The sequence below is a fragment of the Zingiber officinale genome, chromosome 9A, assembly GCF_018446385.1.
Source record: "Zingiber officinale cultivar Zhangliang chromosome 9A, Zo_v1.1, whole genome shotgun sequence".
Taxonomy (NCBI): Eukaryota; Viridiplantae; Streptophyta; class Magnoliopsida; order Zingiberales; family Zingiberaceae; genus Zingiber; species Zingiber officinale.
This window is the reverse complement of record NC_056002.1, coordinates 135,693,055-135,765,143: the sequence shown is the minus strand read 5'-3', so window position 1 is coordinate 135,765,143 and position 72,089 is coordinate 135,693,055. Positions and strand designations below refer to the sequence as shown.

The following is a 72,089-nucleotide window of genomic DNA, read 5'->3' as shown; positions in this document are numbered from 1 at the left end:
TTCAAAGGCGTGATTGAGAAGGCAAAGAACTTGGCAATCTTTATTTATGCACATCACAAGACATTATTAATGATGAGAAAGTTTACTAAAAAAAAGGACATAATGAGGCTGGGAGTAACATGGTTTGTAACTGTTTTTCTAACTTTGCAAAGCTTGATGGAGAAAAAAAGTGAACTAAGATCTATGGTTGCTAATGAAGAATGGAATGCATGCAAACATTCAAAAAGTGTAAAGGGAAATGCAACACATAATACCACTATGAGTGCTTCTTTTTGGAATGGAGTAAGTTTTTACTTGAAGGTGTTTGCCCCCTTAGTTAAGTTGTTTCGTCTTGTTGATGGGGATACGAAGCCATCTATGGGTTTTGTATATGGAGAATTACTTAGAGCGAGAGAGGCGATTAAAGTGACATTCAAAAATCAAGAGATTCACTATCATCCGATTATTGATATTATTGATGAGAAAAGTCGTAATCGGCTTAATAGTCCACTACATTTGGTGGCCTATCTCTTGAATCTTTATTACTCCTTCAATGACCAGAGCATAGGAAGTGAAGAAGTGGTCACAAATGGCTTATTCACTTGTGTTGAAGCATTCTTTTCCAATGATATTGATAGCTAAAGTGAGATAGTAAATGTAGAGTTGTTTAAGTATATCAACAAAATGGACGGGGGAGGATTTGGAAGATCATTGACTATAATTGGATGCATAAAAAATGATGAGAAATACGATCCAAGTAAGAACTAAGTACTTTATTTTGTTATTTTTATTATTTGTTTCATTGTTTGCTGTTTCTTAATTTTGCTTATTGTTATTGTTTGATCAATTTTTATTTAGTTGGATGGTGGCATCTTTTTGGACATGTGCACCTAAATTACAAAAGACGACTAAAAGAATCATTTCTTTAACTACAAGTTCTTCCAGTTGTGAGAGAAATTAGAGTACTTTTGAGGGGAAAAGTACTTAATTAGTAATTACTTATTGACTTATTGTTTATTTACTTAATAATTAATATATTTATTTAATGTAGATCCATACAAAGAAAAGAAATAGACTAGATACTGGAAAGTTGAACAATTTAGTCTATGTTCAATTCAATGCCAAGATCATAAAAAAAAGAGAAGATAAGAAGAAAAATGAGTAGATGTGCTACTTGCTAATGAAGCAATTATGGCATAAGGATGAATTGTTGATGGTGGAAATGAAAATGTTGAGACAAATATTGAAGATGTTAGAGAACTTCACGAAGAAGAATTTGTATCAGATGAAGAAGATGAAGATGATGTCATAGATTTTGAGTTTGAATCCAATACAGAGGAAGTATTGGAGAAATATGGAGATGAACTAGAAGAAGAATTAGGGATATAGGAGATTATATAAGTTATTTTATGATTTATGGGAAAACTTTTACTATATTTTGTATTTCTTGTCAGTTTCAGACTTTCTATTTGTAGTTTGAACTTTGATCTTTTAGTTTGTATACTTTTGCTATTCTGGTATTTCAATTTCTATTTATCTATCTATTGGGATCAAATTATGTATTTTGTTATTAATATTAATATATTATCAGTTTGAGGATTCTGCATTGTCGCAGAATCCTGCAGAATCGATCAACTGATCGATTCGACATGATTCTACAACAAACTAACCCTGCCGAATCGATCAATTAAGCATGTTAAATTGATCAATTGATCATCTGATTAATTCAAAAGGATTCTATGACAAACAAAGTCCTACCAAATCTATCAGCTGATCGATTAGGAGTGTTGAATCGATCAACTGATCTATTGGAGTGTTGAATCGATTAGCTGATCAATTCGGAGTGTTGAATCGATCAGTTGATCGATTTAACACGGTTCTATTTGTCGAGAAAACCCTGCCTGATCGATCAATTGATCGATTCGACAGGGTTTTCTTGAAAAAAAAATCAGCCTAAGCGCCCAAGTGATAGGCGGAGGGCAACTGCCCATCTATCGCCTAGCGCCTTTTTTTAACACTAGCTCAAAATGCTCGTTTCGTTGTAGCTGTACAAACAGGAAGAGTTAAAATATGGTGAATCAACCTGCTAATTAAATAAATATATTATATTTAATATATAAGTAAACAATATAGATATAATGTCATACTCCAAGGGTATACTTATTGGCCAAATCGGACAGTACCCTAGTGGCAATATAGAAAATAATCGATACCAAGCCAATTTAAGCCAACACAAACACTAATACGATATAAAATCACTAAACTCATAAAAACTGATGTGTATATGTATGCATGTACATGTGATCATACTAAACTACACAAGATAACAATTATAATATTATAACAAAACCTCAATAATTCAATCAGGGAAAGAAAATAATAAACCATGATAGTGGAACAAAAAATAAATCAACTCCAAAAGAAGAATCTAACTCGAGTTGAACTGGCAGCCAAGACGTTTGAGCGACACAACACATTCTTTAATTGCTAACCTAAAAGTCAAAAGAAAAGCAAAGGGTAGTGAGTATACGTACAACAACTCAGTGGATATAAGAAGATAGTGTATGATACTACATATAAGGAGATTAAAGGATGCAGTCTCTGTTGGTGTAACATCCCTCAGGTCAAGGTTGACCTGGGTGACCAAGCTGAGTTTTGGTTTGAGTTTAGATGTTTGACAATAAGAAATTGATTGAAGAAGAGTCAAGTAGGTCAAGGTTGACCGGATACTTGACAGGGAAGTCCTAGTGAGTGAAGCTAGGTGAAAGTCCTGGTGAGTGAAACCAGGTGAAAACCCTAGTGAGTGAAGCTAGGTGAAAGTCCTGGTGAGTGAAGCCAGGCAGAGTGAAAGTCCTGGTGAGTGAAACCAGGTGAAAACCCTAGTGAGTGAAGCTAGGTGAAAGTCCTGGTGAGTGAAACCAGGTGAAAACCCTAGTGAGTGAAGCTAGGTGAAAGTCCTGGTGAGTGAAGTCAGGCAGAAGGAAAACCCTAGTGAGTGAAGCTAGGTGAAAGTCCTGGTAAGTGAAGCCAGGTGAAAGCCCTAGTGAGTGAAGCTAGGCAGATGGAAAACCCTAGTGAGTGAAGCTAGGTGAAAGTCCTGGTGAGTGAAGCCAGGCAAGGGAAAATCCAGATGGATCAAGGATGATCAGACATCTGGTGTTGGGAAGTCCAAGTAGGTCAAAGGATTGACTGGATACTTGGCACGAGGAAATACAGATAGGTCAAAGGGATTGACCAGACATCTGATGGAAGTCCAAGTAGGTCAAGGGAGTGACCAGATACTTGGCATGAATAGAAAAGTCTAAGTGGGTCAAAGGGATTGACCAGACACTTGGTGGGAAGTCCTAGCAGGTCAAAGGAGTGACCAGATGCTAGGCATGATGTATCAACAGGTCAAGGTTGACCGGATGTTGGTTTGAGAGGCTTGGGACTTGGTTTTGGGCAAAAACCAAGTGCTGGATCGATCAGTGGATCGATCCAGGCCTTTCCTAGCGAACAGAGAGCCTCTGGATCGATTCGTGGATCGATCCAGATGTCCAAATCGATCAGTGGATCGATTGGGACGCTGTTGCTTAGCGCGTGCGGGATCGATCCGTGGATCGATCCAGCGCTTTCGAGCAAAAGCGCCGGATCGATCCGTGGATCGATCCAAAGCCTCCCCGATCGATTGGGAACATTTGAATCGATCGGGATCCGACCGTTGGCGTCGATAAAGGCCGCAGGCGTTCATTTCCTTCGGTAATCTCTTCTCCGATTCACTCCAGATTTCTCGCCAGCTCCTCCACAGCACTCACAAAGCTCAGATCGCCAGTTCTTGAAGGATCTTGGAAGTTTTCCAAGTCAAGAGGCGGATCAAAGCCAAGAAGAGAAGCTAGGGTTAGGGTTTATACTCATTGTAAGCTTGTAAGCTTGTATTTCTTGTATCCTTTCCTTCTCTTCTTGTATTGAGTCTTGTAGGGCTTCTCCGCCCTTGGTAGTTACCATAAAGGAGAGTTTTATTTAGTGGAGGGTGTGTGTGTTGGTGTGGATCCTTGGATTAGTCACCTCTTGTGAGGTGGATACCAAGTAAACCAACCGTGTTAGCGTTGTGTGATTGTTTCTTTGTATTTCTGCTGCATAGTCTTGAAGAAACAAGCAACGCCAAGCAACGCCGAGCAATGCCAAGCACCGAGCGAACGCGACGAGCTATTCACCCCCCCCCCCCCCCTCTAGCTACTTTTGGTCCTAACAAGTGGTATTAGAGCGAGGCCGCTCTTCACCGGAATCATCGCCGGAAAGGTCAAGCATATCAAGAAAAGCTAGAGGGTGAAGAAGTTGGAGCAATTTCTTCAAGTTCAAGACTTTATCAAGCTCAACTTCAAGATGCAATTCCAAGATGGACTTGGATTTGACACAAGGGTGGCTCCACCATACACTTCTACGAGTTTCGATTCTTGGAAATCAAGAATCGAAAATTTTCTTATGATGGAGATAGAGCAATGGTTTGCTCTAATGGAAGGTTTCAAGACTCCAAGAAATTCAAAGGGTAAAGTTCTCAAGAGGAGCAAGTGGAACCAAGAGCAAGTCCAGAGGTGCGAGGCAAATGATAAAGTGACCAAGCTTTTGGTAAATTTATTGCCAAGCACCATCCTTTGCAAAATTGGAGAATTTGAAGATGCAAAGGAATTATGGAGCAAATTGGCCAAGCTTCATGAAGAGATCCCCTCCACTGTACAAGAGCAAGAAGTATCCAGAGAGGGTGACTCTTTGGAGCAAGACCAAGAGGAGGGCTCCGAGGTTGAGAGATGCTCAACCTCCGAAGAAGAAGAAATCCAAGAAGCTTCATCCTCAAGGGAATGCAACGAAGGGAACAAGGAGGGAGCATACTCCTTGTTTCATATTCAAGATGATGAAGCCTCCACCTCTAGGATTGAGGGGGAGCAATTCTTGGTGACACCGGATCAAGAAGAAGGAGAAGCTTCTACATCCGGGTCAAGAGAAGAAGGGGAGGAAGAAGCTTCTACCTCCACAAGTCAAGAAAAAACAAATGGAGGGGAATCAAGGTCCGATCAAGAGGAAGCTTCTACCTCCGGATCCAAAGGAAAAGATGTCACCCCTACACACAAAGGTATAAATGTTTCAATTAAAAATAAAAATCATATAATATGTTTTGAGTGTAGGGAAAATGGACACTACAAGAGCAAGTGCCCTAAATTGGCCAAGAAGAAGGGCCAAGTGGCACAAAAGGGCAAGGCGAAGCCCAAGGAGATCATCCCCAACACAAAGAAGAGCAAGGAGCATATTATATGATTCTCTTGCAATCAAAAGGGGCATTACTGAAGTCAATGCCCCAAGGGGAATAAGGTGGTCAAGGCTCAAGGAGACACTAGTCAAGGGGGAGCCTCCAAGGTAAAGAAGAATGTATCTTTTATTGAGCCTACCCCCTTACATTATGGTGAAAAGCATGATAGTTCTAACTTTTATCATTTTAATGCAATTTACCATAAGAATAGAAAACATGAGGGCTTTAAGGAAAAACATGTGACCCTACATGCCAAAACTACCCAACCTAAGGTTAGGAAGGTAGATAGACACTTGGGCGGGAACACTAAGGAAAATAGATACATGCCCAAGATCAAAAATGCTCATGGACCAAAACCTAAGGATTTAATGATAGAAAATCAAGTCTTGAGGTCAAGACTTGACAAACTAGAAAAGACCCTAAAAAGGATGGAGAATATCCTTAAAGGGCAAAATGAGCAATACCTAGGGCTAGGAGCACAAAGGTCATCCAATGGCTATAGAGGTTTGGGATACAAACCCAAAGCTAAAAAGGATGTGCCTAGTTATCATAGGGTTCCATATAGCTATGGAAGAAACCCTAAGTCTAGAGGTCAAGTCAAAGATACAAGGGAAGATATCCCTAAGAGTATTTTTGCAACAAATGTGACTAAGACTTCTAAGAAGTCAAAGAAGGTCACAAAGAAGGTCACAAGGGAAGAAATCCCTAGAGTTGACCTAGAAAGTGTGACCAAGGCTTCTAAGAAGCCCAACAAGGTCACTAGGAAGATATCTAGGGAAGTTATCCCTAGTGAATACCTAGAGCATCCAAGGAGCACCAATAGGTGTTGGGTTCCTAGGAGCATCTTCTCTACCCCATAGATGGGTTAGAGAGTGTCAACTCCGATTAGAAGGGTAGTTAACCCAACTTTGAGGAAATTGACACTCAAGGAGCATTTTCAAGGTTTTAGTTAACCTTTGAAAATGAAATGGACCTATTGATTACTCCTTGAAAGAGTAAAATGTGTCTAATGGTGAAAATTTGATTTTATCTTAAAATGGCACAAATTGGGAAAACCTTGAGAAATACCAAGTTGGGATTTTGGTATTCTCTTGGAAATTTAAGGCAATCCGGGCCTTGATTTATGTAATCACTCTTGAGGAAAAATGGAATATGCCAACATTTGAGGACATGTTTATTTTCAATTGGCATACATTAAATCAAGGAAATTAGAAATGCCAATTTAGGCTTTGGCATTCTCTTGAAGCACTTTAGGGCAATCTAGGTTTAAGTTGTAAGTTTAGCTAAGACTTTAAGGATACTTAGATAGTTAATCTAGGTATATTTTATTTATGTTAAATCTTGCCATGATTGTTTGCCCATCATATTCCATGACATCATGTCTAGTTTTGCATTCATGTTTTATTATGAAAAATCCAAAAATACCATGTCATGACATTCATACATCATGTAGTTATAGAATATTTTTCTTTTGAAAATTATTTTATTTTGATGTATGTCATAACATTATCATGCATTAAGTTTAATTCCTTGTAATTAAGGACAAATGGCATTTAACAACACTTATTAACGAGTGACATCCTAGGTGGATGTCTAATATCTCTAGAATGCCTAGATAGATATGCATGATCCCTAGATTAGGGAAAAATCAAAATCCCACATCTCACAAGGACTATAAGGTGACTTGTCCGTGTTTTAGTGTACATTAGATACAAGTGAGATGTTAGGAAGATGAACAAAACTCAAGATGTTGATTTAGTGCATTCTTTTGAGTTTTAGGTTCATCAAAACACATAGTTATGTGTTTTCCCATCATTGGGAAAGTTAATGTACAAGTCATGTGCATTATGCCCAAGGAACATGATGGGATATTGGTTTTGAAAATGTTTTTAAAATGTTTTTGGAAAACCTTGGTGAAGGCTATCTTTTGATAGTAATCACCATTGAATAGTTAGACACAAACTTGAAGAAAAACACTAAAGTTTTTGCAAGTTTTCGAGTTTGTGTCAATCTTTGAAAATATGATGTATTTTCATAGAAAGCTATTTTTCCATGATTAAGTATGCCCTAAATAATGTCTACACGAAATTTCATGATTTTTGGATTTTTGTAGAATTTTCTAGGGGTTTCTGAAGTTGACTGAAATGGAATTTCAGCAACTATCAGAGCTCCGATCGATCCATGGATCGATTGGAGTGCCCGAATCGATCCGTGGATCGATTCAGAAGGCAAGACTCCCGCGAGCAGAAGCTCGCTGGATCGATCAGCCGATCGATCCAGGTAGTCTGAATCGATCAGTGGATCGATTCAGAAAGGTTCAATCGATTGGAACCCAACTCCAATCGATCCAAGTTGCTGATTTTGGCTGGGAAGGCTTGATTTCAGCATCTTTGAACCTCTTTGAGTCTAGGTAACCATTTCAAACCCCTAAAATATATTTGTATACACACAAAGGGTGTTTTCATGTGAAAACAAGGATGGATTGGTTAAGGAAGGCTTCATTGAAGTTTAGGTTGAGGTTTGTTTCAAATTTTGAGTATTTGAACCTCAAAACTTCTAAATTTGGGTTTCCTAAAGGTTTAGGGATTCCAAGTCATTGTTGGTGCAATGACAGAAGTTACAACCATGTCTTTAGGGGGAGAGACTCTTTAAAGACATGAAAATTATTTTTCATGAACTTTGGAAGGTGGTCAACCTTCCGTTAAGAACATGCTCAAGGTTGAGCATTTGAACTTTAATGGGGAGTGGATATCCTCATTGTTCAAGTGGCTTCAAGTGGATAATGCTCAAGGATGGGCATTTGTCTACATTGAGGGAGAAGTTAAGGATAAATGAAGGGTATGGGACCTTCATTATCGTGTTGATCACAACGAGTGATGTTGTGAACAATGATGAGTAACTCTTCAGGGGGAGAGTCGTCAACAAATGGATTTGTTGATGTGTACCCAAAATTGGGGCATGGGTTGATGTGTGCCCAAAGATGGGTTGATGTGTGCCAATAGGGGGAGAATGAAAGGACCTATGAATGGGTGTAAGTTAGGCTTTCATTACCTAGAGGGAGTGTGCCCTCGTAGGGGGAGAATGAAGAGCTTAATTTATATGTTCATTACCTAGTGGCATGAAGATTGAGGCTATAGGATTAGCCTAACTTACATGTGGTATTGTAAGTGTTATTGTGGTATTGTCAAACATCAAAAAGGGGGAGATTGTTGGTGCAACATCCCTCAGGTCAAGGTTGACCTGGGTGATCAAGCTGAGTCTTGGTTTGAGTTTAGATGTTTGACAATAAGAAATTGATTGAAGAAGAGTCAAGTAGGTCAAGGTTGACCGGATACTTGACAGGGAAGTCCTAGTGAGTGAAGCTAGGTGAAAGTCCTGGTGAGTGAAGCCAGGCAGAGTGAAAGTCCTGGTGAGTGAAACCAGGTGAAAACCCTAGTGAGTGAAGCTAGGTGAAAGTCCTGGTGAGTGAAGCCAGGCAGAGTGAAAGTCCTGGTGAGTGAAACCAGGTGAAAACCCTAGTGAGTGAAGCTAGGTGAAAGTCCTGGTGAGTGAAACCAGGTGAAAACCCTAGTGAGTGAAGCTAGGTGAAAGTCCTGGTGAGTGAAGCCAGGCAGAAGGAAAACCCTAGTGAGTGAAGCTAGGTGAAAGTCCTGGTGAGTGAAGCCAGGTGAAAGCCCTAGTGAGTGAAGCTAGGCAGATGGAAAACCCTAGTGAGTGAAGCTAGGTGAAAGTCCTGGTGAGTGAAGCCAGGCAAGGGAAAATCCAGATGGATCAAGGATGATTGGACATCTGGTGTTGGGAAGTCTAAGTAGGTCAAAGGATTGACTGGATATTTGGCACGAGGAAATCTAGATGGGTCAAGGTTGACCAGACATCTGATGGAAGTCCAAGTAAGGTCAAGGGTTTGACCGGATACTTGGCACGAAGAGAAAAGTCCAAGTGGGTCAAAGGGATTGACCAGACACTTGGTGGGAAGTCCTAGCAGGTCAAAGGAGTGACCAGATGCTAGGCATGATGTATCAACAGGTCAAGGTTGACCGGATGTTGGTTTGAGAGGCTTGGGACTTGGTTTTGGGCAAAAACCAAGTGCTGGATCGATCAGTGGATCGATCCAGGCCTTTCCTAGCGAACAGAGAGCCTCTGGATCGATTCGTGGATCGATCCAGATGTCCAAATCGATCAGTGGATCGATTGGGACGCGGCTGCTTTGCGCGATAAGCGCTGGATCGATCCGTGGATCGATCCAGGCGCTTTTCCAGAGCACAGAGGCGCTCTGGATCGATCCGTGGATCGATCCAAAGCCTCCCCGATCGATTGGGAACATTCGAATCGATCGGGATCCGACCGTTGGCGTCGATAAAGGCCGCAGGCGTTCATTTCCTTCGGTAATCTCTTCTCCGATTCACTCCAGATTTCTCGCCAACTCCTCCACAGCACTCACAAAGCTCAGATCGCCAGTTCTTGAAGGATCTTGGAAGTTTTCCAAGTCAAGAGGCGGATCAAAGCCAAGAAGAGAAGCTAGGGTTAGGGTTTATACTCATTGTAAGCTTGTAAGCTTGTATTTCTTGTATCCTTTCCTTCTCTTCTTGTATTGAGTCTTGTAGGGCTTCTCCGCCCTTGGTAGTTACCATAAAGGAGAGTTTTATTTAGTGGAGGGTGTGTGTGTTGGTGTGGATCCTTGGATTAGTCACCTCTTGTGAGGTGGATACCAAGTAAACCAACCGTGTTAGCGTTGTGTGATTGTTTCTTTGTATTTCCACTGCATAGTCTTGAAGAAACAAGCAACGCCAAGCAACGCCGAGCAACGTCAAGCACCGAGCGAACGCGACGAGCTATTCACCCCCCCCCCCTCTAGCTACTTTTGGTCCTAACAGTCTCAAGTAAAATACTTACTATAAAATAAGAGCATCAATATAATCACCTACTATCCAAAAACATGACCAATAACATAACGGTCCACTAACCTGCTCAACCAAGTATAATCAATAAATCAGAAGTGCATAAAATACATCTAAATCTGTATGAGCAAATACATGACTGATATATAACAGACATATAACAAGCACTAACTGTAGGAGAAGAGCTCTACCACAAATGGTCCCGCAGACAATCAGGATAAGTAAATAATCACTGTTTGCGGGCAAACTCGCTATCACATACATCTTGTGGGCAGACAAGGTATATACGTAGCTATCTAGTTATCAACTGCACGCGAACTCGCTACCATGAATGTCTTGTGGGTAGTTGTATATATCATGATCGCCGATGACTCTCTCAACTACGAATAGGAGACAATAGTCGACAAGATATACCAACGGTCATGACGACTCTCTCAACCACGAATGAGAGACAATGGTAGATAGTGTTGGAGCAATCTAGTGACCCTAGGTTTTGATGTTTAGGCAAAAGTTTAAGTTAGGATTATTGTTGTAATTTGATATGCAATGTGAGTGTGTAGGATACAGGTACAACAAGGAAAGTCCAAGTGTGATCTTGGCAAAGGAGAAAAGTCCAAGGATGAGTCTTGGTGATGTAAGTCCAAGCATGTAGTCTTGGCAACGTAAGTCTAAGTGTGACTTGACAATGGATGAAGTCCCAGATGCGCGACCTCTTGGCAAAGAAAGACTCGACAACAATGACAAGGCCGATGGAAGCTCCAGAAGGCAAGACGTGAAGGATGGGGAGGCATCCGAGGGACGCAAGGCTGATGGAGGAGGCTAAAAGGCTAAGTCTAGGTTGGTTGGACGAGGATGAGTGCTGAGCGAATGTACTCGACGGTCAAATCCTAGACTCTAGGGTTTTACTGCAGCAGTACTGTAGCAGTCGACTGTATGTTTTAGCAGTCGACTGGTACAGTCGACCACGCAATCGACTGGTGCAAACAGAATGGTTCTGTTCGTTCGGTCAGTGTAGAGCAGTTGACTGCATGTTTTGGCAATCGACTGGTATCAAGCCGTTGAGATGTAACGGTCGAATTTTCACAGAGGGCAGTCGATTGCTAGTTTTGGCAGTCGACTGGTATCTAGTCGTTGAGATGTAACAGTCGAATTTTCACAGAGAGCAGTCGACTGCTAGTTTTGGCAGTCGACTGGTAGGCGGGGTTTTCTAACTTGTGGCCTATATAACCAAGCATTGGAAGCTTGGTTAAGGTTGACGAAATTAGTGGTGGTTAATCCTAATTAGAGTCTCCAAGTGCCCAAGTGATCTAGCGTGCTTGTACAAGGTTGTGGCGAGGTTTCTCCACCCACAAGGAGCTACGTGAGCTAGCCGGAAGTTCTCCGGGGAATCATCCACCGACGGATCGGGATCATCCACCTTACGAACAGCCGTGAAATAGGAGCTTTATCTCCGAACCACGTTAAATCAATGTGTTAGATTTGTTTTCTATTGTTAGTATTTGTATTTTGTTTTCCGCTGCGTACTAACAAGTATAGGAAGTGACCACTACAAGAAAATGTTCATTCAACAGCACTCAAACGACAACGGTTTTATGCTAAACTGTTGACTTTTTACCTTTTAACAACGGTTTTAATAAAAACTGTTGTCTTTTAGTAGTTTTTTTTTCTTACGACAACGGATATTAAAAACCGTTGTCTATTTATGTTTTTTTTGGTCTACGACAACAGTTTTTAATTGCTATGACAACAGTTTTTGAAAATTGTTGTCTATGTGCGTTTTTTTTAGGATTACGACAACGGTTTTTGAAAACCGTTGTCTATTAAGTGTTGTTGAATACCCTTATTTTTTTTCCTTCGCCGTTTTTTCCCTTCGTCATTTTTTACCGCCGCGTTTTTTCTTTCCCTCTCCTCGAAATTTTTTGCCGCCGCATTCCCCCCTTTACCTTCTCAATCCCTAAGGATTTTCGTCCAACCTATGATCTCTTCACCTACTTCACGTTTTTTTTCCTCCTTCCTCTCCAAGCCCTAAACCTGTTGCCCCTTCTCCTTTTTTTTTCCTCGTGCTCGTCGTCCCCCTCATCATCGAGATGGACCGAGAGCAGCAGATCAACAATCTGGAGATGCAGCAGTCCGCCCTCCTCGGTGCCCCCCCCCCCCGGCGACCCTACCTTCCTAAAAGGGCACGCCTGAGACAGAAGCGATCCAACCCCATGCTTCGTTTAGCTTTAAGGTAGTCGGATTTTGTTTGATGAGCCACAAATACTTCAGTTTTCTTTCATGTTGATTTGAATCATGTTTTGGATTTCATGGAGGGTGATCCCATTTGGTTGTTTTCAATGACTCCTTCTGATGAACGTAGATTTAGGGTAAAAGATAGATGAATTTTGATGCTATCCTCCGATTGCCTAAACAATTGATCTTGATTGCTGATCTGTTAATAATTAGCATTTGGGCGTCCTGTATTGTGCGGCAGTGAGTATACTGTTAGATGAATTCTTTGCTCATCAAGAATAGAAGTGTTATTCTTAACAGACATGCAATCTACTAGTTTATCTTGCCCTTTTTGTGATTAACTTGCTCTTTTGTACCATCATTCTTCTTCCATTATAGTTTTTATGACTTAAAAAACTGTCTTTGTTTTCAGATAGTGATGGATGCTGGATCTTTTTTTCGGTCCATCTCGATGATGAGGGGGACGACGAGCACGTAAACAAAATAGACCTGTATCCTTTTCTTCGCTCGATTCTTTCATTTTGATGCTTCACGTAAGTTTGAGCTAACGCTTGAGTCAATATAGGTTAAGAACAGGTGGGCCGGCAAGACTATTGTGGATCTCTTTGAGGAGGAGTTCAAAGGCGCCCTTATGACTATTATGTATTTTACAAAAAAATGTTTTTTTTTTGTCTTCTTGTTCTTATACATGCAGTGGCTTTCTGATAATGACAAGCAGAATGAGTTTCCTTCTCTTTTTTGACTATTAGTTAGGGTTCGTGACTAAATTTTGTGAAGCCCTATCAGTGTTGTTGATGAGGAAGCGTTTGTTCTTCTATTGCTATAAATTATGATTTTTCATGGTGAGGTGTGAACCTTGCTTACTTTGGATAGGTAAATGCTGTGAAGTGTGGAAGGATCCAAGTGGAGGATAAGGGTCAACACGTTATATATTGTGCAGTCGTCTCAAAAGATTAGCCACTTTCTTCATAGGTATGCTTGTTTGGTATTGTTCTGGTTGCATTATGCTCTTTCTTTGAAAAGAGGAAGATTTTGTTACTTCTTTGTACTGTCTGTTTTCTTCATTTATATTGATCTAGAGCTAAGCTGACATCTACTTTGTCAGAATCATAACTTGCGCGTTCTTGCTGACAACTCTTACTCCCCCCCCAAGCATTTTAAGCGGGAGGGCAAAGAGACAAGTCGTTGCTTTTCGGAACAGTGCCACTCTCACCTCTGTAGTGTATTTTGTAGTATCTTGGGTTTTTTAGGATCGTTTCATTATGCTTCTATAATTTATAAATATGCTATAGCGAGTTGTGAATTTTATAGAACCTCGAAGGCTACGGTAAAAATCGTGCCCCCCTCCTCCTGCTATTGGTTGCTGCATCAATAGGAAGCTATGGATTCAGTGAGGGCGCAGTCAACCTGAAGCAGCGTCCTGTGTTGGTTGCTGCATCAATAGGAAGCTATGGAGCATATCTAGCAGATGGTTCTGAGTACAGGTGCATCTTGTTAATGCTGCTCGGGACTACAGTATGATATGGAGGTCTTCATTAGATGATCATGTGATTGTTCTGTTTGTAGTGGAAACTATGGCCAAGAAATTACTGTGGAAATCGTCAAAGATTTTCACAGGAGAAGGCTTGAGGTTCTTTCTGAAGCTGGAGCTAATATAATTGCTTTTGAAACAATTCCAAATAAACTTGAAGCTCAAGTATCTTTTGATGTATTTGTAGAGCTAAGCAATGGTTCCTGCTCTTCCTTCGTTGCACATTTAGGTACTTGGGGTACTCAATACCAAAGAGTAAAGTGGCACAAATAGTTGAGGCTTTGGATAGGATTTAGCTAAAACAGAAATTCAGAACAGAGTTTGTTACAAGAATCTACTGCAAATATTAAGAAGCTTGATTTTAGTGGAACCCTAGACTTGAGATTCTTATTTTGCTCAAGATGTTCCTTTTAGTGGATCCTAATTATGACTTCTTTTACAGGCATATGTTGAACTTCTTTTGGAGTGTGACACAAAAATTCCAGCTTAGTTTTCTTTCACTTCGAAGGATGGGATTAATGTTGTTAGTGGAGATTCTATGGCTGAATGTGTTTCTCTGGCTGATTCATGCAACAAAGTCGTTGCTATTGGAATCAACTGCGCTGCACCTAGATTCATCCACAATTTAATTCTCTCTATTAAGAAGGTAATACCTATTGTACAGTCATTCTTTTTCTCTTTTTGTTTGGAATGAAGCTTAATGCTCAATTCAGAAGGAATCCATCATTGATACAAAATTTGACAACTTATTGATCTTAGTTAGTATTTCAGTCTTGTGACTTCATATTTTGTATTCCTTGTGACTTCATATTCTTGTGACTTCATATTTTAGTATTTATTTCTTGATTGACCATAAGTTATGATGTAGGTTATTGAGGATATGTCTATATAAGTCAATGTACCTGCTCTAGCAATGGAAGAGGTAAAAATATCTTTTGGAGTTGTCTTTTAGTTTATGGTAAAAACAGTTTCGAGTCACTGAAATACAATGGTTTTGCAGGTTGCTCCATTGGTCGTCTCAGATGCGGCTATGCTTGCCCCTGAGGAGATTTTTCATGGAAAAGGAAACATCAAAGAAGAGGCAGAGTTAACAAAAGAAGAGAGGAAAAGGAGACGGGCCAACCAGAAAAGAAGATTTCGAAGATTGAAAGGTATCCTTTATTCGCTTATATTTATGGTTCTGCTTATTTTCATGCTTGTCTACAATCTGTGCATAATGGTCAAAAAAATTAGTGGCGAACTTGTGACAGACATGATCCACCACTTAGAATTACATAGTTCTTGTGCACAGGATTGTATAATTTCATTCTGCTCTTTTTAGGTGTCCTCAAGAGTATTAGGAAGAATGCCGGCAAGCTAAAAAAATGAAGAGACTTTAACAAATTAAGGAGCACTAGGAGCTGCAATCCCTCCTCTTCACCGACATCTAAGTAGAAAATCTTGTGTTATATTGTTCTACCTTTGTTTTAAAAGTGTTATCATTTTGTTGGTTGCTTATGAAATTTTGTTGGTTGCTTATGAAATTTCTTCAGAATGTTATAAATATTATTTTTGAATGTTAGAAAATTGTATATTAAATTTTATTTTGAAATTTAGTATTTTGAATGATTTATAATATTGGAAAATTGTGTATTAATTTTTTTTTATTTTTTTTCTAAAAAAGACAACGGTTTTTCACCGTTGTCGTAGATAGTTTAAAACTGTTGTTGAAGACCCTGTTATTAAAGGTAGACGCTCAAAGACAACAGTGAAAAACTGTTGTCTTTGAAGGAAAAGACAACAGTTTTTCACCGTTGTAAAAAATGTTGTCTTTGCCTTCAAAGACAACGGTTAAAAACTGTTGTCTTTTGCCACCCCTTTTAACAACACGGCCGTTAACAATAGTTCAAAATGGCCTACGACAACGGTGAAAAACCGTTGTTGTTTGACTTTTTTCTTGTAGTGGATGATTTGGGTGAGACGCTATTCACCCCCCTCTAGCGGTGTCAAGGTTCCAATAAGGAATATACCAACACTCGCTATCGATTCTCTCAACTATGGATGGAAGACAATGGTTGATAGAATATGACAACGGTTGCTGATGACTCTTTCAACCACGAATGAGAGATAATGGTCAACAAGGTATAACAATGTAATGATATGCAGGAAGGTCTAATCTCACTAACGTTTAGGCATGAGCCTAAATAATAAGGATCTAGTAGGATACTCGATATCCTAGCAGTTGTAGTTAATGTTAGTTGAAGTTAATGAGAAAAATAATATAATATAAATAATATGAGCATGAACAATCTTTCAAAAAAAGAGTCTGTAATACATTCCAAAAGTCACACATATTGCTAGCACCAGTATATCTTTATCCCCCCATGTTGTGGATATGCAAGTCATAACAATCAAGAGCGACAGATATTTCTTTCTTAAGTATTGTAACAGTTGTATCAGTCATATGTATAATGACAAAAATATGCTCTTATAAAAAACTATCAATATCCATAAATCTTAATACAATAATCATTTGCTTCCTGTTAGATGTATCTCTAATTGCTTCATCAACTAAAATGTAGAATTTTGCATACCCGATTTCTTTACGAATCTTGATTTTCACTTGGTTGGTAAGAATATTTAAGATATATTTTTGAATATATGGTGAAGTATACTTTTTTTTTTTTTTTAGAGCTTTATCTAAGATGACGCTCTTAATACTCTCATTTATTTTCATATAAATGTTATATACTCGATAAAATTTCTACGATTGACTAGTAAGTGTTTAATATAAATATTAATTCTTTTCCTAATCATCGTATCCACTACCTCCATTGACTTACTAGTGAGGATTCCTATGTTTCATGTTCCAAATCCAACCTATGGTGTGAGAACTTTTGCCTATTTAACACTACACCCAAGTTCTCATGGAGATGTAGTGGTCCTTGCCGATATGTTATAGTCGGACCCTCCAATGCAAACTCTTGTATATTTAGTACTACATCCGAATTCTAGAGATGTAGTCGTCCTTGTCGAAACGTTACAGTCGGATCCTATAACACATTCCTTCCGGAGAACAACCTAACACTAGCACAATAGTTTAATGAATCTATTTATTGAACATTTGTCATAGTTTTAACGCTTGCTGACAACCTAACGTAACTCTCCTCCTTTATACAGACTGATCCGTCATAAGCAAAGTTAATAAGATATTATTGAACATAAATAAGATTTTATTAATTTTAACTTTAAAATTTCTTTTTTTCGAAGCTATACTAATCTTGAGATATTATTTAAGATATATTGTCAGTAGTATTTTCAATGTAATGGAAAAAATATTATTTTTGTATGAAATTTAATATCTAAGTGTTGTTGTTTAATTTTGATTTTATTATTTTAAAAAAAAAATTAATTCTGAAAATAAATCTAAACCATCACTATCAAATAACCTATCATGTTTTAAAAAAACTTAAAGTTCAAATATTTTATTTAAGGAAATCATCATAAACAATTTTTACTTTTTTACTTCATATGAAAAATTAAAATTATTTTTTATATCTTAAATTATTCAACCCTATTTTAAAGGGAAGAAATGGTCTCATAATATAATTGAAATAATTAACTTCAAAAGATTAATCATAACAAATGTGAATACATTTTGTCTATAATCATTAAAATTAATCTAATGCAATAATAATTTTCATATATTTTTATTATAAAGATTTACTTAATAGTATTAAGATGGTCAATTTTTACTTTATATAATTATAAAAAAAGAATCAACTTGATGCTTAAAAAAACTAGTATTTTACTTTGCATCTGAATCCTATTTTATATTCTTATCAAGAAAGAGAAAGAAAGAACAAGAAAGGAAGATCATTGATGAGGAAGGGACAGGGCATCCTTTTTGTAGTATCATCGAAATCTGGTCATATGAATCATGCTGACTCATTCTGTTAGCTTCATCCACAAATCTTGTTTAACTAATATTGATTTGACATCCTTTCAGTTGATTAGATCCCTTTCGATTGCTCGAAGTCCTGATCAAAGTGGATCTCTGACTGTCTCATTCGGATCCGAGTCAGATCATGATGACAAAAGACGAATATGTTTATCTTAGCACCCCTGCTAATCCACCCCAGGATTAATACGGAGGAAGTAGGATCTAAGCCAGATCATGCTCCACATGTATTTCTATCAATTGAATCCGTTTTCGACCGACAGGACCTCTCCTGAATCGGCCAATTATAAACCTGTTCAAAGAAGAAAAATACTTCTCGTGTGCATTGGTCGACCAAATTCATTTTCGATCGACTGGAGTTATGGTCATCAAGAATCCTATTTTGGTCTCCTAAAACTCTGACTCAAGTTTATTAAAATTAATATGCCTAAACTGACGTTCTACCCTTCATCTCAATTACAAGGTCACTGAACTCATCTCGCAGAGTTTACTTGAGCAGATCTTCTCCCACTTTTTTATCCCTCAAATGCACTAAGTCCTTCCGGCTTACTCTACCGACTTCGTTCTCACTCCATCAGTATGTAAGTATCTATAGTAGTTTTGATATGATTAACCGAGTTAAATTAGGTTATGTTTGTGTTTGATACCTTGTGTCTAAGTGTGCAGAAACTTAAGAGCATAAAAAGTCAAGCGGAAGACGCAGCGGACGAGAAGTACTATGATGTGGGAAGTGAGTCAACGGGTTCGGTACATCCGACAGAAGAAAAGCTATGAAAGAGTACACCGGTGGACAAGAAGGACGTGTGCAACGTTCGATGGACAAGAAGCCGGGAGGAAGTCTGATCTAGAAAAAAGTCGGAGTTGGGTTCGAGTGGGCTCAACTTCAGTTAACTGAAACATCACCTTCACGAAGAAGATCAACCAAAAGCTGATCTGCTTCATGGAAGGCACCTCCAAGAGGCTTGGAGGCTCCCTCACGCCTTCACAAGGAAGGCTTATCTGCTTCATGACAGGCGCCTCCAATGGCTTGGGAAGCGCCTCACATGAGTAGTACGAAGACATCTTCGAGTTTATTGAAGGAGCCTTTAACCATGCTTATCTATTAGCAATGACTACAGTTAAGTTGAGGATAAAAGTTTATCCTCTTGGAGGCACCTTGGATCCTCTTGAAGACGCTTCCAAACAACGGATAGGTTTTTCCAGAGGCTATAAAAAAATTCCTGGAGCTAGGAATTCAAGAACAACTTAACTACAAGTCTTGTAATTACTTCCCAGTCTTTTTTGTGAGTTGTCAACGTCTGTAAGAGGTTATTCCGCCTTCAACAAAGAAATTTTTCTAGTGGAACATTTTCAAAGCCCTAGATTAACTATATATATAAGTTTTCATTCCACTATAGAAAAATGTCCTAAGTCTACCATAACTAAGAATTAAATAGTAATTCACTTATTAATATTTCTACAATTTAAGAGGTCATATTTCTTGCCTTATTTAAGGCCCTTTATCCAAAGGAAACTTTATTGGAGTTGAGGGAGGTGAAGGAAGAAAAACATCAACCCCCGGAATTTAGCTTTTCAACCTCAACAAGGAACCTTGCCTTAATTGTTTAACAATATAGCTGTTCATGTTGCAATCACTATAATCCTTTGAGCGTGCACAAGCTCTACTCTGAATTTACTTGATAAGTGAGCTAAGGAGAAGGCATTCCCGTTTCCTTTTCCTTTTCTTTTTCCTTGGCGATTTTTTTCCTCCTTAGTTTCCTTCTTCAATCCACACCTCAACTCATACTCTCTTCGACAACTGAGACCACTTAACCGAGGATAACTTCCAACCAAACCGATCCTTAACAAAAGGCAGCTCACCATATTCACCTTCACCAATTACCTCTATCTCATGCAAGTTCAACAACCAACACCAGTCCTCCTTAGGATTAAGGGTGTAATCGAGGCAAGCCGAACTCTTGAATATTTGAGTTTGACTCGTTTATAATCGAACCGAGCTCGAGTTTTATTTAACGAATATATTCATAGCTCACAAACTTATTTGAACATTTATCGAGCTTAAACAATCTTAATAATTATAAATTTAAATATTGATTAAAAAAATAAATGATATATTTAGAGAAAAGTAAAATATTTTTATTAAAATTTATAATTTTATTCTAATTAACAAATTTAATATATTTACCTCTATATTACATAAGTAGAGTGTAAAATTTATAAATTCAATCTCAAGACTATTATTTTTTTATGTAAAAGTTTATTCATGAGTTTAACAATCATATTCACGAGCTAACGAGCCGAATATTGTAAAGCTTGAACTTGATTTATTTATCTTAATGAGCCTCATTAAACAAGCTCAAACAAGCTTTTAGCGAATCGAAATTCGAATAACTCATGAACGGCTTAGTTCATTTACACCCCTACTTAGAATCAAGCAAATTCAAATGCCATGCAATCTTATCTCAACCTAAGTGGAACCGCCTCAGGTGATCTAAACAAGGTTCAATTAGCCCCTCCGGAATCAATGCAACTTTCTCATCTGGCTGTGAACCTCAAATTAAGCTTTGAATCATATTTGCATATAAGACCTTTACAATCTATTGTGCATAAACACAGATCTACAACCATTTAGTGCTTATGGCAAGATGTTGCTTAAAAACAGATCTATACTTTATTCATGAAGTCAATTCAAACAAAACATGTGGATTGATTTTGAAGTGAAGTTCATGAAAGTCATTTTACATCATTTGTTTTCAGGAACAAACATCTCCTTTAACAGGTGCAAAAGTTCATCTAATTCAAAACATTACAACAGAAGAACAGCGATTGGATTGTCATTCTGCCATATGGACATTTTGACGCAAATTTCCATCTCCCTTTGCTTTGAATTTGAATATCGGTGATTGTTGTGGTTTCTGGCAGACAGATCGATGAATCAGGTCAAATGCAAATCAGTCGATGATTATGCCAATAGCCAAGTAGAGATTGTCAACAAGAAAACCATAGTCCCAAAACCATATCTGAAGAGTAACTCAGCGTCTGTGTTCTCAAATCTCTCTTGTAGAAGATTCAACCACTCGTGGTAAATACAATGCAATTCCTGTTGATTGTGAATTATTACATACAGTCCTCAAACAGAAAACATAGGCCGGAGGAAAATACCTTTGTTTGCTTGTTACCATCTTTCTCCAGATCAGGTTCATTTTCAATTCTCAATTGGTGATTCCCACCATCTCCCGGCAAAAATTGAGCTTCAGTTTTTGGTGGAATAGACAAACCCATATAGGCTGCATCAGTGTGAATTGTTTTCATGACCGAGCCAAAAAAGCTTGTGACAGGTACCTTTACATCATTGTAACAAAATTAGATGAATCGACTATGGATTTTCTTGGCCATGAATGCAATGAACCACCAACCTATCCCGTCACATTGAATCTAGGAAAAACATTCATAGCAATGTATATTCAAGTTGGATGTTTTGACAAGTACCTCAGGCAATGGTCGCTGATAGAGATCCATTCTGTAATATGCCGTAGACATCAACGTGCGAGGGTTATATGAGTTAAAAAGGCTGAAAACAAAACAGTTAGCAATAGGCAAGTTGATATATGTAATTATATATTCTTTTCTACTATGTGAAAATGCAATAGAATTAGCAGTGGAATAAATATGTAATCATATAAACAACAAAATTCCATGGGATAATAATTTGATATAAAAGAGAAGGAATCTGACGCCCTTGATTCCTTTGCCTTGGTGAAATCATAGGGCTCCATGATGGAGCAGCTAGAGAAAATAAACATGACCGCAAGAAAAAATTTCTATGGCTCAAATGAAAGGCATTGGTTAATGACCACTTGAGTAAACATATCAATCAGAATGGATCTTGCATCGGGATAAGGGAATAGAGTAGGAAATCTTAATTATTGACTGAAGTGAGGGGTACCAAACATAATTGTATAGATTTCTGGAAAACAAAATTGCCTTTCAATAAGCTGATTAGTGTTTTAATGGTGAGAATTGAGCCATGACGGAGTTCAGGTCAAAATGATATGATTTTGATACAATATCATGTCGTGCTGATAGGGTTTCAATTTTTTTTCATTTTAATACATTATTTTTATGTAATTATGTGAAATTGATGTATAAGCATTTGATAAGAACTTAGCATTAAATATTATTTTTTATATTTAGTATGATAAAACCTACGGGTGTCAATTCGGGTGGATTTAGATCGGGTTGAAGCAAGGGTATTAAAAAAACAAAATTCATCCTGAACCTAAACCTAAACCCGAACCCGAACCAACTTGAAAACTATAAACCCGAACTCAAACTCGGATAACCCGACCAACTAGAATAACTCAACCAATCCAATCGACATGGGTTTAAATATTTAAATTAAGAGTTTAATTGTCTAAACCATGTCAAAAATAAACCCGACCCGCCAACCTGACCCAAGTCGACACGAAAAATATCAAATCAATGCTAAATCATAAATTCTAAACCTTAAAACCCTAAATTCAAGCCAACCCGGGTCAACCCGAACCCGAAAATTTTTTCCAAGTCAAATTCGGGTCCAACCCGATTTGATCCAAATCCAAAAACCCCCAACCCTAACCCGATATTTGTCATGTCAACTCAGGTCGGGTTGGTGAGTCGGATCCATTTTTAACACCCCTAATAAAATCCTAAATAAAAAAACTATTGGATTAGGTGAAACAATTTTGAATTTTAATTTAATTTTATTGGTTCTATGTAATTATAATTATGAAATAAAAAAAATCAATTTTTTTAAAATTTTGAGGAATGGAATACTATATTTAAAATTTTGTAATTAAGTTAATTTGTAATCATGAAATTTCTAAAAATTAAGTACATGAAATTCAATTGGAACTCAGCTAAATAAAATTTGAAATTTTCAGATTTAAGATTTTTTGATATAATCAAATTAAATTTGAAATTAGAATTTTCTGAAAATAAGTTAATGTTGTCTAATGAGTTCACATCTATTGCAATCATAATTAATCTTCCAACATTACAACTGATAGAATATGAAAAAAAAAAAAACTTTCCCAATATTAAATAATATTTATTTTTTTATATTTAAAATTATTTTTAGATATCTAATTAAATTTTATTTTTTATAATCTTTTAGATATCTAGTTAAATTAAATGAAATTATTATTTTGAGTTTTATAATGGTATAATTTCAGGTTAAATAAAGTTTTATTAGATACATATGATGATTAAGATTAGGTTGTATTTTTTAACGTTAGAAATTATTTAGTTATTCAAATATTTTAGTGTTGGTCATTTTGTTTCTCTGCTTTCTTGTCTTTGTTCACTCAAAATCAACATGTATACCCCCCACCTATACCCCCGCCCCATGCTTACGACTGCTTAACGAATACCATCCGCGAACACCCATTGTGCCTACTCCCCTTCCCATCCGGCAATCCCCTATGATTGTCAACCATTTGTGGCCACCAATCGGCTACACATGGTCGTCCGTCGCTCACTGTCCATGACCACCCACATCCCAAAGGCCTTGTGGTATTTGCCGCTTGCAGCAGCAACCACACATGGTACAATCATGCAAACGTGCCCTCTTTCTCCCCTAGTAACTTCTTCCTCCTCTCTTTCGATCTTTCTTCTTTATTTCTTTTTTCCCTTTGTTTAGACTTCTCTTGCTTCGGTGTGTTGATGCCAATGCCGAGAGTTTCATATGTTGGTCAGTGGATAGAATGATAAATTTCACCTATGCCGACAAACACAACTTTGCACTTCAAACATTGGTAGGAAGTCATTTTTAAAATTATGAATGAGAAAAAGAAATTACGTGACTATCATAGACCCAAACAGAAAAGCATAATCTTAGCCTAAGGTTATTTTGCAGGATAAAAATAAGCATTACCAGAGTTTCAGAAAGCATGGAAGAAGTTCCATACCTGCTTAAAGATGCATTACTGTACATATTTAACTTCTCAAAAAAAGCAAGGGTGTAGTAAGTGAATCTATCCACTACTGACACACCAATCTGTGACAAGAATACAGAAAATTAGACAGGGGTCGAAGCTATCCAAGTGACAAGAGTGAAGTTAAGATGTAAGAAAAGTAGTAAAATAGCAAAGAATCTTTATAAATACCAAATGGAAGTAGAAGACTTGTTCTTACATCAGAGTCAAGATGGTGAGAATAGGAATTTTCACCTTTCATACTACTACCAATAGCCAAAACACCAGGTGATTGAAGCTGCAGAACCCAGGAATATCATCAATAACCAAAATGGGAATGGAATTAATAAATATACATGCCAGATTCCATACAATGAGAATATGCTTAAATGCAGGTAAAAAAGCATAACCATATGCAAGATATTGGGACATAGAAGAACCAAAATCTAAGACGGATGTCGCTGCACAATCATGAGGCAATAATGCATAGTGTAAAGAGCATATCGGGTCTGGTAAAACCAAAAATGAAGTGTCTTACATGAAATCATCTTTATCACAATCTAGTTATAGCCACAACCATATTTGTCATCCCCACTGTAGTAACTTAATCCTCCTTTCTATTCACTAACCCACTTATCTACTCAATGGAATTTAGCTTACAGATTTTTAATAAAAATAGTCACCATAAGGAAGACAAGCAAAAAAAATTTGTCACACCACAGTGGACTCATCAGTTAGTGACAGTAGTAATATGTTGCAAAAACTTATCACAGGAAATAAAACCATGATCTTTTCAGTATGTTGAATATCAAACCCAAAATTTACACAAGCAAGAACGTGCAAGGGTCAACAACACTTTCCAATCGGCTTGAGGATGTACCATCAGATCTTGAAAATTCACATATACATGCCATCTGAAAGAAAGCGAACAAGGGAATGACACTGCTGAGGGAAGCAGCTCAGCTTCTAGAATATTGAGAAGATGGTTCCTGATATTCTTAGGCTTCCTGTATTTGGAATCCCTTCTTCAGCATCAATTAAGTCAAGGAGCATTAAAAGTCCCAACTAGCATATTTTCTCCATTGTGATGCTAATTAAGGTTGCCGAATTGGTGAAATAGTGTTTCCATTCATTGAGGCCATAGAGGAATATTTATACAAAAATTTAAGTACAGCAATTAAAGGAATGAATACAAATCACAGTTGCCGGTCCCAAGCCCGGATGAAAAAGGATGAGGGTTGTGTTAGGTTGCCAACCAACATTGAATTTAGGCAAATGTCAATGAATGAATTAAAGGAGTGAATGCACCAGCACTATAACTTGATAACTATAGATACAAACTGAGAATAAGGAAATGGTTCAGCAATTACTACATCAAACACTCCACCTACTTAAACCAAAGGTGTTGCAGATATATTCGATTTAAAACTAACACAATCAAAGATGATAGATGATCAGACATCGTAAAAAAAAATTGGATTACTAACTTAAACCAGAACATACAACACATCAAAATCAGGATGATCTACACAATCATTAGCCTGACAAAATGTCTGCAATGACGTTCTGAATTACCATCCAACATCAAATCAAAAGATGACTGAGAAAGCGGGCCGTCTGGATATAGACCACCACAAGTGCCTCCCGATTTACCTGACGAACGGTGGAAAACTTCCATGGGACTGGGCCGGTCGTCCTAAAATTAGTCAATACCTGGTGCCAACTCTAAAAAAAAAAACAAAAGCTTGTCTTATCTATGAATATTCAAATTGTTCGCAGGATTGACATGCAGTGGCATGGCTGGTAGCATGGTATGCTTTAATTTGAGAACAGTGACAACATGACTAGAGAGGTGCATACATTCTTGTAGATTGAAGTCAACGATAGTGATAGGTTGTAGGAGGAGAGCCTTGGCCAGATCAATGAGAACACATTCTTGTAAATTGGTAGTTAAACATTGTAACCAGAAGCCAGCATTGAATACTGCAGAATCACATGAATCAAGAGAACATTTTGAATTACATTTTCTTATCAAAGTTCAGTGAGAACACCCACAATCAAGTATGGTACTTCCGGAAAATTGTGTTTCAACCTTTGCACTAAATGCTATAGTTTTGATCTCTTCTTAAGTGCATCACGTGAGTTTCAAAAGACTCCATTGGTCTTTAAAGAATCCTTTATGTTGACTCTAATATCCAAGAAATGATTTTGTGTTTAAAACAATTTTGAACTAAAGCATCCAAATGATAAAAACATAAAAATAAAAATAAAATTATATTAAAAATAATGCATAAATTGTTGAATTTTTTATTGCAGTAAAAGTTACATCAGTGACGAGAGGACCTGATTGAAAAGAGTTGCAGCTTGGCAGGTGTCAACCATTATGAGCAGCTCCTTGAATCTGGTAAGATGAGCAGAGACTATGATGAGTTATTGCTGGAACCAATAAAAGAATATCAACAAAAGGATAAGCATAACCTATGAGAGAAAACAAGCTAGTTGACTGCAAGATATAAAATTTTCTTGAATATTAAAAATACATGAAAGTTGGAACTAGAATCAGAAGAACCTGATGCTAGCATAAATAGATAATAAAATAACTATGATTCCTCACCTGTTTTTCTCTTTCATCTGCTTCACTGCATCTGCTAAATCATGGCTCTGAAGTTCTTCAGAGTCTTGAAACTTCAAAAATTCATCCCCTCCATGGCCTGTCATATATAAGAGAATGTGGCTACCTTCATCACTTAAAAGACGTTTCGATCTTGGTACAGCAGGGTCATGCCTTCCAGTTAAAACTCTCATGAAATTTTCAACCGTGACTTCATAACCTCGATAATCGACCTAAGATTTAAAAGGAAATGTTTGCACTCATTAGTTATATTAGACCAAAATGTAACATTAAATTTACCAATTCAAATTTTATTTATTCATATCACCAACTCACTTGTCTGAAGATATTCTATTCATCCTGATGTAAGAATCAAGTCTAAGTTACAACTACTTCCAAAAGCAATCACTAGTCTATTATCAATTATCTTTAGATCACTAAACCGTGCAAGAAATTTTGCCTTCTGAAAAGTAAGTCATTTTAGTTTCAAATAAAATCAAAAGTTTGAATATGTAATAACTCTGAAACATCAAATTGCAAAAAAAATAATTGAAACAATAAGGAAGTAATTTCTAGAAGGGATTAGGTGCATCCCACTAGAAAAAGTAGGGTTGTAAATGAACCAAGCGTTCGTGAACAAGCTTGGAGTTCGACTTGATAAGAGCTTGTTTATGTTCGTTCAATATACATAAGATTAATTAAATAAACAAACTTGAACAGCTCGTTAAGCTAAACAAACAAGTTTGAACACATATGTGTTCATCTCATTAACGTTCATAAACAACGTTCGTGAACAACGTTCATGAATAATGTTCACGAACTATATTCATTAATAAAACTCTTTTTAATATGCTAAATAAATAATAAAATAAAATAAAATACAATAAATAAATTTAAATTATCAAACTCAATAACCAATCAAACAACTAAGAGTTTCAAACAATCAAACAAGCTTGAATTGAAAGCTCAATAGCATCTAAACGAACCAAGCTCAAGCCAAGCTTGAATTGAGAGCTCGATAACATCTAACGAACCAAGCTCAAGCCAAGCTTCAAACAAGCTCAAGCTCATAAAAAATAAACTAAGTCAAGCTTGAACACTCATTTCAAAAGCTTGGTTCATTTTAAACTCGGCTCGGCTCGGCTCAACTACCTTATCAAACAAGCTTAAACATCCCAAATTTTGGCTCGGCTCGACTTGTTTACAACCCTAAGAAAAAGGATGGAAAGACTCATAAGTCCAGATACGTCAAAATATAACTGTTGTCCTTAATCTAGATCTCCGTTGATATGGAAAAAGAAGCCTTAGAATTTGTTTTCTCATTTGTATTATAAAAGAATCCAATCTTGTGTAGAGAAGATAATTACATGCCAAGGCTTAATTTGTAAGCCAAACAACGGCAACATAGTCAGTCATTTCATTAAGCCTATCCACAATTCTGTAGTTGCTTCATGTATCTTTTAGTCATTAGCTTCTGTCCAAAAGGAAAGAAAAAATTTCCCCCCAAAGAAAGTCCCTTTATGCAAGGAATCAGTTCCATGCCGCACGGCGCGAACGATTTTTATCATTCCGCCGGGCGGCCGAAACCGGCATAGGAGGCGTCCCCGTCTCGAGGAGTCTCGGACGCCTCCAGCGGCGCCGAAGGAGACGCGAGACATCTCCAACAGTCCCGGAGGAGTCACGGGAGCGATGTCGGAAGAGTCACGGGACGCCTCCGGCGGTGCCGGAAGAGTCCCGCGATGCTTTTGGCACCGAAGGTGTCGCGCGAAGTCTTCTACTTCACCGAAGGCATCGCTGGACAACCCTGCTGGCGCCACCAAACGCGTCCGGTGACCCTTCTGGCGACGCCAGAAGCGCGATCGCAGGTGAGTAATCCGTGCGATCGCATTTTTTTTCTTTTTTTCGATAAATAATTATTTTATTTAATTAATTTAAATAATTTCTAAGGATGTGTGATATTTCAAACAGGCTTTTATAAACCCTAATTAAATTAACCTAATAAAATATATAAAAATATATTTAAAACTAAAATAAATTAAATAAAATTTATTAATAATATTTTAGTTTTTTTTAAATGTTTTAAATTTCATTTAAAAATTTCTAATATTTTTTTAATATTTTGTAATATTTTAAATTTCATTTAAAATTTAAAAATAAAAAATCTTTAAAAATTCTAAAAAATTTATTAAAAAACTAATAAATAATATTTATATTCTGATATTTTTTTATTACTTTATATTTTTTTACTTGATATTTTTACTATTTAAAATATATATTATTTAATTAATAATTAATTAAATGAATAAATAATTAATTTATATAATTATTATTATATATAAAGTAATATCTTATATACTTATTATTATAGATAGATCCATTTTAATTCGAGTTATTGATATGTTAATTTTATTTAAATAAAACTATTTTTAATTATTTTTTCTAACAATGTTAAATTGTTTAATAATTGAGAACTTATACAAAATCAATATACAACTTATTTTTATATGCACCATAAATAAATTTATCTTATAATTATTATATATAAATAAAAAAATACTAAAACTATATCGGCGCAGCACGATACGATACCAAAGCCATATCATTCTGGTCTGAGATCGAAACCTCGACACGGATTGAAATTTTAAACCTTGCCTTTATGTATGTGTATCTGCTTTAAAACTTGAACTAACTTTAGTTTCCAAAGATTTCTAGGAAGAACAAAAGTATCATTTGAACATTGAAATTCTATAGGATCCAAATTAGCCTTTTCAAATCTTCTTTTACTGTGGATCCAAGTTTCACAGAAAAAAAAATAGCATTGAAATAAATTCCTGCATCCAGTATTGGAGAGGGTGAGCCTTGGTAAACAAGTAATGTTTCAAATGCAACAACACAAAGGATTGTTGCAAAATGCAACCTCTCTGCATTGAATAAAAAATTATGTAGATTAACCAACCTAACATTTCACATTAGCAAGAGCCTACACAAAGACTGCCCTTTTTAACAATAGTACCAGAGATAAGAACAGCCATTTGGAGAAGATACAAAACGAAGGATAAAACAAAGCCTACCTAGGCAGACTGATTGGCAACAATAACTTTGAAGTCATTATAAAAAATTTATAAGATCAAGAAACAAGTAGAGAATATGGAATGGATAATCGACGTCATCTGAACAGGCAAAATATTTCTATATCAGCTAGTCAAGCATAAAAATGCAATAATTGCACAATAGTTTGCATAGATCCTGTTGATGGCAAGATAAGATCCAAGAATAGGGCTGAAGATGAATTAGAGACTTACTTCAACATTGTCCCCATACAAATTAAGCTGGTGATTTTCATTGTTAAAAACTTGGGCAGGGTAGTTGTTCCTCATGTTACAAGCCATATCATCAGCAAGCATGAGTATTATTCGCTCATCTGGAATTCCTAATCGCTTCACTGTCCTGTAAGAGAATAAATTGTTGACTCACCATAGCAACATATCACTCTAACCTATGGCATGGTACGCTTCCAACTAACCTGTATAGAGATAAAGTATTCGCCATATGTCGATAGTTAAACCTAGTAACACAATAGCAACATGTCAAATTAACAGAAACAGTAAAAAAACAGAAAAATGACAGCATTTTAAGTGGTTCAAGCAATTCAGAGAATGTTGATCAGTGAGCAAATTAGAGGGTACATTATCAACATCGTCAAATGTGAGAGACGGTTATTACATGCCTGACAAATATTTGTTCATACAATCAGTTGCTCCCACTTGCGAAGAAAAAGTACCTTTCTACCTCCAATTTAGAATTACAAGAATTAATCTCAATATGATATCTAGGAAGTTTGTTGCAGAAAGAAAATTTGAAACCTGTGATGATGCAGATTAATTCTTCATATTCCCAGTAAAAAGATTAAACAATACTAATATTTCCTCCCAAAGATGAATTATGCAGACTTCTAATATTTTCATGTCTCTTACAGATTCTGTCTTCATGTTAAAAAATAAAGATGGTGAAAGATAATATAACAATAGCAACCAGGACAACAATGTTCATCCTTTGAAAAGCAATTTAGCAAATATTTGATATTCAAGTTCAAAAGTTTACCAGCAACATTTCCATTTACTTGAAATGTTTTCCATGTAAAGGTATCAATTCAGTTGCTGTAGACTCAAATAACAAATTCCTTTATATTCAAGTCATTCGGTTATACAGCACTGCATTAGTCATGGAGGAAATAAAATTGGTGTAATTACGCATACTAAGCCTCTCTAGCTTTTGCATCTTTCCATGTAAAAGTTACCATCCTCTTAGTCATGGAGGGCCGGAGGCAACATAAATAATGGAATTATTTTCCAACAATGACGAGCTTAGGTATCACAACTAGGGTTATCCAACCTGGGTAACCAGATTCGCTGTCAGACCTTATTTGCATCAGAGGTAAGTTATCTAACACAGATAGAGAGAACAAAAGTGTCATAGATCTTAATATCCATTAAAATCACGAGTGCAATGCTCGAAGGGAACAGAACGAGTAAAAGGAAGGAAACAAAAGAGGGATCGAGTTCGTGTTTAAATTACCAGTAGCGAGAGGTGCAGACCAAGACAGCCCAATTGTTGTGGTGCATGCTCGCCCAGGATGAAGAGGAAGCAATCAAAGGGACTGAAAATAACAAAAGAAAAAGTAACCGAAAACAGCAAATCATCGACGGATCTCGAGTCGCCATGGACGTCCGGCTCTTGTTCCAACCACAATATGGAGCTGGAGAAGCAGCGGCAGAGGAATCAAAAGAAGGCCTGAAGGGAGACGACGGTGGTGAAGTCAGCAACGAATGGATCGAGGACCGGCACTGTCAAGGGCCGTCGGAGAGCGATGCGGGCACGAACCGATGAGGAGGAGGAGGAGGAGAGGAAGAGGAAGAAGAGAGGGCGGAGGGGCTAGCGGAGACCCGGAGTGGGAGGAGGAAGGGTTTGATCGTTAGACGTTTGGAGGAGAGGAGTGTGGTCAGTAATCAGGCCAAAATTGACTGTGAATCTTGGGTTCAGCTTCACTTAGGAGTGTCAAAAATGAATCCACCCAATGACTCAATCTGAGTCGACCCGAAAAAATTCAAGTTCAGGTTGGAGGGTTGGAGAATAAAAAATTTTCGTGTTGAGTCAGGTCAGGTTCGGGTTGACTTAAATATAGGGTTTTGTGGGTTTTTTGGGGGGTTAAATCAAATTTTATTTTAAAAATTTAGATATTTTTATATATATTAATATCATGTTTGTATGATAATGATAGAGTATTGAGATAAAAGTGAAGAATTATAGGGAAAATAATCTAAAAAAATCATTTTGAATTGAATTTTCCGATTATATGGGTCGGGTTCGGGTTGATCGGGTTGGTCGGGTTCGGATTGGGGTTTAGGTATTTTGGGTTGAACTCGGGTTTGGGTCAGGTTCGGTTTGGGTTAAAAAAAATTCAACCCGACCCAACCCATCCGAATTGACACCCCTATTCCCACCAGTTTGGGTCGACAGAAGCCGACCCAAAGAAAGGTGAATCCAATGGATGTCACAGTTAATTTTGATCGAATTTTGACAGTAATCTAACATGTAAATTACGGAAGGAATTTTTTTGTGAATTCAGAAGATCTGAGCTCCTGATGAAACATTCTAACTTTCATAATTCTCAAATCACTTGATCAATTCTAGTTGGATAGAGTCATATAGTTGTTAGAATAAAGAATGGTGTTATGCTATAAGCTTATCTCATGATTTATCTCTCTTTACATACTGTGAGGGATACTTAAGATGAGTTTAATCACCTTTTTGCTACAATAATATTCAAATCATGTCCCCACAGACACAATTGATAACTATACATGTGATTGCTCCAATAGGTCTTCGAGTTAATATCTCGTTGGGTGTCTAACATTCTCATGTAAAAAGTCGCTATGCTAGAGATATTAGCAAATATCTATGTGATTTACCCCTTTTTTTAGATAGTATAGGGCCACCTGGAGGAGTCTGCTAAGATGTAAGTTTTACCTTTGTTCCAATAATACTCAAATCATCACATATCGTCTTCCCGAAATATCACTCCTCAGTATTATGACGAAATTATCCCACAGACATAACTGAGTTGGTACCGGATGGTAGATTTATATCATACGAGTAAGGTTCGAATCTCATGGAGATCATTCTCTTGGGGAATAAGTTTCTTCCACTTAGGAGGTCGCTTAGTACGTGATTTATTTTCTTCCATAAGGCCTTGGGACAGATAGTGGAAAGGAAACTGATTGATGGATCTAAATAATTCAGAATCATTTTAAACCAAAACTAATATTATCTTGGTCAGAATCATTTTAAACCAAAACTAATATTATCTTGGAAACCTTCTTAATGTATTTTTGCACTCGGATCTAAATTTAATAACGCAAATCGAGAGTAGTGAATACAAGTGAGAGCATATCTCCAAATTTTTAATCTTCTAGTTAAAAAATTCACTCCTCTCAATTTACGTTATCGAATTCAAATATGAAGGCATAAATATCTTATGAAGGTTTTCAATTATCAAGCTTTTAGAAGTTTAAAAATTCATTGCTCTCAATTTATGCTATTGAATTTAAATACGAGGGCATGCATATTGAGAAGACTCTCGGGAGTACATTGATTTTAATTTGAAATAATTCAGAGTTCTCTAAATCTATCAATCAATTTTGGACAAAACTAACTGATGAACCTACACCATTCAAAAAATTAAAAGTTTGATATTTTTTTGTTAAGAGGACTTTTAAAAACTCATTAGTGGTGTTGGTTAGCGAGTATCATTGTCCTAGACCTTATAATTAGTTTGTGATAAATTTTATTAAACCTTTGTAAGATTAAAAATCCATTGCTCTCAATTTACACTATCGATTTGTGGAAATAAATACATTAAAAAGATTTTCAAGAGTACATTGATTTTTTTTTGAAGTTTGAAGTGATTTCGAGTTCTTTAAATTTATTAACTAGTTTATCTGAAACTAAGTGATGGACCTGTAAAGAAAGAGTAAGGGTATTTTGGGAATATATTACATGATTTGACTATTATAAAAGTTGGGTATGTAATATAGATAATATACTAAAACTTACTAGGTAATATCGAAACTTACTTATGCGGTTTAGTAAAATGTTGATTTTTCTATAATGTTGAAAATTAATATGAATATGATGGTTAATGTTGATAAATTAAATAAATAGACATTATAATCAATTTCGCTATGAATTAATTATAAAAACCTTGGGCTTTGGGACAATATTGAAATGGTTAGACCCTCCAACAAATAACCAAAGGATCTAAGGTTTGAATCTCAGCTGCGACGCGCTACAAGAGATTTTTTCTCCAATGAGAAGCGGACCTAAGAATGTTGGCTGTCTGAATGGGCCTTCATGAGTGCTTCCCGATTTACCCTGGTGGCCAGTCATAAACATCCGTGGGGCTGATTCGATCACCCCTATGATAAGTCGATTCGAAAAGCTAAATACCTAGTGTCAACTAAAAAAAACCCGGGATTATGGTGCAGCAATTAGGCTATTTAATCATCTAAGGTTCAAACCCAACTCGATAGTCAAGTCGAGGTGATCACCTCTAGGATTAATTAATTGGGAGAGCTAGATACATGGATTATCAAAAATATAAATAAATAAATTGATTATGAAAATTAGATAATATTAGACAATTTGAATTCATTAATAGAAAAATATTATTTATCGTTAGGAAAAATGATGAACAAGATAACACCGAACCTGGGGTGACCGGCCCGACCCTAGAAAATTTTCCACCGGCCACCAGAGTAAATCAGGAAGTGCTCATAGTGGGCGACACCGACCACCAGGGTAAATAAAGAAGTGCTCATAGTGGGCAACTCAAAAACCTAGCATCCCGTGATTGCGCACCCCATTTGGAGGAAAAATCCCTGCAAATGCGCCATAGTTGAGGATCGAAACGCGGGTGTCTGGATGACAATTGACTCCCTTTCATTGCACCGTAGCCCCGGGGGCATATTATTTACCATTAGGGGTACTATATAATGATTTCTAATTAATACAATTTCATTTCTAGGGTTAATGAGGTCCGACCGTCTTGGACTACGATGCAGTGACAGGGCACCCATATAGTTTCACAAGCAGTCATGGTTTTATTCCTAGCTGTGGTGCACCACAGGATATTTTACTCCATTGAGATGAAAATTTTGGGATGATCGACTGCTAGGCCGCCTGCCATTTGTGCTTTCGATTTTTCCCTAATGCTTGGTGAAAAACTTCTGTAGAGCCGATCACTTCTAAGAATAGTCAATTCATAGAGCTGAATACTTAGATTATCAAAAAAAAATATAGTCCGACTAGGGATGCAAACGAATCAAGCTGTTCGTGAGTTTTTTAAATCGACTTGAAAAATATTTGATTTATATTTGAAACTATTGAATACAAGCTAAACTTGAATATGTTCGATAATTTTTTTTAGTTGAATTCGAACTCATAATATTGTATTTGATTGTTCACGAGTCGCTTGTGAGCCAAAGTCAAACAGAACTCTAATTATTTGTGCATAATTTTAATTTAAATATACTCAAATTAAAGTCTGAATAACTAGAATATAAGTCATTTTTGAAATGTAGTTCGATTTGCTCGAATTAAGATTCAAAACAATTTGAACCGAACTCGAGCTCAAATTTTATTTTAAATCAAGATTAAGTCAAAATTATTTATATTTTCGAACTTCAAATCAAATTCGAATATCACATATATTTTTCAAACTTAAAATCAAATATCAATATTTTCACATTATTTACCTCAATTCAATTCATTTGGGCTCATAGGTCCAACGCTTCTCTGGGACTCAACACTGCAAGAAAATCATACATCGAACTGTCCTTTTGTCAATGAGTGTCTCTAATATTAATTCAGTATAATTGTGAATATAAATAAATAAAACAACTAATTAACACTCTGATTAGTGAGATTGAAAATCATAAGGACATGTGTTAATAATAATCTTAAAATTGTTATTAATTTTAAAATCAGTGCCTTATATTCCAATATCATCATGCTTAAGTTTCTCTTTGTCATTATCAAGTTGGAAATTAATAGGATCATCTAAAATGTTATCAGAGGATTCTTTTAAAAGGTCAACAAAAGGTTCAACTGAAGGATTTTTAAAGTTTAACTTTTTTAATTCAATTGTAAGCTCTTTGAATTCAGTTCACTGTGAGTTTACAAACCCTTTTTTTTTTATTTGTAAACTTAAAATATGGTGAACATACTCTTTCGCTAATTCTGATTTTGTGTTATGGGTTTTACTCCTATCACTTAACAAGGGTCTCGAATTATTTTTTCTTGGTATTCAATTCTTACTATCTGATTAATCTTGGAGACCAATCTGATCCTAAAAAATTTTTCACCAGTCATCAAGTACATATGGATCATAGCGGATAACATAGCATCACAAGTACTATGAACTCCTCAAGTGTAATATTACTATCGCGCCATAGCCTTGAGACCGACTTAATACATTTGTTCAAGGAAGATTATGTTCAATTGATCAAAATAATCATCAAATTCATTTTATCTAATCTAGAAATGTATTATGGTTGATTAATAGAATAGGGATTTGTGAGCACAAGTTAAAACACCATCTCTACACTTGACAAAGAGATCATCACCTGTGATCCCAAAGGAGTCACAAGCCATTAGTGGCAACCAAACGGTATCAACACAATCCAATTGGACGCATGATCTCAGAATGGAGGCCAAGCTCAATGGAGAGCATTGCAAGATGACCGTGACAAGATGGTCGAAGCCGACAACGACAATGACAAAGACCGAACCAACAATCTACCTTAAATCGCTCAGTCTATCATAGTCATCAACCATACAAGGAAGCCCTTTAAAAATGAGCATCAAAGATGATGGGCAACAACCTATGAATCAAAAATTATTATTTGAAATAAAAATCCATATTTTAAGTATACAGTTGCTAACAAAACACCAAAGATAACTAGAAGTGAGGCATAATTACCATGAAGAAGTACATCAAAAGCTATAAGGGAAGTTTTTACAATTACATTAAAGGGCAGGCTCAGTGCTATGAGCTCGAAGCTTCCATCGATGCATGATTCCTAAGAAAACTTGAATCATATTGGATATATTATACACAATCTTATCCTACATCGAAATAGCTTCTATAACTCAAAACCATAAGAGGTAGTAACTTTTTACAATTACATTAGCAACACAAAAAACTATCCACACAACATATTAGTCTTAGCAACTAAGATTTCATTGAGAGAACTTCTCCATTAATTTGTTCCCCAAAAGTAAGGATTTTACTAAACTTTTATACGGAGAACATCCTAAACATAGTAGATCATCCCCACTTCAATGAGGCTTGTGTGAGGGATATTCAATGCGGCAGTGGGAGCCCTGCAATTTTTACGGAGGAAAGAGTAGGCATAATCGATGACTATCTTTTTTAAGAACGATGACGACTTCATGGCCTTCACATAAGAATGGCCAACTATGTAGGCAATACCTGCTTGCTTAGCTCCCAACAGTGCCTCCAATTCTTCCTTGACCTCAGAGTTGGTATTTTCTAGTCCATGCAGCTCAAATTGGACTCGTCGACAATTGACCTCAGAATTGATATTTTCTTGTCCAGACAACTCAAATTGGACTGATCGCTGATTGCTTGACTGGGTGGATTCCTGCTCCTCATATAGTGGCTCTATAGATTGCAGCATTGTTGATTCTCCGTTTGTGACGAAGGTAGAGCAACATGAACTCTCGCTAGAATCTCCGATAACCAAATCAATACCACAAGTGTTTGTAGCTGGTACAACGACCATTCTTCCTTCTGGAGATGAAACCAGTCTCTCAGAGGATGACTCCAGAGCTTCCATCTGAATGAACTTGGCAATGCTCGATATCAGTTGATTCTCAAAGTTATCTCCATCATCCTGCACATCTTTGTAACCATATCTTATGATGCACCTGTACATTTTGTACATTCTGGGGCCGATACGTCCAATGAGGTGGCGTTCGCCCGGTGGAACATATGGAATGGGTACTGATTTGATAGAAACAAATACAAGAACCTGATGGAAAGCAGGAAGGTTGGTCACAAAATGGGAGAAGATAGGAGGTACATCTGTAACCAGCTGGGTGTAAATGAGTCCAATTCCCGGTACACGAACAATACCAAGGCTGGGACCGAGTGTGAGAATCCATTTCATCGGCACCTTGTTCTGTAGGTCAAAGAGATATTTCTTGCAGGTGCCATAGTGCCACACATACATAACTACCATAAAGACTGAGGAGAGAACAAAAGACACCCATCCTCCCTGCCGAACCTTGACGAGCGAAGAGGATAGATAGGCAACCTCAATAAGCCCAAAAAAAGCGAGAAAGAATAGTGCAAATATCACTCTCTTTCGCCACACAAAAACAATCACCAAAGTCATCAACAATGTGGTCACAAACATGACAGTGACGATTGCTACACCTGAAATGACATTAAGAATTATTGTTTCACAATTTATGAAACTAGTAACTTCAGATCGAAATTGCAAATGAAAAGAGATATATGTTTTCAGAGATGCACTTGGCCAAATGACATATTTGTAATAAATCACACTGAGCAATGGAACTAGACAACCTTACCATAAGCATTTCCTATAGCAGTTGTATCGCGAAGGCCGAGTGTCACAGCGAGACAAAGAACCATAAGGATCCAATTGATTTCAGGTATGTATACTTGGCCACGGATCCACTTTGACGTGTGTACAATTTTGACACGAGGAAAGCACCCCAATGAATGGCACTGTTTCACAATGGAGAATGTGGCAGTGATAACCGATTGACTAGCAACTATAGCAGCGAGAGTGGAGAGAACAAAAACAGGCCAATAAACTAGTTCTGCAAGAAAAAGAATTAAAAATGTGATTGTAAATATTCATGTTTAGGCAAATTGCAGAGTAGCAATCACTGCATAAACTTACCTGGTATAGATTCAAAAAAGCTGTAAGTTACGTCGGAAATATTTTTAGAAAGAAAAGCTGCCTGCCCCATGTATTGCAACACTAAACATGGATATATGACAAAGAGAAAGGCAACCTGCACAAATATTTCCACAAATTCCAGATAGAAAATATTTCACAGATATTCAAACATTTGTAAACAAGAACTTTTATTCAATGTATCAAAAGTCTGCATAGATGGAGTTACAACTGGACATGGATAAACACCAACAAATGCAACTTGCATAAATAATTTAGGATGTGGTCAAAGAAGATTTTCTCCACAATAATCTCTTAGACCAGTGATACAAGAAAAGATCAAAGATCTTTTGTTGATAGTGATTTAATTTATTCGTCCAATTACATCAAAATTTTGGAAGAATGCAGCAGTTATTCAATTCATGTGAAATAAAACATGTAGTATTCTAAAAACAAATGGGAGAGTAAAATTCAAATACATGAATAGGCAGAAAATTTATAGCAGGACTCCAGGTTGTTTGTCAAGTCAGTATTTGTAAGGAAAAAAAACAGTCTGGAGACATGATTTAAGTTTTATATAAAAGTGGTTTTTTTGGATAAGTTTGTTTAGAAAAGTCTGTTAGAATTTTCAGGGTTTTTATTAGAAAAATACTATTTTATAAAGAATAAATCGTCTTAACAATCTATAAAAAGGGTTAGAATCCCATGTGTTATATAATTTTGGAGCTAATACAATTTTCAACATGGTATCAATGTTTTAGACTCAAGGAAGAAGATGACTATCCTTGAACTAATGCAATTCAAAGAATTCAACTCAGATCTTGAGAATGTGGTAACAATTTGTAATTCTTCACTGTAAGATGAAACTGAATTTCATGTAGGTGATGAGAATCAAAATCTTTTCATTGCTGTTAGAAAAGGAACTAGAGAATGTGCAAAACGATCTTTATATCCTCTTACAAACTTCTAATCTTTTCAACAGTTTTTACCATCACATAAAGCCTTGATTAAACTGAACGCTATTGTCATCCCTACCACTTTATCTGAGGCATTATCCAATAAGAAATGGAAACGAGCCATGAAGAAATGGAGACATTAGAGAAATAAAATGTAGAAATTAGTAAAGTTTACAGAAAGAAATCTACCTGTAGGGTGTAAATAGGTCTATACAGTGAAATATAGAGTGAATCAATCAATAAAGAGGTATAAAACAAGGCTGGTAGCTAAGGGCTATACTTGAAACCTTGGGATTGATTATCTAGATATTTTTGCTTTAGTTGCAAAATTGAATATTGTTAGAATTCTACTATTATTGACAACTAATTATAGTCAAGAGTCACAACAATTTCACATGAAGAATGTATTTGTGCAAAGAGAACTAGAGCCATCAATTTGGGTTGGATTGTCGGGTTGGTCCGCCCTGCTAAATAATTTAAACAGGTTGGGCTAAGATTTTATCAACCCATTTTAAAGCGGGTCCCGGCGGGCCAACCTGGCTGACCCCGACCCGCGCGGGTCAGCCCGTGGTGAGCTCGGGTTGGCTACGGGTTGAGGAAAAAAAAGTTCTTGTAAAGTTAAAACAAAAATGGAAAACTCAATGGGCCTGTAGATTTGACACGCCTAATCTATAATCCAAACTTAAAAATTTTAACCGTTTCGATATATTATTTATTTTTTTTTGGCAAACTCTAGGCTGGCCTACCTAACTCGCAACTTGCCTTAGGTTGGGTTGGGGATTTCCCAACTTGTCAGGATGGCGGGATGGCGGGCCCTGCCATATGACGGGTTTTTGGCAGGTCGGCCCACCCCGCCCCGCCACAAGTTGACCCGTTTGACAACACTATGGAAAACTAAGGAAGAAGTTTATATAGTGGTGCCACTAGAATATAGAAATAATTTAGATGCTCATACTATTTGTAAATTGAAGAAAGCTTTATTTGAACTTAAGTAATCAGGATGGTTTGACAAATTTACCAGAGTTATAATTGTCACAAGGTACACATAAAGCCAAGGGGATCACATTGTTTATTAAACACTTTTCTTCAAGGGAAGTCACAACATTCTTAGTGTATATTGATGATATAATAATGATTGGAAACGATGATAAGGAAAGAAAACCTATGGGTCAATGTTTGGAAAAAAGAGTTTGAAATCAAAGTATTAGGAAGGTTTAAATGCTTTCTTGGGATCGAGGCAACGCACTCTAAGGCATTTTTATCTCTCAACAAAAATATATTACGGATCTTCTTAAAGAAATAAGAAAGACATTATGCTAGCTAACAAGTACTCTAGTAGATAAACTTGGAATGTCAGAGGAATATGCCACATTAAATAAGGGAATGTATCATATATGACCACACATAGCATATGCGATAAGTCTGATTAGTCAATTCATGTATAACCAGAAGAAGCCCATTTGAAAGTAACTTATTTAGTATTACGGTAGTGCCAGAGGCATATACAGATAGTGATTATGTGGGTCAGTGGTTGACAGAAGGTCAGCCAATAGATGTTGCACCTTTCTTGCCGGTAATGGAGGAGCAACAAACAAGATATAGTGGCACAATGTAGTGTAGAAGCAGAATTCCGAGTAATGACTCGAGGTGCTTGTGGACTACTTTGGTTAAATGATCATCTTAGAAGACCTGAAGATTAAATGGGATGGTCCAATGAGACTTTATTGTGATAACCCACAATCCAGTACAACATTTCATGAGGAAGAAACTAAATAACAAGTTGATTTGTACCCCCCTTATGTATCTACACATGCACAACTTGCATATAATTTTTCAAAGTATTGTATCCAAGTTAGGAATAATAAACACTTATTTACCAACTTGAGGAGGAGAGTGGCAAAACATGATTTTGTAAACTTTTTAATAAAAGTCACATTAAGGTTTCTAGATCAGTTTTAAAAGGTCAATTATTTTATGAAGAAAAATTCGTATTTTCAGTCTATAAAAAGGGATTAGAATCCCATGTATAGTACAAGTTTAGGGTTAATATAATTTTCAATTTCCAACAAAAACAAAAAAAATTTTAATCTAAAGAAACCATAAATGATTCTCTCTTGAACACAATGATTGTTGATTTTCAATTTACAATGACAATAGAGAAGATAAAAGATTGTTGGACCTCATAAAAGGAAAAAAAATTCTTACTACTTTAACATCAAAGGTTGGAATGAACTTTACCAAAGTTTGCCTTTTTTAAGTTCTTTTTCATAATCCATTTGTAATGATAACCATAGATGAATCTGCTCCACGGCACATCTCAAAGAGAAACAAAAGAAAGAGCTAAATTTATATGGAAACCTAGCATCCTATGAGTAGTAAATTATGAGTAGTAAATATCAGACATCAGTTTGTCATTTCCAACGTTATCTAGATACTTACTCTCAACACAAGGATTCCAGCAGATCATTATTTTTGATTACTCAGGCAACTTACCCTAACAGATGCAGTATTGAAGTGACCAAGATCTGCGAACATAGCTTCAGTACCTGCACAACAATATACAAAAGACATATATCATCCCATACAAAAATACATGGAGAACACAATTCAGCAAAGAAAAAAATATATATTCATCTGAGATGAACCTGTAACTGAAAGAACTATTCCTCCAAGGGAAATCCAACCGTCTATCCCAGTACTCTGGAAAAACTTGACAATATAATGCGGAGAAAGAGCATATAATATTCTAGTGTTCCAATAAAAGGTATTATATAAGCCAATAACAGCTATGGATGTGAGCCAAAGGAAGACGATAGGTGCAAATAAGAAGGCTACCCTCTGGGTTCCCTTGTGCTGCAAGGCAAAAAGGCTAACCAGCACAATGCAAGAAATGAATACCACCTCACCTGTGCGATTAGAAGACGAATAAAAACTTTTAAACAAAAGAATAATAGCTCTAGGAACTAAACTTTGAAGTCAATAGCTTCAATGTGACACTATCAAAGCATGAAATTTTGTAGGTGTTAGTACTAGTAATCACTCCAAAGCCACAAATGATGACTATCATTCACAAGAACATGGTGATGTTTTCTTCAATAGAATTAATTATTAATAATTGGTGTCATGAATAGAGGGAGACAAAAGAAAACATTACCTAACACAATTGGAGGTAAATTAAAAGATACTGTATTAGAAGTGGTTTGAAAACTTGAGATGTTATATTCAAATATTTAATTAGCGTAGTCAGCTGTAAGTGGGGTATAATTGGGGCTGAATTGACAGAGCCAGTGTGCTTAGGGATAATTGGGCCTGATTTGGCTTCAATTGGGGGTCAGGTTCTTAAGGGTTACACAATTGTAGATTGACTTGAGTTTGCATTGGGCTCAAACTAAGCTTGAATCAAATTTGACTGATGGTATTAAGCCTCAACCAGTGTTGAACCAGCTTGAACAAGTTCAGTTAAGATAGGACTATAGTTAGGATTTATTGGTTAATAAAGGCCTCGCTCCCTCACAAATGTGATTCCTCCCTTCCCATAAGTAGCACAAAATTATACCCTTCTTCCTCACATGCAAAATGTCGCTGTGTCAAATCTTTGCCTCCCACTGAAAGATTTCTCATTGGAAAGTAGCATTTCGTCCTTCTTCTCCCTCACCCTACGCACAAATGTGTAGATGCATTTTCTCATCAATAGCACATCTGCCTTTTTATCACCCAATAACCAAGTTTCCCTCTGCTTGTAATAATAATGACTGTACACGGACATTGTATTTCTTGTTCCCTTAAACAATTCTCAAATCCATCCTGCATGTCACCTTTGGAGAAGCTTGCGTCCACCATATGCTCCCTTTAAATCAAGCTCTTCAATGTCCTTCAACAACCCACATAAGCAACAAGGACATCCAACAATTGCCCACTAGGACACGACAAGTTGGCAAGAGGCATGACGGATACATCGGCGTTGAGGGTTCAATTCTCCAGTAGCACATTTTTGGACACTTGCAGTGCTTGAAAACCTAGTGTGCTAGGCCACCAAGCTGTAGGCCAACTCGTTTTCCCAATTTACTCGGTGGACAGAATGTGAGGCCGGAACGTCTACCCCAGGATTAGTCTGGTTGTAAGATCTGGATACCTAGTATATATATAAAAAAAAATGACATCCAACAATAGCCCAACCCTTTTTATCCACCTACAACAACACTAAACACTATACGACATCCTATTCAGCATGTTTGGTGGATTTGTCAATGATAATGTAGGGGTGGTGGGTTTGATCTGAATTGGGGTGTCTCAATGTTTGTCAAACAAGCTCCTTACTGTCAAAACATATAATGAGGATGATGCAATAGAATTTAGTTTAGAAATTGTTATTTTAAAATAAAAAATGTTAGGTTTATTTAATTTTTATAACAAAGTATATTTTTATAATGGGATTTCCTTCAAGATGCTCTCATTGGATTTGGTTTCCCATCCCAATTTGTGGCCTCGATCATAGAATGTGTGACCACAACCAACTTCTAAATATCCATCAATGGAGGACTTTATGGATTTTTTTAGAGGAGGGAGTGGCTTGAGGCAGGGAGATCCCTTTCTCCCTATTAATTTGGATTGTGCCTTGAGGTACTATCATGACAACTATATCAAGCCACATGAGCTGAAGACTTCGACTACTACTTGAGATGTGCAAAGCAAGTTTTTCTACAATACAATTTTATGTATTGCATCAGAGACACTCCACAGGGAGAGAAAGAGTGCTTTTGAGAACTCAAAAAATATTAGTATGAATTACCCCTGGCATTGTATCACAAGACTCTTACCTTGAAAGATAGAAGGACATGTCCTTGCATCTTACCTCAGAGAGGCATTGAGCCTCTTTAGCCTATTGCCTTGGAAGGTGTAAGGCTTATTAAGATCATTGTGTTAGATGGTTGGATAATTAGAGGGGGGCAAATAGCGATTAACCTGTAAATTAAACTTCTTATACTCTTGCTAATGCCTTAGCAAGATCATACAAACAAAGTTAAGCAGCTAAAATTTTAAGAATTAAAATCATATCAATCACTAGTGAAGCATGTAACTCGTCATTCCTACTCCATGACCTAAGACTCGTTAGTGAGTCACTCCTGAAAATCCACTATCTTTCTCCTTAGCGGGTAATTCCAGAGAAGAAGAAACCTCTTACAACAAGCTTTATAATGAGAGCTTAGAGAAAGGCTACATGGAATACAAGAGAAAGGTTTAATATATTAGGACAATTAGTATTTCGTTATCCTTCAAACGCTCCCTTGGTTCTCCTTTTATAGCCTTCAATCTCCTCCAACTCCAGTTATTGTTCTCATATCAATTAGTTGGATCTACCATAGTATTCTGGATCACTTCTGCTTAGTCTACCAACGATTACCTCAATCAACTCGAATCCACTATAACCTCTAGTTCATTTGACTATTGTAGCGCAACTTTGTCACATCAACAGATACTTCTAACTTTTCTGTTGTAGAATAAATTTCTCCTTTATTATTATTATTATTTGTCTTGTTTATGTTTTGCTTATGAGAGTTTCTCTTATTTATATAATAAATTGGGCACAAATAAAGGGGAGTGTTAGCTAAAATACAAAATCTAATTAGTTTAAGACATTCCTATTCTTATGCCTATGCTTTTTTGAAGGAAAAAAATTATTTAGATAGAATTAATTTTCTATATCAAGCTGAAAACAGCATGTGCATGTCCTTTTTGAAAGATAATATATTATTTTACTTGTCTTAATTACTATATGATGTCAAATAAGAGGTTTAGATTAAAATCCTACTATGTGTTTAAAAAAATCCCATCAATTCCTAGGTGTGAATCATTGAAATGAAGTTTACTCATCCACAAGTGAAGTAGCATTAAGAAAATACATATGTATAGCTTTTTTCTAATACTTTAAGGGTGTGTTTGGTTCAAGTCATCATGTATAACCTTGGTTATATGATTACCAGGTAATCATATAACCAAGGTTATGAAGAACAAAACATAATTTAATGTTGTTTGGTTTAACCTAGATAATGCAACAAAAACTTGTTTGTTTAGAGGTTTAATGTATAACTTAATTTCATATTTTATTGTATTACTCTCGATTGTCATTTTTCTTTTTGAACTTTACATTTTTTTAGTATTTTTTTAAACTTTCCTCTCTCTCTCTCTCTCTCTCTCTCTCTCTCTCTCTCTCTATATATATATATATATATATATATATATAACTTTATTTTTTAAATAAAATATCATGTTTTATTTTTTATTTAGTTTTTATAATTTAAAATTAAATTTTTGTTATAAAAATATTAGGGGTATTTTTGTCCAAAAGTGTAAATATTGGAGGATATTTTTGGCCAAAAAATTTGGCCAACTCCGGAATCAAGAAAAACCTCACTTTTCCGAGGTTTTCCGAAAACTTTGGATGGATAACCAAGGTTATCAAAGATAACCCCCAACTAAACACAACCTAAGTGTTTGGAATAAGTGATTAGCTAATAAATTTTAACATAATCTAAACTTGATTAGAGTTTCAGAAGCTACTAACCCCTACTCTCACACTATATTTATATGAAAGGATGGAGAAGTGAAAATAGAAAAAATAAAATTATTGAAAATTGGACTGAAGGAAAAATAATTAATTTTTCCTCTTCTTGTTTATCTGCTTGTTTAGCTGAAGGATAGAAAATGAAAGTTACGTTAATTATTTTCTTTCCAATTTTTTGCCATGAATGAGAAGTGAAGGTATTCCTTTATATGATTTTTCAACTATCTACCACTAGTGGAGAATTAGTTTCAAAGGGAAAAAAAACGATATGAATCCCACCACTTTTCCTTCATCTCCCACTTTTTCTTTTGAATTTGCAATAACAATGCTTCCCATTGTAGTTTTTCATACCACCAATTGTTTATCTCTTCAAAGTTTACTAAAAACTAACATATCATTGACTAGGAACTTTCTAATCACATCATAAATTTGCATTTTCCATGCCCTATGCTATCCTTTACCATGAAATTGTATCACTTTACTTCTAATATACAAAGGGAGGACAAGCAATAAGTGGCAGATCCAGCAGTTGGGGAAGTAGAATTTGTTGGACCCCGTGGTAGTTTTGATGTGATCAACCAAGTTGGTTAGATCCTGCTGTCTGAGTGTGCAGGAGCTTAGGAACACAGGAAGTCGAGCGGAAGACGCAGCTAGCGAGAAGGACGGCACGGGAAGGGAGCCGACGGGCTCGGTGCGTCCGAAGGACAAGAGAGCTGCGGAAGAGTACTCCGGTGGGCGTGAAGAGCGTGCGCGGCATTCGAGGGACATTAAGCCGGGACGGAAGGCTGCTCGAGGAGAAGGCCGGGAATTGGGTTCGGGGTGAGCCCTATTCTGGTTGGCCGCAATCGCCCAACAGAACGGAGCGTCGGAAGCTGAAGAAACCAGGCTGGAAAATGAGCTGCCAGCTTGGAGGCACCTCCAGCAGGCTTGGAGGCGCCTCCAGCTTGAAGGCGCCTTCAACAGGCCTTCAACCTTGTTGAAGGGCGCCTTCAACAGGTCAGTTTTGACCGTTTGCGTTGCGGATAAAGTTGTATTGGCTAACCGAGCTGAAGGCGCCTTGAACCTTGTTGGAGGCGCCTTAGACCCTCGGGATAGACTTTCCAGGAGCTATATAAAGGCCCCTGGAGCTAGGAAATGAACAACAACTTCTACATTCAACTCTGTAATCATTTCCTAGAAGTAATTCTGAGCCATTAGAGTAAAAGGCTTCGCTGCCTTCAGCAAAGGAGAATTTTCTTAGTGCGCTTTTCACTGCCCTGGATTAACAACCTCCTTGGTTGTAACCAGGTTAATTGCTGAGTCTCTTTTTATCTTCTGTTTTTATTTTCTGCCTTTATTATTTTACTACTGCATTTGTTCTAAGTTGAAATCCGAGGAGGTAGTTTTATTTCTTGTCTACAGCAATTCACCCCCCTCTTGTCGGCCTCCGCTGCTCCTACAATTGGTATCAGAGCCAGACCGCTCAGAAGGACTAACCGCCGACTGACGCACAACGATCAAAACGATGGCCTGAGACAGTGACTACCCACTTGCATTCGAGGGAGAGTTTGCTTCATGGAAGCAAAAGAAGGAGGTATACCTTAACTCTGATTTTTCTATTTATTTAATAATGAAATCTGGTTATGAAGCACCAAAGAAAGCAAACGGAGAAGAGCTCGAGAAATACCTCTGGAACGAGAAGCAACGTGACGAGTTTATGGCAAATGCACGGGTTGAATTTCATCTTCTAACCACAATACCAAATGAAGATCTCGACAAAGTCGGAAAGTACAAGAGCGCAAAAGAACTTTGGGAAAAGTTCTTAAAACTCCACGAAGAACAAATTGAAGTTGAATCCAACTCCTCGATGGACACTGATCCAACGTCAGAAGAGTCTGAAACTGAGGTAAGTGCCGAGACAGAACCAGTAACCAAACTCCAACTTGAAGACCTAGAATGCTCATCACAAATGAGCATCGATGAAGGGGGAGAAACATCAGAAGACGAAAACAACTCAACAGGGGGAGAATCAACTGCCGACAAGGTAAGTCAGGTATGGTCTCCACCTCTTGGCAAATTAATTGCTTCAATTGAAATATTGCCAAAAGGTTTTCGTGAATTACAAATTATTTCGTCGAAAGAATATTTTAAATTAAAAATTGAAAAACTATTAAAGAATATTGAGTTAAAAGACACAATTTGTCAATTAAAAGATTTTGACAAACTAACAATAGAAAATGTACAATTTTTTGCATGCTCAATATTTTTTGCCATAATTCTAAAAAACTGTGAATTAAGAACTTATGAGAAGTTAAAATGGAAATTTAAAAATCATAATATTTGATCTTAGTTGAAATGTTAGACTTAGAGCTTTCAGAGAAGAAAATTAAACAGTAAATTTCTTTATAAAACTTTGTCAAGGAAGTGGTTGTTGCTCCAATAACCAAGAAGGCCTAGTACCTTGCCACGACCTGGAAGTTGAAATACTAAAATGAAAGGTTTAATTAACCTTCTGAAAAAACATTTAAAAATTAGAATTAAATAATGCTTTGAAAGTTTAATCAAACATTTTTGAAAATTTTGTTTATAAATTCATTTATAGAAATATTTTTTTTTCCTGGAAAAATTCTAAAGATTTAATCGACTTGAAATTTTTTTTGAAAATCCTTAGAATTTTTTTTAAAAAAAAATTCAAAAAGTATTTTAACTTAGAATTTTTTTTTCAAAAACTTCATTTTGGGTAGAAATATTTTTTCTGGAAAGTTCTGTTTGAAAATTCATTTACTTAGAATTTGTTTTGAAAAGTTCTCTCTAATTAGGACCCCGTTTTTGCTGTGATCAAAGGGGAAGAGAAAAGTACAAGTTTAGGGAGAGTTAAAATTTTTAAAATTTTTTATGTTTCTATAAAAAGTGTTGCAATTTTACTAATTGCAAAAATTATGCTAGTTTAGTAATTTTTCTTTAAATTACTATTTATGTCTATTTTAACCCTAACTTGAACTTGGGTTGATGCACATCAAAAAGGGGGAGATTGTTGGACCCCGTGGTAGTTTTGATGTGATCAACCAAGTTGGTTAGGTCCTGCTGTATTTGATCCCTGTGTCTGAGTGTGCAGGAGCTTAGGAACACAGGAAGTCGAGCGGAAGACGCAGCTAGCGAGAAGGACGGCACGGGAAGGGAGCCGACGGGCTCGGTGCGACCGAAGGACTAGAGAGCTGCGGAAGAGTACTCCGGTGGGCGTGAAGAGCGTGCGCGGCGTTCGAGGGACGTTAAGCCGGGACGGAAGGCCGGGAATTGGGTTCGGGTGAGCCCTATTCTGGTTGGTCGTAATCACCCAAAAGAACGGAGCGTCGGAAGCTGAAGAAACCAGGCTGGAAAATGAGCTGCCAGCTTGGAGGCGCCTCCAGCTTGAAGGCGCCTTCAACAGGTCAGTTTTGACCGTTTGTGTTGCGGATAAAGTTTTATCCGCTGACCGAGCTGGAGGCGCCTTGAACCTTGTTGGAGGCGCCTTGGACCCTCGGGATAGACTTTCCAGGAGCTATATAAAGGCCCCTGGAGCTAGGAAATGAACAACAACTTCTACATTCAACTCTGTAATCATTTCCTAGCAGTAGTTCTGAGCCATTAGAGTGTAAAAGGCTTCTCCGCCTTCAGCAAAGGAGAATTTTCTTAGTGCGCTTTTCACTGCCCTGGATTAACAACCTCCTTGGTTGTAACCAGGTTAATTGTTGAGTCTCTTTTTATTTTCTGTTTTTATTTTCTGCCTTTATTATTTTACTACTGCATTTGTTCTAAGTTGAAATCCGAGGAGGGTAGTTTTATTTCTTGTCTACAGCAATTCACCCCCTCTTACCGGCCTCCGCTACTCCTACAGAATTAGCAAGATAGAAAACTTAGTTATCTGCAAAAGTAACCAACCTTTCAATCACGCCTAATTTCTTTTCCTATTTCTCTTCAAGTAGGTAGGTACTAAGAATTGTAATGGAACACATAATGTAGGGTAGCTTGCAGTGTTAAATGAGATTTAAATTTTGAACACAAAAATCGAAAAGGGAAAAAAATAGCTGACATTTTTCAGTGATTATTGAAGATGCCACAAATAGCCAGACCATACCATCAAGTAATTCCTCGGCTTTAACTTGCAAACCAGAAATTGATGACCGAACTGCAATTAGAAATCCAATAGTCTACAGTGAGAATAGAGAGAACGAATAATTTGTTTTAGACAAAAAAAGTGTATTAGTGTGGTAGTGTACCAGAAATTGCTGGTGTTAGAACCCCATCTCCTATCACCATGCATGCACCAAAAAGAACGCTGACAAGTAAACATGTGTGTAAGTTTCTGTGATTTTCCAAAAACCTTTTTAGGGGGGAATAAATACTATTCTGAGGAATGTATCCAGTCCTATAGTATGTTGAAAGCTCCTCATCAACTGCTTGCTGGTTAGGAAGTAAACTAATCTTTGCATGTCTGCAGAGCAAGGAGTACAAAGCAAAAGGACCACCTGTGAGCAATTCCATGATTATGAACTCTAGAAGAGGGAGAAGACAGTAAGGGTGAAAAAAAAAAAAAAGAAAGAACAGAAGTCTGAAGTCTCACCTTCACCATTATCATCAGCACCCAAGACTATGATAGCATATTTAATTAATGGAATTAGGGTGAATGTCCAGAAAATCAATGAAAATACACCCAATACTGTCTCCTCATCTCTATGATCGTTTAACCTTCCCAAAAATGAATTTGTATATACATAGATAGGAGAGGTAGCCAAGTCACCATACACTACTCCAAAACTCTGATAGGCTAGAAGAAGAAATCGTCTAGAGCAGCTCCTTCGATTAAACTGCAAAAAGAAACAATAATCAGTAATTCATTGAAGCAGATAAACACAACATGAAGGCTTATCAGAACACGATGGAAACTATTTGTGTGAACACTGGACAATACTAATAAACACAGCACAAAGTACCAAACATGCTGCAGCTAGGAAATAAATATTTGAAACAAACAGATACATATAATTCAGCAGACTCCTATTGGAATTCTTTCTTATAAATGCACTGCCGGATAGATAATGGTATAAATCTTAAGGAATCATCTAAAAGGATGGTTGCCACCGGTCTCAGTAGGAAAGCACCAGTGGAAGAACAACCTCTCCCATATACCTGTGTTGATACCTGCCACGGAAGAGACAGAGAAGTATCAGAGAATGCCAGCTCTCTTCCCATTTCTGACCAAGGATGAAGCTTACATCAGCGATAAACTCACTCCGCTCCTAGTTTTTCAAATCGTATTCATTCATCTGAACAAAAAGAGCTGATACTGAACCGATAACTAGCAAAGTCGACAAGGTCTCACCTTTCCGATCATACATTTACGGGGAAAAAGAAGGCAGAAACCCCCCCAAAACTAGATGCTATCTACACATAAACCGGCATAGCAAAATGAAGAAGCAGTAGCATTATTCAAGAACCCTAAGCGTTGAAACCGAAACATTGCCGGAAGAATACAGCAAGGCGTCTCACCCCCTGGTCGTCGGTCATTTCTGGATCCATTTACGACTGAACGGATTCCCGTCCAAGCTGCTCCGTCGCGGTCCGCTGTTTTCTACTCCAAAGCTCCGAGGCAACGGGATTGATCTCGGTCTCTTGAAGGAGGATCAACGCCGAGGAAAGACACACTTGTCTTTTTTTTATTATTCGTGTGTCACTCGGAAGAGACGAAACTTGCCGCATAATACTGGCGCACTCTTCTGTGACGACACTGTAAATTAAATTAAATTAAATTTATATACTCATTCGGTCAAATTTGCAATACGTGCTTAACAGTGAATTTAAATTGTCACCTGAATATAAATATTTATAGTTCGATCTCTATTTATAATATTTTTAAAAAAAAAATCCTAATTTACTTTTATAGTCGTGGAAATATTTTATTGGGTCGAAAAACACTCTTTTACTAATTTATATAATTTATGTCCTTTTAATTTGTGCTCTAATTTTATAATAACTTGATAGTGAGACTCTGAGTGATGATGTGCACGCATAATTATAATAACTTGTAAATGATTCTACAAGTTGACTTTGATATATATAATATATTTTCTGAAAATTTTAAGACTTTTGCAGAGCTTAACCTTTATTCAATATTTATCTCCCATTATGGCTACCGAAAGGTTACTTGAAAAGAAATAAACAATTAAAAGCAAATTTTTTAAAAAAAAATGTTGGAGAGATTAAAGAAAGTTCAAGAGGGCCAAGTGGCGATCGGTACATGACCAACAAGTTGCAAGAGAAGAACACACTTGAATTTCCATAGCTTCGTACAAGCTACTGGCCAACATCGATCCATCTCCATTAGAAATTTGCATTCTTATAGTGCACAAGATATCAGATGGAACAGAGCAGGCTAGGCTAGACTAGACTAATGAACCAAGGTTCAAATTTATTAGCTGATGTTCAATATCAATATGACACAAGACTCATTGATATAATTACACAAGTGTTGTATAAGTCATTGCCTGTCACCACAGTATGTAGTTATCACAACAATACATTTTAACTGTACCACCCAACACAGTATGAGATTTTTTTTAAATAAACAAACCATTGCCATATTTGATAGGGAACAATTTCTTATTCATGAAAGATAATAAATATGGATTCTCATATCATAGTTTGTGATGAAGGAACTGGAATCCAGTGGTATAATAGCTCTTTGATCTTGGTAAACTTTATGTTAACAAAGATTATTCCTTTTGTAACAAAGCACTTAAACCCATTGTATGTGGTACCCTGCTCGAGTTACAAAAAAAAAAGAAAACAGAAGGTTTAAATTCACCAATAAAATGAGAAGCAGGCCTATCGCTACATTTCTCGATGCTTTTCGGGAACATCAGCTTCCAACACAGCCGCAAATGAAAACTGCTCCGTGATAACTATTCTGGCATTCACTATCACAAGCAGTCGGCAAGATGGTGAAAATTTTAAAGTTTCTTTCTTATCTCTTCGATAGCACGGTCATAGTATCTCATTCTCTCAATTGATGCGATGGCATCATCAAAATCTCCACTCGTGAAAGCTTGGCTGAATGATCGAGAATATGTCTCAAATTTTTCTTCGACCTAGATTACAAACCAAGTATATGTTTATGTGGTTCATAAGTTGTGAAGCATAGAACAAATCAACAAATGAAAGCAACCAAGTACCTCGGCCTTTATCTTCTTCAGTGTCAGTGAATCATGTGCTTCATCAACAGCTTCTCGCATTTCCAACATCTGCAATTAGTGTAGCAGAGAAGTAATGATTAAATTCAATGACATTGTTTTCAGGTAAAAAGAATCAAGCCATAGGAATAAAGAGTAACTTGGAATCGAGCAAGCCATCAAACTACCCACAACGTCTACATATTTCTGCAATCTCTATTGTAGACATTCAAACTCAACCAAGATATTCGGATAATTTACCTCGGCCAGCATTTCTGGATCTGTGATAGTTTTCTCTTCATCCACATGCTTTCCCCCCAGTTTCAACTGTCAAATTAGCATATAAGATATTTGTGATCCTTTTTCGAGATGAATAAGGATGAAGGACAAAATAGGAACTCAATAGAAATCCTAGAAGCAGCTTGAATACAAAGAAAATGAAACATATAAATAACCTTAATATAGTAACAAGACACAGGTCTCCATTATTAATTTGATCCTAGCATTCCAAACACGGAAAGAAAAATTCTTTAGCATAAATTTTGCTTTGCGTTTTCACCCATTCAAAAGGATATTATACAAGTTAGAAGTCTAGAGGTTTTCAAGAGTAAAGGGGCCATGACCTTCCATTGAAATAACTTCGTGTTTCTTAAACAAATGCTCAACATGTCATTGTAAGGTTCACAAAGAGAACATCAAACAGTCAAAACTCAAAATAACTCCTTGTACATCTTGTAATCATGTTCCAGCGAGGAGTTTATTAGTATGCAATCAGCAGACATCCTATCTTGCAGGAGCTTTACATGAAAGATGAATAAATAATTGATAGAGTGCACATCTCTACTGATTCACAGCTTGTACAAAGATTTAATCATGAAGACACACTAGTCCTTTCATCATGATCAATCACATCTAGGATGATTTATTGGGGTTTGGAGTTTATATATCAAGAGCTGTCTTGCATACCGTATGAGGTTAATAATGAAAGGTGAAGCAACTTTATGTCCAAAAAAAGACACAGTTTATCAGCTTTTACTGCTCAATTTGTCAAAACTTAAGTCAAACTGATTGAACAAAATACCAGGTCCACATAAACTCTGATTATAGTGCACAGCCTTAACAAAGTGCAGTACTATATATTCAAGGTCAACCCCCCTCCATTTAATCAGTATACTAAAAAAATTGATGTAATTAGAAGTGCCTTCCAATTACAACCAATGGAAGAGCACAATCTACTTTTAGCTTGAAATAATACAATAAGGATTAATAGAAAATTTGAGCATCTAATTTCAGTTACCAAAAAAAGGATAAGTATTCAGCACATCAATGAAAATAACTATAATAAAAAGCTCATCAAATAACCAACAACAGCAAGTTCAACATTGGAGAGACGTACATGATGAACAACAAAGCAACAAAGCTTACCAGGTATATTGCTCTCAGCAATGGCTTCCTTAAAGTTTGATACGCATCAATGACTAGAGCTGATTGCTCAGCCGCAAACATCTTTTCCTTCTAAATCATGAAAGATATGGATTTAGAGCTAAATGTAAAAGTAAAGTGAATAAAAAAAATGTCCTCCAACCTCAGATTTTGAATGCACCAAGTCAGGGTGCAACTTTTTCTGCCAATCTTTGTACTTCCCTTCTAGATTATCATCCTTTATGTCATGTGACCTTTCTCTACAGAGAAGGAAACTAGAGAATTTAAATAATTTGATGTGCAAGATGAGTTTTAACAAGCTTCATAACAATTTATAGGGCACTTCTATATTAGTTTATAGGCCAAAGAACTTTTCAAATCACGACAACCCAAATATTTTAAAGAAAAAATCATTATCACGAACTCATTACCAATTTTCAGGAATACAACTTGGGATAACAAAAAGAAACTGTCCCAGATAAAGACCAGCATTAGTGCCATAACACCAACTAAGATAGTTCAGACTATTCATAAATTTCATTACCAAGGATGCTTACATTATAGGAACTTTATCAATTCACTAGTTTATGCAACACAGACACAAAACTATTAACACTCGTGTCCTATTGATATCCTAGCAGCCTGAAGATAGTCATATCTAGACTTATTAAAGGTGCAAAATATTAGAAACTTTTCAGAATCATTCAGAAGTAACAGCTTATTCTTCAAAAACACTAATTTAGAAGTGTGACAGTTAATCAAAAGAACATTAATTAAAATAACTTAGTACCCAGCAAAAATATGAGCAACTTCAATGCTTTCAAAGAACCTATTTAATTAGAAGATATAGAAAAATATTTTTATCAAAGAAATGATTGCTATGATGACCTCACATCATCCAACAAAGTGCACAGTTGCAAAGATTGAAGACTGACTAAATCTGAAAAGAGAAAGTTGGCGAGAGGAGAAAAGCATGAACATAGTTCCATCCTTCTATTGAATTTGTGAAAGAAGTATGGGCTATATACTGTCACAAACTTTAAAAACTATCAATATAATATCATTAAAACACAAATCACAATTTCTACAGAACTTACAGACCAAAAATCTGGAAGAAATCAATAGATAGATTCCTGGGTTGCACACTTCCACAAGATTCACAAGCCAAGAATGGGATAGATGTTGGAGCAGTGCCACCACAGTTCCAACACTTAGGCAATTCTCCACTACAAGTACTTGACGAGTAGAATGATCGATCCAAAGCCTTTGATTCTTGTAAGCCATGCTGAGAACCACCACAAAGAACAAAGTCTCTCACAAGAACACTGTATGCTCTATTACATAGGAAAAAATCTGAAGGAGACAGGGAATGGAAGTGCGAATTCCCAAGAATAAGGCCTGTGGCAAAGAAACGAAGGCCCAGCTTTGCTGTTTTCTTATAAAACAGCTCCCCAACACTTGATCTCAACATTAAGAACAGAGAATAATTCTTCGTTGTTCTCATTATGACCAAATAAGGGTTCATTTCCAGAATGATCTCCTGAGAACAAAAATAAAAAGAATTCAATTAGCATATGAAGGCAGGACATCGTTAGACACCCAGGACAAACAATTAAATTAAACAAATGGAGCAATATAGCAATCTGAAGGAATTCATGCAATCTAGGGCCATATTTGTCATGTTATCTTTTTTGTATTGTTCAGAGTAATAGAAGAGATTTTAATCATATAACAAAAATAAATCCAATACAACTTAATAATCTACAATCCCTTAATTAATCCAATACAACTTAATAAATTTCTAAAATCAATTAACCAAACATTCAATCCAAGATCTTCACAATTCCATACTAACCATAGTAGAGAAATGAACGAACCAAACTTACCCAATCCGAATGCACCTCTGTTGACTTACGATCGGATAACTCCACCACCAGTAGCTGTGGCCGAACTAAGTGAAGTCGCTGTCCTCCAAAACAGATACCCCAAATCAGCCCTAAGAATAGTTCAATCACTCAATCATCTTCTAGGGTTGATTGTTTACCTCGAGAATAGCAGCAAGGGGTCACTGTGACTGGTATGAGGATTCGAAAGTGTGTAAGGTGTGCAACGGATAGATCTGGTCGTCTGCAATGCCCGCTATGACTAGTGATATCGCCAATGACCGCGCTGCAACTCTGGCGAAGGATTCCCTACGACAGTGAAAGGGAACGAAAGATCTGCCAGCGATGAAAGGAGAAGGGAGGAAGGCTAACCCTTGTGGTAGCCATGACACTCACCACTGCTGGTGGCACCAACTGCAGAACTGCCCCGGTGAAGAAATCGCGACATCAATGATTGGGAGGTGATGTGCTAGTGAGATCGAGAAGGAGTCGGGCGGCGCAGATGCGTGAGATCGGCAGAAGATGGAATCGGGGAAAAAGAAGAGGTGCCCGCCGGCAAGCTACACTCCCTGCCCTCCCATGGTCGGCGATTGGTTCACGAGAGAGCGGTCAGCATCTGCGATCGGGAGGCGGCAGTGGCGTCGGGTGTAGGGCGACGCGATGAGATCAGGAAAGGGGCGGCTGATGAGAAAAGAACAAGTAGAGGGGATCGGGATAAGAGAGCAAACGGCATTAGCAGAGGAATTAGGGCTGGGTTCAAATTAGGATTAATTTATTAAACCCTAACTTAATTCCTAAATCAATTCCAACTTATAAGATTATTTTAAATAAATTTTTTTTAAGCTCAATATTTTTATCTCCTTAAATGAGTCATACAAATTCCATTTAAATTCTAAAAAAATTTAAAAAATTCCTAAAATTTCTAATTAAATTATTACTTCAATAACCCTTATTATTTAATTGTCGGATCTTACATAACTAATTAATATTTCTTTAATAGTAGAGTTATTTTTCTTCCATGCCTTATAGGCATCAAAATCATGTTTATGCTACACTGTAGACCATCAACAGATTATTCAATAAATTGATTTACACTCTTTACAACTTCTTATTCCTCAAGAATATATATTATATTTTGAAATGTCATATTTTATAGTTATCTCCATATAATTTTTTTCACTTATTGAGTTCAACTATGATGTTGTTAGTAGCCATTATCTTACATAAATAAATACATTATTCAGTAATTTAATGTATTTCATATGTATATAATTTATGATTGACTTAATATATATTTGAGTTGGTTTATACAATCAAATGATAACTACGTTTCTATTCATCATTTGTATGATCAATTCTAATCAATATTGATCAATATATTAAGCACATCCTAACAAATGAACTAATGGTTTTAAAATAAATTGAATAAACTAATCATTAATTTAATTAATCATTAAATTAAATATGAACTAATCATTTTAAAATTTGTTAACACATAACATAACTTTTTCATAAAATAACACTATTCTCACATAATAATAATTTCTACTACATGACTTTATTAAACTAAATGAGCTAATAATATTAGTACATAGCGATAGTAACAACAACTTAACTCTAATAAGCTAGATAAAATAACATCATTCCTACTAAGATAAACACTAATGTAGTGGTTAACAAAATCTCGTTCATCCTAGACTCAGTTAGGGAAATTTTGGGCAGACTAGCTTCAAGATTCTCCATTTGTTTCACATTCATATCCTCTTCTAGATTATTCTCAAACTCTTCAGGATCCTCTTGCTTCACATTATGAAATAGCTCCACACACAACTCTGAATATAAGATACATCATTCATAGCACCCTCATGCATGGTGTGCTACCATCTTGGGATGTCCAACAATGATCAAATTAAAGTCAAGATCCTTTAATTATTCAGGATTGAAAATTCTTCCTGCTCGAGTTTCCAGAATAAACAATCAAATCGTTCAATATGTCCCTTGACTCCGTGAACTGGGTCATACTATCTTTTGAATTGTGTCCCTTAGGTCATTCCATTACATGTTGCAATAAGTCATCATGTATATCATTTGTAGCATCTAGAATTAAAAATAACAATGTCAATATAGTGTACCAACGACGGAACTTGCAGACGATCCTGTGTTTTTCGTGCTTGTCATCGGAAGAGCAATTACAAATGAGCGAACAACTTTCACAGTTCACAAACTAAATCCCTCTTCAACTATTTGATGTTCTCTACCTCTCCTTTTTTATTATGATTTCTTGAAAGAATTTATAGGAGGAGAAGATGGTCTCTTCTTCTTCCTTCTTAATGGAGGACGATGGAAGAAGGTCAATTCCCCTACCTTCTTGATGGAGGAAGATGAGTAGGCGAATAACGCTCACTCTATCCAACAGGTCGGGATAAGAGTGATCAGATGCTAAGTAAGTGAAGTCACAATAGATCAAGATTAACTGAATGTTAGGCAGAGGAAGTCCTATAAGTTGAGATCAACAAAATACTAGTAAAAGTGTGAATTTAGCTTTGGTATAGCTAAAACAGAGGTATTAGTCGACTACTATAAAATAACAATCAACTGACAAATTCTAAATAATGATTTTGGGGTTTAAGGGATTTTAAGAGGGTTTGTAGACAAATTCTAAATAATGATTTTGGGATTTAAGGAGTTTTAAGAGGATTTGTAGTATGATCAATCAACTGATGAAACACATCAGTCAATTGATGTCGTTATTAGTCGAGTGGTTCACTAACAATTGTCACTATTGGAGCAAATATAAGGGTTTTGAGTTGATCCAAGAACTTGACTATTGATGCAACAATTGACTAATAGTAGTATAACAGTCGACTGTTGTCCCCGATGCTGATCTAGAGAGAGCCGTTGGACAAAGCGGCGTTTGCTTATGACATAGAGCTAGCAATCGACTATTAGGTTGTTTTTAGCCCTGACTTGAAGCCTATAAAGGGAAATAGCTATTTTCATTTATATTTTTTTTTTGTCTTTAGCTGGAATTACTTTATAGTGGTGCTAACGCTAGGTCGTGGAGTAGAAACTGGGATTTCGAACTACGTAAAATCAAGGTATCGTACGTGCGTTCTGTTTTTTATGTTTGTTTATCTTATTTTCACTATGTATTAACATTTTGTAGACAAGCATATGATTGACGCCACAAATGAAGTGGATCACTATTTACCCCCCTCTAGCGATGTCATTGGTTCCAACAATTATCATTTCAAATAAATATTAATTGTATTTGTAGTTGATAATTAGTGAAGACTATTATTAGGTGCATATGGAATGATAATTATATTTCTCATTTGTTATATATTCAATCTTTTAATTATTTTTTATTCATTTTATTTTTTTATTATGTTATTTATTTAACATTAGAAAGTATACCATTAATCTTTTTAGCTAAGATCAAGTGTAGTATATGTTCTTATCAGTTTAATATCTGATATAAAAAATTAAATTATTTTTTCTTTTAGAAAGAGTACGTTACAATAACATGTTGCTAAGGTTTTCTTGCACCACCCTTATATTACACTACTATATGGGCATGACATATTCTTATCCAGTTTAATTTAAGATAAAGATTATTTGTAATATGACGAGAAGGAAGAATTGAAGAGAAGATAAAAAAAAAGTAATTATTGTCCTTTAAATTTTTCCAAAAAAAAATTATTTAATAACCTAAGATTATCCTTCAAATAATTAAATAGATATTTATATAAACTCTAAATTCTAAGACCTAAATAAAAAAATATTAATATACGGACTACAAGAAAGAATATAAATTCTAAAATAAATAAAAAAATATTAATAGACTGACAATTCTAAAATTTTTAAACGGGCTCAAAAGGTTAAAAAAGTAATTAAAAGATGCAAATTGAAAATACTCTAAATACCAAAAAAAAAATTACAAACAGATAAAAATATCAAAAATAGTAATAAAAATCGATCTTTGTGCATCAATGCTCTGGCCTCCTCCTCCTTCACAGCATGCTTAAAGATAGCTACGACATCCTCAATATCCTCTTTGGCTTGAACATAACCCAAGAATAAAGGTTCTTCCTCTTCAACTTTGCTACATGAGTCATCTTTATCTCTTCCAAAACAAATTCTGGTTCATCAAGATCCGGAAAATTATTTTGTTGTTGTGCACCTGATAAGTTCAAGCTTGAAACAGAGTCTTTCTTAGAATAGTTAATATCCTGAATGTCATCAATAGGTTTGTCTGATTCTATAACTTCATTTTCTCCTAATTTTTTATTTTGGTTTTGTCTTGTCTGTCTCGTGAGTATCGCAAGTGTTCCCACCATGCCGATGCTCGACTCTTGAGTTTGATAGCAATTAATTTCACCTTCATCCAATCCGAAATTTGCTTATAGTCGAAAATCTGCTTCACTTTATTGATCCAATTAATAAAATTCTATGTTTGTGACATATCCAAAAATTCAGGTAGATCAACTCAATATCTGAGGTTTCCATGTAGATCCTATCGACCATGTACCTCACGATCTTCCAGATTTTGCATTGCCGCTAAATCCGTCCCTGAACTCAAGGTGATACACTAATGAATTCATAAATTTATCCATCCATTATATAAAGATAAATATAAGTAGACAATGAAAATAAATAGAAATAAATTATCCTAAAATTACAAATATACCCTTTCTCAATCTTTCGACTTAAATTAGACAAACACTTAATTAATAGAAATAAATTGCATAAAATAAAATGAGACTTTCGGATTTACTTGGTTTCCAATCAGGGAGGTTACTATTACAAGACAAGTGAAGCGTACTATCGAAATTCCTTCAATCAAAATCGGAGGTGGAGAAGCCCCATATAAGAATTAACAGCTGAGAAAATGAAAACAAAATTTAGAAGTTCGTATACAAATGTTGTACTAATGAAGATTACCAGAGATTTATTTATAATCTGCTGGTAAAAAATATCTGTTGGCGGACATGGCATCTCCGGACACTTGGAGTGGGTTCGGATGCCCCCAACGGTGCATTTTATCTGCTTGCAATGGCTCTTCAATGGCGCGACGATAAATCTTTATCGATACTCGGGCGCTTGGATAAGTCCAGACGCCTGGATTGTTGCTAACGTGGACCCAAACTTTATCTACAACAACATCTTGACGATAAAGTGCATGTTCGATACCAACTGGTCAGGGCACGCCTGGACTTGGTCTAGGCGCCTGTACAAAGTTAACAGAGAGTTGACTTTATCCGACTACTGCTCCAATTGATTGGATGATTTTTCCGTCATCCAGAGTTGAGCTCACCCGAAACCAACTTCGGCCTTCTTCTCTTGCAGTCTTCCGCTCTAACTTTTCTTCATCCAGACCGCATCTAGCTCCATGCCGACAGATCCCTGCCACATCCATCTCTGTGCCATTAGATCCGACTCCTTTAGCTCACATTCATCTATTCTTTCTGGTCATGACAACTCGATCAGCGTCACGACTAGCTCATCGATCGACCAGCTCCGTCAGAGGGCGTCCCCTGAGTCAGGATACGTTATCGTACTCATTCTCTATTTATTTCATTACTATATTATTAGCATGTTCCTTATATATTCATGGGATCTGCCTTAAGCATCGGGGTGACAGAGATCGGGACAACCCGGTCACTGTCTGCAGATAGTGTTAACCAGAGAATTTTTGACGATTTAATCAACATAGAAGACAATTCATCATACTCTTCCCTTCAAGATATGATGACTTAATCAACATTCTAATAATATCACATTGATAATTCTATTTTCTCAGTTTTCAGAGACGGGATTAGTAATCCATTCTTCCATATGAAATATATATAAAAAAAAAGAGTGAATAATATGTCATGAGTGATGCTGCCAAGCTCCCTCATTAATTTATTCATCTATGAGTGGAAAGAGGGCTGAAACTTTCAAAAACACTCCCCTCCCTCTCCAACACCAACGACCCAGAGTTTGGATAAGTGACTGTATTTGGAGGCCGCACATGCACACGTGATAGATCTGCCTAGTACAATTATGAAAGCTTTGGCAGAAGAAGGGGACCAATCCACAATGCTATTGTTATTGCTATTGCTATTGCTATTGCTACGTGGGGTCCAATCATTGGCTGGCTCCTCATCCACCATTTCCTCCCTGCACCCAATAATTGTTCACCTCCCCTGCCTCTTTTGAATTGTCCTCTCCTCTCCTCTCCTCTCCTCTCCTGTTGACCAGAATCTCTCCTTTAACCCATCGCTACCTACCATGTACCTCCACAAGTTATAACAAGAGAATCTTCCAAACCCTAACCATGGTTAATTTATATCTCCTCACTTCAACTCCTGTTAATTCCACCATCACATGGTTATGGTTATGGTTATGGTTATGGTTAAGGTAGGTATTATTAGTTAACAAGGGTATACATATACACGTATGTGAGTGAGCGAGCGAGCACGTATGAGTTCGTCTCCTTCCTGATGGGCAGGTTTGAGTTTGACTACTGTGACTGCTGATACCATAGAGGGAGGGAGGCAGCATGGAGTCTCCTGATGAGAAGCAGCACGAAGACTGCGGCGGCGGCGGCGGCGGCAGCGGCAGCGGCATCAAGGAGCAGGACAGGCTTCTCCCGATCGCCAACGTGGGGCGGATCATGAAGCAGATTCTGCCCCCAAATGGTAAGATCTCCAAGGAGGCCAAGGAGACGATGCAGGAGTGCGTGTCGGAGTTCATCAGCTTCGTCACCGGGGAGGCCTCCGAAAAGTGCCACAAGGAGAAGAGAAAGACCGTCAATGGCGACGACATCTGCTGGGCGCTCAACGCCCTCGGATTCGACGACTACGTCGAGCCCATGAGAAGGTACCTGCAAAAGTACCGAGAGATGGAGGGCGATCGAGTCGCCTCCTCCTCCTCCTCCTCCTCCGCCGCCGCCAGAGATCAAACTGGCGCCGCCGGTGCTGCTCCCTTCGCGTTTCATCCCATGGATAGAAATAATTAATTCCAGCAGCTACCGATCCCTCTGCCTGCCTGCCTGCCTCAACTGCTTTAATTAATTTTCCAGCTAATTTTAATTAAGGTACTCCTTCTTCTTCTTCTTCTTCGATCCGATTCGAGTTGATTGTCGACCACAAAATTGGTGCTTGATTATATTGTTTGATCTTGTGTGACTGACTTATTTGCTTTCTATGAGTTAATGATGCATGTCTGACAAAGGAATTCCATTTATGCCCAGTTTTTCTTATAATATGAAGCTAGTTCAAAACAATACATATACAAATTTTCATCTATTTTTGATGTCATAAAGGGTAGTAAATATTTTACAAGTTTTCATATTTTATAGATGACCAATATAATATATTAGATCTGTGGATGGTATATATACCATGGAAGAATTCATGTTTGATATATATATATGTCCTAACAAAATGCATATTTTCCTTGATCATGGCAGCCACAGCAATGATTTTTTTTTTCCTTTGTTCTTTCATTTTCCTTTTATCTTCTGATTAACAATAGTAAAGAAAGGCACAGATCAGAGATTGTGAAACATAAGTGGCAATATATAGTTTTATCTAATTTCTTCTTCATGGCAGGGATTCTTGAGCATGTTTTTTACAAAATAAAAGGAAAACTTGATGTCAACTAGTTCATGCTCCATGATGCTCAGTATATAGTACAACATATTCATCCTTGGTATTCTTGTACAAATTAACTTTAATCTCATGATGATTAATTAAATGGTTAAGTATTGAATATTAGTGTGATATCCTATAACAGCAATTCTTCAATTTTATTAGATTCATAAAGGTGCTTCTCCATAACTAGCTAGATGCACTTTCTACACATAGCACTATATATTTATGCTTCAAATTTCTCAATGCTCACAACAAAAAACATCTCTCTCTATATATATAATGATGCTGAGTATTAAGGGGGTGTTTGGTTAAATGATGGGAATGACTATGGGTATGAGTTTGGTAGTAGGGTGGAATGAGAATAGGAATGGAAATGAAACCAATCAAGTTATATGGGTTTGGTTGATTCCCATAAATCTGGTAATCATTCTCAAAATGTGATTCTCAAACCCACAATCCAAACACTATCTTTTACTATCATTCCATTCCTTCATTCCCAAACTCATTAACCAAACACCCCCTTAAGTCATGATGCTAAAATCATGATGACAATGTTGCTTTATTTATTGCAAATCCTGATGATATATATAATGCTCCTTGTCTATCCATATATCTAATTGATTTATATATGACAGTACTCTTGTATGATAAGATTGCATATTATATAATGTTCATAATTAAGGTGCTATATATTAGTGATGAAAAATTGTGATTGTATGAAAGGATCACTAATTATAAGTAATAAAGGAAATTTCATTCATACAATTATTATTAGTACTATACTAAGAAAATTAAAATTCATTTAAAAATATGTTTCTCTAGTACTCATGTCGACCAATGTAATATATATTAATCTATACTGCACATTGGGAGCTAGGGAAGATTAGGCTGTACACTTCAGCCATAGTCTCAATTCTATAGTACTTATTTCAAGAGATCAAGTGATATAATTATAACTGATTAAATTTTAAGGATTTGGAAGAATGAAATTGATCTGAAGAAGGTTAAGTCCTGAAAACTTTAAGATATATATCTACAACAAGTATATGCATGTCACAGTTTGTCTGTCTTTTTATGCAATGATCTGAAAGAAACAACTCCTTAACTTTTGTTGGCCAGTACATCTTTATACATAGAGTACACTAAACACTATGCTGTGGAGCACCAAAATATATCCGCACGTTTTTTACTCACAAACTAGCTACAGCACAGTGCCATATTTTTTTGTGCAATTATTATTTTCGTTAATGAATTTTAATTCAGAGAATGCCACTGGGAATGAAGATATTTAATTTTGTTTGTTTGTTAGAATAAATGATCCTTTGTGCAGTTATTTATTTTAGTTGAATTAATTTTAAGATAAAGAATTCAGCTGGGAGTACAGTTGTATGCAAATTTGAAGAGGAATAAAGTAGACTTTTTTTATTCTTATCATTAAAAGGACGCTCCTTTTCTAAAATTAATCAAAAAGGGATCCTCACTTTTTATTTCATACTCGAAATTCCCCTTGTATATTCTCCTTTTTTGAATGAACTGTAAATGTATATATAGAAAGTAGCTAGTGTACAAAAGGATCCTTAATTAGGTTGCTACTCATATAGGATAAAGTGTTAGATCTGAGTAGATGCCAAGGGATCTTTACACATGCACTGGATCTTTCTGAAAACCATCTTTATCTCAAAACTCACTCTCTCAAACATGCTCATGTTCTTCGTCTGTCATATAAGATGAATCCTTTAGTGGAATGACGTTGTTCCAGTAAAAGATTTTTTTTAAAAAAAATAATCTATGTTTTTTTTTTCATATAATTTTAGTATTTTTACGATTGTTGATGTAAAACTTTAATTATCAAATGTACTTATTTAGCAGCAAAAAAAAAATTATCTAAGCAATCCAGCCCTCCTTGAAAATTATCTTTGGAGTTGCTTTGTACAAAACAACAAAGGGTGGAGTTATTTGAGGGAAAGCAGCTCTAAATAGTGTTATTTTATACCAAGCAACTCCAACATAGAAAGTAGAGTCTTATTTTAGGATTAAATTATGGGTGAAGCCTGTTTTAAAAAATGTTAAAAGAGAGATGCTCTTTGGATGCTATTTTAATTTTCTACCTTACTTAGTGGCATGACATTGTTTTTCCTTCTTTTTTTTTTTTTTTTTTTTTTAAGAACACTTGTTAAGAGCCAAATAATCTATTAATACCATGATACATTGATACAAGCCTAACTCATGTTGAAGTTCAATATGACTCTTCAAATTTTAAATGATCATAACTTTTAACTTGACACTTAGAATAAAACTTAATTTGTCACCACGTGTACAGAATTCCAAAACCTATGCTTGTTCGGGTGAAACTATAATCGCTAAATTTCAGCCCCAAATTCCACTGTTTAAATCCTTTTCGGTGTCTTTTTATTATTTTTGGTAATTTTGATTTTTTTTAATTATTTAGAGTAATTTTAGTATTCTTGATATTTATTAGAGAGGATTTGTGATCCGCGTCTTAATTTGAGTTGAGGTCATTCAGCTAATTACTTTTCTTTTTGGGTAAAGATCTATTCCCTTTCTTTACAAGATTGGAATTAAGATATGTTAATTATTTATACTTTCCTTTTTAGGTAAAAGACTTATTTTCTTTCTTTAAAGATTAGAATTAAGATATCTTAATTGTATTTTTTTCTTTATTTAGGTTTTAGGTTGTGGTCTATATAAGAGTCATGTTTAGGTGTTAAGGAATTCCTCTCTATTCTAAATAACAAAGTTTCCTTTTTCTTATAAATTTGATGAGTTTTCTTTATTTTTTTGGAGTTCTCTCTTCTTACGTTTCTCCTCTAATCTCCCCTCTTGTTAGCCTACAAAATAATTATTATCATACCTGACATCATACATTCATGGCAGAATATATACTATTTGTGACACTTAATTACAATGATTTTGCTTCGTGTAAAGCATCCATCACAAGAAATAAAGGCTAAAGGTTAGCCAATAATTATTTGCAATGTTGTGATAGAATATGATTTCTAAGTTTCAACATTTAGGCAAGTTGGTTATATTGCTATCACAATTGTGCATGGTTTATGGTTTAAGTAGTATAATTTTTGTATTTGCAATGATTTACGATAAGATCATGCATTGCCACAAATCCATCTTTAATAACGACTATGGGTTATTGTATCATTCTTTCTTCACCTAACAACTTTATCCTCACTCAACTCTACTCCATCTACCTTCTCACGACCATACCTAAATTCACTGCTAACTCAGTATGATTAGGTCAATACTCAGTATGACTAGGTCGAGATAGATCAAGGGATAGAAATCCAAGTTATACTTGGGGGTACCTTGAGTTCAGAAGTACACTAGACATGATCCATTTAAGAGAAGATCACATATTAAGTATCATTAGTCATTCCTCTTATGAACGAGTGTAACTGATCTTTTGACTTGAGACCTTCATTTATTTTATAAGTGGAGTTATGTACTTTAACACCATTAAAAGTAGTCTTTAATCAGATTATGATTAATATAGTAGTTGGGTGTATGACAAAGCATAAAGAGAATAGTATTGAGTCAATAAAGGATTCATCGCTCTTTTGTATTAGGAGTTAACATCTTGCCGCTTGATAGAGATATTAGTAACTTGAAATCCATGGGCATGGGAGGAATGATTTTATCATTCAAGAGAAGTCTATTATATCTTAGAAATCAAGTAAAATAATTAATTTGGTAATGATGCATAATGTACTGAATTAATTGGATATGGACTTAGATGAAGAGATTAAATTACACTGTAATCGATTCATGGTGGTTTATAATATAAGACTAATATTAATTTTATCATGATGGGTGACTAAAAACTATTGTTAGATGGTTACATTGTCTGTGTATGGATTTATACTGCCTTCGTGTTAAAACCTAGAGTGTCGCACACATAGCACGTGGACATGAACATTATCTATAATTGATTATTTTAGTGGATATTAAAATTAATCAATAAGAATTAATTGGATTACTAATTAATTCTAAAATATCAAAAGTTAGAATAGATCAAGATCAAATATGGATTTATTTGATCCAAAGAGTAAAGAATTTGGATAGACACAATCATGGTGATTCTTGGAAAATTTGAAGAGTCATAACTCTTCATTTTCCTTGAAGAATTAATGGAAGCCATAATTCTACTTAAATAAAGAATTAATGGAGGTTATAATTCTTCATCTTCCTAATTAATGGAGATCATAATGGAGGCATTAACTCTTTAAGCAATAAATAGCCACCCTTGGGAAGGTTTGAAGGTAGAGCTCTTTTTTCACTTCTCTCTTTCTTCCATCAAATGGATTGATATTGTTTCTAAAAGGTTTTGTTGATCCAAGAGGCTAGAACTTCACAGATCGTATCAAGTTGATGATCTAGTACGCGTGGATACTACTAGAGGAGTCACACATAAGGATCTTATTTATTTTTGATATCATTCACGTCTATCGAGGACTTAAGGCATATTTTTATGTTATTTTATTTAAAACTATATGTACCACGAAGAGATCCATGATTCAAGAGAAAAATTTGATGTTCATATATATATTTCGATGCGCTTAGATTCCAATAATAATAATCTTCACTCCATCGCTCGCCTCCCTGGGAGAGGATTGAGGTTGGATCGTGGTCGCAATTTGATCCAATCACAATTGGTTGTGATCCCCCTAGGTTCATCTTCTCACTCAGGTTGTAGTTTGGGTCGGGGCAGGCAACGGAGGTCGTCTGGAGGCCATCGTGATGAGCGGGTGGCCAAGGTGCCAAGCGTCGAGCTGGGGGGCGGCCTCCGGCTACCTGCCCCAACCCAAACTATAACCTAAATAGGAAGGTGAACTTAGGGGATCACAATCAATTGTAGCCGGATTGCAATCACAATACGGCCACAAGTGGACCAGAGGATCCGGTCTCTTGCCTCCCCACCTTTTCCTCCATACAATAACCCCACACCATTTGCTCTCCACTCCACCCCTTCTTGTGCCTTCTTTTTAGTCACTTACTAAGTTTGTTTTCCATTTAGCTAATATCAAATCTCACTACAAAAAAATGAATTTAGGGACAAAAAAAATATCGTCCTAAATATGCAACAAAATAAGAAATCATCGCTAATTAGCAATGAAATAGTTTCATCACAAATTGAAAATAAATTATATTTTGTCACAAAATTCATTGTCAATTAGCGATGAAATTCAATATTTATTGCAAACTTTGCAATGAAATTCCATATTCATTGCAAATTTTGCAATGAAATTGATATTTGTTGCAAACTCTACGACGACTTAAGAATTCATCGCAAAATAGGCAAAAATTAAAAACAAAACAAAAGTGTCTTGATGAACCAGAGTCAGTTTAGAATGATAAAAAACTGACTCTTATGTGTTCATCTAATTCTCTTGATTATAATTATGCTTCAAACATCAATTTGACATAATATATTAAGATTAGTAAATTTTTAAACACGAATTAGATTTTTTAGACACATTCATGTTAAAAAAAAATCAATAATCTCAAAATATTAGGTCAAATTGATGTTTGAAGGTATAGATATAATCAGGAGAATTAGAGAAATACATAGAAAATGATTTTATATTATTCCGAGTCCTCTACGTCAACCGATTTCGGATATTTTTTTTATTTTTTAAAAAATGTCCATTCTGTACAAATATTGGATTTGTCACAGATTTGGTGACAAATCCATTGTTTAAATTTTGTGTAGGATGTGTTAATTGTTTAATTATAGTGTAGGATGAGTTGGATTGTCTAATTGTTGCGTATAATGTGTTGGATTGTTTAATTATTATTTAGTATGTGTTGGATTGTTTAATTATTATGTAGGATGTGTTAGATTGTTTAATTGTTATAGAATGTGTTGGAATGTTTATTCTTATGTTTATAAAAAATAAGTTTTGTAATACCCCGGTTCTGAGATTCTGGTTAAGTATGACTTAAAATGTTAAATGATAGTATTCATATCGATAACATGCACCTTCCTTTCCGGAAACCCAAAACTTAAGAACTCCAAAGTTAAGTGTACTTGGCTTGGAGAAATCCGAGGATGGGTGGCCTCCTGGGAAGTTTTCCAACGTGTGTGCGAGTGAGGACCAAGCACTTTGAAAGAATCTCCGGTGGTTTGTGGAGCTAGTCGTCAACCTGATGGGCAATTCTGGTGGCGTTCCTGGTTCAGTCCGGGTGGGGCCCGCCCGAGCCAGGGCGTTACAGATGGTATCAAAGCGACCTTGCGACCGTGAGTGCACCTATGGCAGGAGCACCCAGGGCACCACCTAGCGAGGGAGATTCTGGGATTTGTCTGTGGTGTGATTCGTCATTACACAACGAGGACGTTGTGTCTTTAAGTGGGGGTGATTGTAATACCCCGGTTCTGAGATTCTGGTTAAGTATGACTTAAAAAATTAGATGGTACTATTCATATCGACAAGGTGTACCTTCCTTTTCGGAAACCCAAAACTTAAGAACTTCAAAGTTAAGTGTGTTTGTCTTGGAGAAATCTGAGGATGAGTGACCTCCTGAAAAGTTTTCCAGGGTGCGTGCGAGTGAAGACAAAGCACGCTGAAAGGATTTCCGGTGGTTTGTAAAGCTAGTCGTCAACCTGATGGGCAATTCTGGTAGCGTTCTCGGTTCGTTCCGAGTGGGGCCCACCCGAGCCGGGGCGTTACAAGTTTAATATGATTTATATACAAGATAAAATATAATAAATGGATAGGTGTTGTTGAAAAAAATTAGCATTTTGCGATGATTGTTGTGATGAAAATTTTAGTTGAAAATATATCGTAAATTCTACTGTGTATCAAGATTTGCAACGAAGATAGTTTTTCATCGTAGATTTTGTGATGAAAATATATTTTTGTCTCAGAATCTGTGACAAAAAGCTATTTTCTACATATTTGATATTTGTTTCCACACGTGAAAAATCAATTATGTGTTGAAAATATGTTTTTTCTTTGACTTGAGTTTTTTTCTCATACAAATTTGCAACGACTATAGTGACAAAAAAAAGCATCCTAAATTTGCGATAAAATGCTTTTTCATCACAGATTTGAGATTTTAAAATTTTACCATGAATCATTTTTTGGCATAAATTTATAATAAATTTTGCGATGAAAAATAAATTTGTTGTAGATTTAATTTTATGATGAATATACATTATTTCATCGCAAAATTTGGTGACGGCTTATTCGTAACGAAATTTTTTTTGTCGTAGATTTCATTGCATAATAAAGTCGTTGTAGATTTATTTTGCGGTGATTTTTTTTTTAAAAATCGTCATAAAATTTGTAGCAAAATAAAGATTTTTTTTACTGTGTCTAGTTTCTCTTTCTCGAATCATCCAGCCCACGGGGTTTGGTACAGCGATAGGACATTCAGATTGTCATCCAGACACCCGCGGTTCGAATACTAGATATGGTAAATTTGCAGGAATTTTTCCTCTAAATGGGGCATGCAACTAAAGGATATTAGACTCTTGGGTTGTCCACTGCGAGCGCTTCCCGATTTACCCTTATGACCAATGAAAAATTTTCATAGGACCGAACCAATCACTTCGAATTCGACGTTACCTAACATGATTAATCATTTTTTTTCTTTCTCGAATCAATCATTTTTTTTTTCTTTCTCAAATCATCCGCTCAAAAATTGCATTCCGATTGATGACGATAACTAAAGTCATTTTGTTAGGTTTCACATGGGCTTCGATCGGTAATGTATTTATCAGTTTAAAATTTTAATTATTATCAAATATTTAATTATTTTTAATAAAATAAAAAAATTAGGTGTAAATAATCAATTTAATTTAGTTTACATTACTAATTTGCTATTACTTCTAATTACATTGAGTTAAAAAATAATAATTGTGTTTACTCAAATCTCTCTTCTCTTCCTAAATAGTAAAAACATATTCAAACAAAAAATATTAGCTTGTGAAAATAAGAGAAATAATTAAAATCTAAGCAATCTT

The 72,089-nt window shown here is 36.1% G+C and overlaps 4 protein-coding genes and 1 pseudogene across 12 annotated transcripts; 2 read left to right on the top strand and 3 right to left on the bottom strand.

The window, feature by feature from the left end:
- Nucleotides 1-20,509: 20,509 nt before the first annotated feature.
- On the bottom strand, nt 20,510-31,434 carry LOC122020118 (putative GPI-anchor transamidase). Its single transcript, XM_042577882.1, has 10 exons — nt 31,002-31,434; nt 29,950-29,991; nt 29,729-29,873; nt 26,430-26,659; nt 26,159-26,216; nt 24,036-24,113; nt 23,810-23,898; nt 21,351-21,432; nt 21,024-21,203; nt 20,510-20,961 (listed from the first exon to the last, which is right to left on the bottom strand). Exons 1-10 carry the CDS (start codon nt 31,145-31,147, stop codon nt 20,824-20,826), a joined length of 1,188 nt encoding a protein of 395 aa, XP_042433816.1. The 5' UTR covers nt 31,148-31,434; the 3' UTR covers nt 20,510-20,823.
- A 5,270-nt stretch (nt 31,435-36,704) lies between these two features.
- On the bottom strand, nt 36,705-51,669 carry LOC122019897 (potassium transporter 7-like). Of its 9 annotated transcripts, none has more exons than XM_042577506.1 (12): nt 51,464-51,669; nt 51,297-51,358; nt 51,104-51,168; nt 50,538-50,781; nt 50,194-50,442; nt 50,007-50,102; nt 42,232-42,302; nt 42,042-42,096; nt 41,890-41,942; nt 38,444-38,558; nt 38,106-38,360; nt 36,705-37,947 (listed from the first exon to the last, which is right to left on the bottom strand). In XM_042577506.1, the coding sequence occupies exons 2-12, from the start codon at nt 51,310-51,312 to the stop codon at nt 36,800-36,802; spliced, it is 2,367 nt and encodes a 788-aa protein (XP_042433440.1). In that variant the 5' UTR covers nt 51,313-51,358; nt 51,464-51,669; the 3' UTR covers nt 36,705-36,799. The 9 variants fall into 9 exon arrangements, with proteins under 9 accessions (XP_042433440.1, XP_042433441.1, XP_042433435.1 ...); XM_042577507.1 differs by having other exon boundaries at nt 50,052-50,102; nt 51,464-51,668; XM_042577501.1 differs by having other exon boundaries at nt 42,042-42,302; nt 51,104-51,213.
- Nucleotides 51,670-52,640: 971 nt separating this feature from the next.
- On the bottom strand, nt 52,641-56,847 carry LOC122020135 (iron-sulfur cluster co-chaperone protein HscB homolog). The gene is made up of 9 exons (XM_042577918.1): nt 56,844-56,847; nt 56,609-56,741; nt 56,451-56,533; nt 55,662-56,104; nt 54,728-54,839; nt 54,568-54,657; nt 53,404-53,469; nt 53,146-53,214; nt 52,641-53,061 (listed from the first exon to the last, which is right to left on the bottom strand). The coding sequence occupies exons 4-9, from the start codon at nt 56,087-56,089 to the stop codon at nt 52,924-52,926; spliced, it is 903 nt and encodes a 300-aa protein (XP_042433852.1). The 5' UTR covers nt 56,090-56,104; nt 56,451-56,533; nt 56,609-56,741; nt 56,844-56,847; the 3' UTR covers nt 52,641-52,923.
- Nucleotides 56,848-59,860: 3,013 nt separating this feature from the next.
- On the top strand, nt 59,861-60,038 carry LOC122022128 (annotated as a pseudogene).
- A 2,838-nt stretch (nt 60,039-62,876) lies between these two features.
- On the top strand, nt 62,877-63,630 carry LOC122020513 (nuclear transcription factor Y subunit B-1-like). Its single transcript, XM_042578470.1, has one exon. The coding sequence runs from the start codon at nt 62,995-62,997 to the stop codon at nt 63,451-63,453; it is 459 nt and encodes a 152-aa protein (XP_042434404.1). The 5' UTR covers nt 62,877-62,994; the 3' UTR covers nt 63,454-63,630.
- The last annotated feature ends 8,459 nt before the right edge of the window (nt 63,631-72,089 follow it).

Bases quoted from the DNA above. Each gene is read 5' to 3' on its own strand.
- LOC122020513 (XM_042578470.1), top strand. From the start codon at position 62,995: ATGGAGTCTCCTGATGAGAAGCAGCACGAAGACTGCGGCGGCGGCGGC.
- LOC122020135 (XM_042577918.1), bottom strand. From the start codon at position 56,089: ATGAACCCTTATTTGGTCATAATGAGAACAACGAAGAATTATTCTCTG. The intron at 54,658-54,727 runs GTTGGAGGACAT...TTCATGATTTAG, and splicing joins TGGTGCATTCAAAATCTGAG to AAGGAAAAGATGTTTGCGGC. The intron at 53,470-54,567 runs GTAAGCTTTGTT...CTAATTTGACAG, and splicing joins TGCTGAGAGCAATATACCTG to TTGAAACTGGGGGGAAAGCA.
- LOC122019897 (XM_042577499.1), bottom strand. The intron at 41,943-42,041 runs GTTCATCTCAGA...ATTGTTGTGCAG, and splicing joins AATAGTTCTTTCAGTTACAG to GTACTGAAGCTATGTTCGCA. The intron at 38,559-41,889 runs GTAAGTTGCCTG...ATATTTGTGCAG, and splicing joins TCAATACTGCATCTGTTAGG to GTTGCCTTTCTCTTTGTCAT.
- LOC122020118 (XM_042577882.1), bottom strand. From the start codon at position 31,147: ATGGCGACTCGAGATCCGTCGATGATTTGCTGTTTTCGGTTACTTTTT. The intron at 23,899-24,035 runs GTAAGAACAAGT...TTCTTGTCACAG, and splicing joins CTCACCATCTTGACTCTGAT to ATTGGTGTGTCAGTAGTGGA. The intron at 20,962-21,023 runs GTATTTTCCTCC...CACAATCAACAG, and splicing joins ATGGTAACAAGCAAACAAAG to GAATTGCATTGTATTTACCA.